Below are 64,078 nucleotides of genomic sequence, written 5' to 3' on the forward strand. Positions count from 1 at the left end.
GAGTTGGCATCAACTTCATCGTCAGAGATGAGTGCGGTGGAGGCGATGAAGTCCTTTTCTTCCCCGGCATCCAGTTCCAGGATGTCCACCACAATTATGTCCAGATCCGAAGCTACCTCGACCTGGGTGGCCCAGTCAGCGGCCGCCATCGGTGCCTCGACCTGGGATTCGCCTTCCTCCTCCTCAGGCTCGGGATCCGGGCGGGAGAGGGGTCGGTCCTCATCTCTGAGCTCAGTCGCTCGGATGAGACGTCTACGGAGCAGTGCTGGTTTGAGTAAGGTGCAGTGACCGCATGAACCAGGGGAGCTCAGCGCTTGGCTAGTGTGATACCACCGGAGACAGACTGTATGCGGGTCCCTCAGGGAGAGATCTTTGCCATTCCACAGTGGCAGGTGCGATGCTCTGAAGCTCCATCCGGTGCCTGCTCCATCCGGTGCCTGCTCCAGGCCGCGAGGGAGACTAGCTTGTGGGCTAGTCATGTTGCGTGAAATCCGGCTAATAACACGAGACAAAGGTTTACTTGGTCAGTAAAGCTGTTTTTCAGCAGTGATCGACCGTATGAGGGTCCGCTTTTTCCCTCCACTTCGTGAGAAGATGCGAAGGCATAGGCACTGTAGCTAAACTAGCACTCCGCAGAGTTTCGACTGTACACTAATGTGAACAGTTAAGCGAGCAAAGCAACAGGGTGATAAGGGGCTCTTTCTGTAGACCGAATAATGAAAAAGATGGTCTCTTCCTGTCCAGCGCCCACATATATAGGGGCACTGCCCCCTTGCGAGGCGGAGGGATTTGACTTCTCCGACCCAATCAAAGATTGGCATAGTGATATAGGGCTCCTGTCCTGTATAGGGCAAGCAGGGATGCTTACCCAAAAAGTGAGTCACCCCATGAATATTATGAATATAGAACCCAATAAAGGAAATGCTATGCGGCCTCACAAATAGGCCTGTTAACATTTACTTGTACGGGAGAACAAACCAAGTTGATCTTCATATCGAAATATTTTACCCATATACTACAATGGCAAGCGATAAGAATTTGATTGTACCATCATTGTATAACCGATATCAATGCTAGTGCCGTCATATAAATATTCTCAATCAACGTTAAACCTTAAATTGTCTTGCTTGCAGCTTAATTGCCACAAACACCTGGCAACATTTGGCCTGTTGAGCAGATAACCTGCAAGGAACTCTCTGTCTAACAGTTTATACAGAAACATGATTTTGGCTTGGGTGTAAATGATTAGTTAAAGTTAGGGCTGGGTGATCTGGACAGATCCTCAAAAAGATCACGTTATCACATCAATGTGTCTTTTAGCGCAGCGTGTTTTTCCTCAAAACCATCTCAATTAGAGAATAATAACAACTGTGTAGTGCACGTACAATCATAATAATAAAAAGTTATTTAGACACTTTCCAAGTTGGGACTGGCAAAATCACACAAATATTTTGGTAGGTTACCTATTTTCAGAGGAAGACATCAAAAACAGTTGCATAATGATCTGACCAAGAGATACAGCAGGATAAGTGCAAAATCCTGCATGAGAAAACTTTGTAAAATTACAATGGATGGCGAGGAATACACAATATGATCATCACTATCACTGTTAATCACCCAGCCCTAGTTCAACTTAGCCCCATCAGTTTGGGATTGATTACTCCACCCCCGCCCCCCACCCCCGCCCCCACCCCCAAAAGTGTCCATCCTTGAAACAACACTGCAGTTTGCTTGAGTTATGCCTCTACTGGTTACAAGATACAATGGATTTGAAAGCTATAATTCAGTTCAACACTATGCGTGCTATAGAAGAGAAGCCAAAAACACTTAACTACCAGTTTAAACAAAAAATCTCATATGAAAGTGACCATTTCTCAGAAGTTTCAACACAGATGAGTTTAAATACATGAATTAACACGAGTTTGTTTCTTCTCAAACCTTCAGTAGGCAATAACGAAAGTGCTCTGGTCAAACCTGTAAAAAAATAATTTATACACACCCCCGTCATCTGATTGGAGGGTTTGTCCCAAAATTGTTGACAGTTGTTTTGCTTATTGGTGGTCCCTCCCCTCGCCCTTGCTGCCTGTCCGTCGGGTTAGTTGTCATTTGTTATAGGGAAGGCAGGCGGGCAGTATGACGGTGGAGCAGGCCGGGCCCGCCAAGGGCTCCGCCACCTCGCCCTCCAACTCTGTCCATGATCCTTTCTCTGGGCTGTAGCAGATGGTGGAAGACTTGTACGCCCCCTGGAGAAAAATGAAACATTCCCAGTTTAGCCATGTTTTGATTTCTAACTGTTCTATCCGAGGCAAGTTAGGTTTCTGTAGGTGGCGCTCTTTTATTTGTTTGTTCAGTCTCACACTTGTCATGCTAACTACAGAGTGCTTTTTCTATTATTTCCAAGCAAACTTCTGTTACTATGCTGGATGTGTAAAACACATCACTTATGTGGCCCAGAAAAAACATTCACCCAGGAAAGACCTGGCTGACATCAGGCATTCAGAACAGCAAATTTAAAACATTCATAGACTGAGTATAGATTACATCACTATTGTGTTACATCAATTGGGGATGGAGACTAGCAAAACCTTTATTGATAAGAAAATGTTGATGATTATTTTCATTTGATTACTTCAAGTATTATGTAGGAAGTATCCCTTGAGCTATTTTAGGTGGAGCACTACTCTATGGCATAGACCAGTGATACTCAACTTGCAGCCCGCGATAGGGTGCCAAGTGGCCCCCTGGCCATTTTCTAATTCACAATGAAAACTATAGAGTTCGACTGAGCTCCAGCTAAATTCTCAAATATCGCCACCGGATCGGAGATCGATTTTATTTCACCAGAGCCGAAGGCAGCAACACAAAAGACTGATGGAAATAACATAACAGAAGAGAAGGTAAGCCCCACTAAACTGGTATGCAGCATTGACAGTCAGTAGATAGAGTAAACACGATTCTGCCTGACCAATCAGTCGTCTACAGTGTTTTCACGTCACCGTATGGTACCGATTCCACAGCGCTGGAACCTCAACAAAGCAGGGACCAAAACTAGCACGACTCAACCCCGACTCAACCCGGGCTGTCCACGTTTTTGATCGGTGGAATGAGACAAAAAAGCGAGACAAGCTGGGCGGGGCCGCGCTGATACCAGCGGTGGAAATGGGCCATTATATGTACTAACTAACTTAACTTAACCTATTCTGTGTGCACAGAATTGTCAGACTAAACTCCGGCTGACACCCCAAATCCCTACAATCTGCTACAGAAAAATTTATATTATTAATGTTTGTTTATTAACTGGCCCCTGGCCTTCTGTCATTTTGCAAAAGTGGCCTCCGGGCAAAGCAAGTTGAGTATCCCTGGCATAGACTCTATGCACTACTGCTCTAGAGGATAGTGTGTACTACAGATAAAGTGAGGTACAGACACAACGGTACTGCCTACATTGCTTTATATTCTTCTGTATATCTGCATATATGCACATGTATACTGTATATGACCTATGAATCCAATGCACATTTGCTCTGCCTTAAGCTGTGAATTTGTAGATCTGTTATAATCTGCAAAGCCTCATGAAATTGAAAATAGTAAGAATTCTTTCAAGCTGATATTACAAAACGCACCTGTCTCTTTATTTGCTGTATTATCTTCAGTATTTTCTTTCGTTGTAATTATTCATGGTATTATCTTAAACATGTTCTATTCTTTATCGCTACTCTTTTTTGCTGTCGCGATGACCCACTTTCCCCACAGGGATCAGTAACATCTCCCCTAAGCTTATCTGATCTATATAGTAGGACTTTACCATGCTCCAGCTGTAGCCTCCCACCAGGAAGATGCTCTCATCCAAAATAGCACAGCCGGGGCCGCTGCGTCCCTCCAGGATGGGTGTCTGCAGGATGTTCCACTGGTCGGCCTTCGGGTCGTAACACTCTACCAGCATCACGTCGAGATGGGAGAAACCTACATGACAGGGGGAGAGAAAAACCAGTGAAAACACATGGCTATGGTGTATCCCAAGTGACTCCACACAGCTAGTGGGCCCTTTCAGTGTGTCTGCAGTTTAATATGCTACCTGTTAGCTTGATCACTAAGTGCGGAGATATACTTGCTCTTGGCTATGCATTTGCGTGCGTATTCTGCGTCCGTTTGGAGTGTCGGTCTCGCACGTCCTATCGAAATAACCCCTAGACGTACGCTCTAAGGACAGGATATGCGAGGCAGCGATCATGCGCACGTGAACGCGTAGTTAAAAAAGCAAGTATATCTTCACCCTAAATCAATATATATAACAGGAGAAAAACAATAGAAGTTAGAAAGAGCATTTCTTTTCCAATATATATTAGCAATATTATATGAACACTGGTAAATCCCTATAGAACAGGGGTTTTAAAAGTCCCCCAAGACAAACCCTGGAAAAAGGAGCCTCCCTCGCTCAATTCCTGGATGCCTATAGGATCATGATTATATGTTGTTTGATCCCATAGATACTCAGCAATTGAGCCAACATAGCCGGATGTTGCTGTTTGACATACTTAGTTCAGACTACACCAAATAGATAGAAAAGTCTCTTTCTGATGGTATTTCTTAGTTTCTGACTCTGGGAGGGTGGGACCAACTGACAAATTCCCCCAAACTACTGTATCTCTGAACTATCTCTTTAACCAAATCACACACCTTTAGGCTATTCTATGTGATCTCCTTTTAATAACTAATGTAATATTTCTTTCACTTCCTTTCACTGAGCCTCCCCTGAAACTGCTTGGAGCCCCCCTGGGGAGGCCCGCCACGCCCCCCTCAATCGGGCCTCAGTGGCCAAACATTCAACAGGCTCGTCCCATGGATATATGGTTCCGCCCTGTTGTTTGGAGCAGCAGGTGTCATTGATCTAGACTGATTGCTGCTGGCCTGTATGTAAGTCATGTCTTTCTATCTGACGCATCGAGAACGTTGCAATAAAGAGCCACTGATGGGAGCCTCCAGTGTGCAGACTTTTCCTTAAAACATTCAGCAACACATACGAGTGTCTTTAATAGGGGAGACTGAGTAAAACACGATTATCTGCTTCAATTAAACGTTAATGCTGCCACTCTAACCTCGTGTCACCAGGCTCTCTCAAAGCAGAGAGAGCCTGGTACCCATTACTACAGGTAGGAAGACCCGCCTGTGTTCCGGTGGTCTTTCCGCTTTGTCTCCCATAGAAGGATTGTTGTATATGGTGTTAGTTCATTTGATTTTTGTCGCTACATAGCTAGATAACGCGCATCACATCTTTTCCGTTACTATGACGCCCTGTTTTCAAAGCAGAATAGTTATTTTGGGCTCGTTCCCGGCGTTTCCGTGTTTTTGCGTCACATGACGTGGTGCTACGCCTTTGGCCCCAGACTACTGCTACTCAGTCTGGCTGCCACTCAGTGGGCGTGACCCTGACCTGTAGTGACTTCTGCCTCTGTGACCTCACGTGCATACCCTCTACTTTGAGAGGCTTTTTTCTGAGTACCTGGATGTCGCCATAATCTGAAATAAACACGCCTGATTATTCAAAAAGTACGTCGGTGTATTTCATTTTGTATCTGCATATTGCAGCTACAATTCTAAAGAGTGAAAGAGAACGGCCACCATAGACCCCTAAGTGTAATGACGGTCATCGTGGGCGCTCGCTCACATCTGCGGCGTCCCTTTCACATCTCTCCACACAAAAGTATTGATCTTGACCCGCTTCCTATCCAGTGTCTGAACCCCCCCGAGCACTTACCTTTCAAATGGTTTCCCCCAATAGCATAGAGGCGGTCGTTCATTCCAGCCAGGGTATGAATGGCACGCTTTGTGTTCATATCCTGTTTCCTGGCCCACACATCCATTATAGGATCATAGCAGTAGAGCCAGGAAACATACTCTCCATTGTGTACTCCTCCTGCAACAGGTAAAGATAGCACTGTGCCATTAATATTGCATCTCTAAATACAGTATGTTCGTGTTCTCAACGTGGGGTCCGGAGACCACTCGGGGTCCTTGAGGCGGTTCCAGGAGGTCCCCAGCAAATTGGTGAATTGCTAAAGGAACAGTTCACCCAAAAATGTAAATTCTGCTATCATCTACTCACCCCCATGCCAGTTGAAACACAGAGGTTTGTCCATATACTGTAACACAGGGAGTTGTGCTCCCTGTGTGTTATATGGCTGTTGGGGTGAACTGTTTAACTCTTTAAACTTCACCATTACTTGAAGTCATTTACAATAATTTAACGCAATTAGAGAATATAGAGGAATGGTTATTTTGATCATAGTTTCACTCTTAGCTCTACCTCCATACACATTAGCCATTGAATTCTGGACAAAATCATGTCTAACAATAAAACAAAATCTCAGATTTGGGTTTTAGAGACGCAAGTTATCTCTGATCGATGTCTACAGTTACAATAATTACCAGACATTATGTAGAGTTGGGAAAAAAGTGACTCCTGTGACAAAATTATTGCTGGCATAAAAATAGAACTCCCTTAAGCCCCATATAAGGATTTATTTAATCAAGTTTTTTTTCCAGATTTCTCCCCATTGTTCTCTCCAATTTATTGTACTTCGTCAATTCCCCCTGCTGTCCCGGTCGTTGCTCCACCCCCTCTGCCGATCTGGGGAGAGTTGTAGACTAACACATGCTTCCTCTGATACATGTGCAGTCACCAGCCGCTTCTTTTCACCTGACAGCGAGGAGTTTCACGTAGCAAGAGGGAGGATCACGCTATTCCCCCCAGTTCCGCTCTCCCCCAAACAAGGATCCCCGACTGACCAGAGGAGGCTACTAGTGCAGCAACCAGGACACACACCCTTAATTCAGCTTCCCACCCACAGACACGGCCAATTGTGCCCGTATGGATGCCCAACCAAGCCGGAGGTAACACGGCTTTTTTACATGCTAAGCAATGAATTCATCAGGTAACTTTCCCCCCAAAATGTACAGTATATGTAGGAGAAAGATCAACGAACATTTAGACACGTAGTGATGCATGCTGAGTAAGTTAAAGGTGCTTTTCCATTAAAAAAGAAGGGACTGTTAAGTGTGATGAAGCACCAGGAGATAGAGGAAGGTTGAGTGAAGGGGATCCGTCCTGACCTGAGATGTAGATCTTCCCGTTGTGCACCGCTCCTGCGTGGGCGGCCAGCGGCTGCGGCAGAGACGACACGTAGTTCCACTCGTTGGTCTCCAGGTGGTAGCACTCCACGCTGGAGAGGTAGCCCGACTCGTTCCTGCCGCCAATCACGTACAGGTGCTTCTCCAGGCGGCAGGCAAAGAAACTGGCTCTCCTGAGGAGGAGGCGTCAACCAGACAACATCATTACAGCAACAACAGTGACAGATTCATTGAAGGCTTATCAACAGCTGATAGCAGTGAACGCTCCGACATCGCTGGATTAGTGTTCAGTGAAAACTAGCTTAGGGGTAAGTTACTTGCTTGCCAGCTGTGAGGGAAAACAAAAGACAATGAATAAAGAAGCGCAACAAACAATATCTAAGGTGCCTAGATACATACTGTATCCCTCATTCATTCAAGGCTCAGTAAAACATATTTAAATGAAAATTAAACGAAGATGATATGAAAAAAGACCCACAATTCTATCATGTAATAGTTCAAAAGTTATGAATGAGTACATATAAGCATATTCAAATGTAGTGGTGAAACTAATTCCATTGATGCATGTAATCACAAAAAGATATTTTCATGCTACAATGTAACACCCACTAATGCAGATATTGTATATAGAAATAACTTCTAAACTAGAATATATAGATTACATTTTTCAATGTTTCAACTTGACAACATAAACATTCTAAATTGCCTCTAGTTTATTTCCTGTTGCAGGGTTATCTAATACAACAACTGACAGGAAATAAGCTAGATTTAAGTGTTCCATGATGAGAAGGGGGATAAATTCATGTCAGCGTGGCTGGCAGAGGTTGAGGTTTTCGTGGGAGATTTTCCTCAGCTGAGGGTCCAAGGTTGGCGGGTGTCATTTTCATTTATTGTTTTCTTAATGTGGGCGTTGAGAAGCCCTTTGAGACTCTAACAATGATTTAGGGCGATAGTAATAAACTTGACAGAGAGACGCTACACTTGGGATAAATCACGATACAATACTTTGTTAGAAGAAAATCAACATTTTGGCCAGTTAAAATATATTTATTATAATTTAACACAAAGGGGCTCTGGTTGCAGATCAATCTTGTATTTCATGGTTGTTCCCTTTACAGATCATATTTATGTGTGTGTGTAAATTTAAACCAATCAGTGACCAATTAGCAATTAAGTGAATGTAAAAAGAGATCAGCAAAAAGCTGTCAATTAAACCATGTTGTATTCAATTGTAAAAGTGACTTACCTCTCCTGCATAGGAGGTAGTTGTATCCAGCTGTTGAATCTGGGATCATAGCGGCTGACATAGTTAGTGCTGTGCTTTCCTGCAAAACAGAGGGAAATCAAGATCCATCACATAGATTGTTCAAATGTTATATAAGTAGGCTATAGTATTAAAAAAGATTCAAAAGTTCTATATTGTTCATTAAAATGCTCCTCAGTTCTGAGTGGCGGAGTCACGTTTGAAGGCGCCGTAGCATGTGACTGTATAACTGTTAATTTAAATATTACTGCCTGAAAATCACCAATCACACAGCAACTTTTCCAGCATTACTAAATGTTGATATTTCCGTGACAATTATTTGGACTGTTCAAGCGTTGACAGGAGTGTTGTTTGCCCACTTATAGCACTGTAATGGTTCTGGAGCGAGTGTTCGAAACTAAGTGTTAAATTACTTCTGATGGTGTGGACTGTGCAGTAGTGTTGGTTTTTACACTCATGTTTAAATTAACACTGACAATTTTGCTATGCACTGATATAATAACTACAGTATACTTTATTATTATTATGTAATTATTATGAATTAATTATTATTAATTATTATTGCTTAAAAAGATTTACAGATAATTTACATTAGTTTTTTTCTTACAAGTTGTTATAAAAGCACTCTTAGCTGTTTTCCAGGGTTAATACAGTCAGTGTAGTTTTGACTGGAGAGTTGTTTGTCCTCTGATAAAGTCGATACGGCTCTGGAGCGGCTGTTAAAACAATCTAAAATTGTTCGATTAACTCTGATGTTGTAGGCTTTTTTTAAACACTGGCCCAGTTATGATCTTTACAGTCTCCAAGTTGAATCAAGACTGATGAATTTTGCTGTATGAAATCATCACTGTAAAAATTGCGGTATTTGATCTGCGTGGTTACCATTGGGGTTCCATTGGTCCTCTCCGCCCATCAGCAGCAGGAAGTTCTCCACCTCCACCACGCAGTGATGTGCGCTGTTGTAAGGCATTACTATAGAGGATACACACAAAATCAACAGAGCCAATCAGCATCTATAACAAAAAAAACAAGAAAACAAGATAGGTCCCCACCGGACAATAGATGTGATGAGGTTTTGATTGAGGTATTCTTGCCAACAATAGCTGTCTGCTGTATCTTTCCGCCCCCTTTTTTTCTGTCCCGTGTGAGATGAGCTCCCCCTTTTTTAACGGAAATGTGTCTCTGTAAAAACAAACTGCCAGGACATGGTACGCACATCCAAAACATGATACAGAGTCTAAATAAGGCGTGGCCGATGATGTCACAAATCACTGATGTACAGTTCTAGATGGCTCAGCCTGGTGGCCAGGTCTTCTATTCTTCTTCTGTGGTGTTTTATGGCATTGGGATCCTTTATGTTGCATTATCGCCTCCTTCTGGATTTATCCATCCACTGTTTCCCTACATTCCGTCAATCCTCCCGATCCTTTCTCTGGTGGCCAGGTCACTACCATAGTAATGTCATAAATCACTGATGATCTGCCAGATGATGTCATCAGTGATGTCACTCGACCAAATGCGATGTCATCAGTGATGTAACTCGAGCACCGCTGGAGGAGAGGGCGGATCCCGGGGCTCTCAGGGTCTTTCTGGAGGCCAAGAGATGTCCTCACAGTCTGGCCCACGTGTGTCGGATCCGGATCCGCGAAGCGGTGGGCACACATCGCCTGAACCAAGTCCACTCCTTACCACTAACACAAGTGATGAAGGACTTCGTGCTCCACCAAAACTGACTTGAAGGACTGCCAGTTTTTATTTATTTTCATTTCCTAGAGTTAGTTCTTCAGTGACGGTTTCAAACAAATCCAGGACCAGAAATTAAATGCCATCAGCATACACCACCTGTAGCCAATTGTTGCAGTTTATGTAGGTCAAGGCACCAGACCAGTGACGGAGAGGCCACGGAGGAGTAGCGCCTGTGTGTCAGTCCACTGATTGCTACAAATGCTGTGTGTGCAGCCGGGGAGATTTAGCCACAGAGACTCAGACCAAGTTGCTGAACTTTTTTTGCCTATATTGTGCCAGTTCCCCTTTCCCTTTTTTAGAGTGTATTTTAATAGGAAATAAAGTATATATTTTTGATAATTGAAGAACCAAGTCCGCCTCCTGTATTCGCACCACACCAATCCTACTACTATAATTGGAGAGCTGCATGTCCATGTGTGCTCGGATCATCATCTCCGGAGTCGCCACCCTAGAATTGAGCGTGCGGAAATTCTGCTGATCTTAATATGACGTGAGGATCAGTTTGCACAGAAACAGCCAGTAGAAATACATTTTACTTTTATACTTGATTAGATTTCAGAGCCTGTAATGTTTTACTTTTACTTGAGTAAACAAGCTGAATCAGTACTTTGAGAGGCGGGCCACATAGCGTGTCGATGATTTGATTTGACAGTTTTGTGGACTGGAGTTGGCGTTGGCCAATCCTGGCGTGTTCCGCCCCCAAATTGAGAGTGTTCTTGCGCTACGCGAGTGGGCTCCGCAGAGAACCGAGGAACAGGCTGCCCCCGTGCGTACTGCTGTTTGAAAGCCGAGGCAAATGTGCTGCCTGCTGGCTTGGAATGTCCAAGGGTCCGGTGTAAGACCCGCGGACGTTAACGAGTTTAACGAACCAGTTACATGTCCTATACATTCTACATTAAATGAAGACATTACCGTTTGTTTTATTTTGTATGTTACTTACTTATTGGCCAGGTATATTAACATTTATGGGCTTAGAAAAGTCTTCCCATGTAGGCACTAGGCGGCCATCTTGCCTGCAGAATTTTCTCCTCGAAATGAAGATTGATTGACAGCAGCACTAGTGGCCCTAGTGCAGCGACTAGGACACGTAATGCAGCTTCCCACCCGCAGACACGGCCAATTGTGTCTCTATGGACGCCCGCCCAAGCAGGTAACCTGTGACCCTCGTGTTGCAGGCAATCTACCGCTGCACTACCCGGACTCCCGCTGTATGGCTTTTATGAATATAATTGTCCCTGCAGTGTTTCTTGCTCACTATTTTTAATACTTGTTGTGCTGAGAGCCCTTTAGTTTGACAGCAAGCGCTCACATATTCATATCAGGACATGATTTAATTTGCAATGTACTCTCACAGTTAGCAATAGGCCAAAGTTTATTGATAATAACGCATGCTGTAATGACACGTATTTCCCGCCTCAGTGTGAGTCAGTGATACATGATTGATCTCCCTCTTCCTTATCACTGCTTTGTGCCTTGTACAATACCTACCACACTGCCATCTAGTGGAAGCCATGTCGCTAACACTATTTGGATAGTCCGCCTACAGAGAGTCTACAGAGTATGTGGAACATTTCAACAGCTTATTAGTTGACATTCAACAATTCAACTGTTTCGCTTTTGTCTGTAGACGTTGAACAGATTCTGTTTGCTTCCTGTCCTGCACACCTGATTCTCATCACCTGGAGCTACTAGATTATTCTGAGAATATGTTGATATGTTCATGAATTGTCACATATACTCTAGTGATAATCTGTTTTAAACATCTACAGACAAAAGCGAAAGAGTTGAATTCTTGAATGTCGACTAATAAGCTGACGAAATGTTACAAACACTCTGTAGACTCTGCAGGCAAACTATCCAAATAAAGTGTTGCCATGATTTCTTGTGGGGGATGAAGCCTGATAATAGGCCTCTATAGGCTCTACTGTCTGTCATGGCAATTATCTATTTACTTACTTGCTTATCGATCTATTTATTAGCATTGTGTGCCTTGGCAACGTCTTTACAGAGATAGAGATATATTAATCTTTATTTTTCTTGGCCTGCTAGCCCCTAGGGTGTCCCGCTCGTTGCACCACCCCCTCTGCCGATCTGGGGGAGAGTTGTAGCCTACCACATGCTTCCTCCGATACATGTGCAGACGCCAGCCGCTTCTTTTCACCTGGCAGCGAGGAGTTTCACCGGCAGGACGTGGCGCGTGGGAGGATCACGCTATTCCCCCCCAGTTCCCCTCCCCAAAACAGGCCGACCAGAGGAGGCACTAGTGCAGCGACCAGGTACATACGTTGGTAGGCAGGGAATCTACCGTTTAATCTTTAGTGTCTCCCACAGCTCATCCTGGGCTCTCGCATGAGCCAGCAAAGACAGCCGGATGCCGCCGGGCTGCAACAGGACCCCCTCGTGGAGGATTTCCCCTCCTTCAGTGGATGTTTCTGTGGTCCCCTCCTCTCCTCCTCCATCTTCTCTTGCTAAAGTGACCCCATTGAGATGTGGAGAAATGGTCTGAGGTGACAGTCATAATGAACACGATCGTGTTCACTCAATAAATCTCGGGGCCCGGCGCCTTTTGAGCACAAATCAGTGGAATGTTAAAGCCCACCTGTCTGTCTCCATCCGTCATTTCCACTGTCACCTCCCCGCCGCCTGATGGATCACAGTTGCTGCAGAATTAGACAGCCTTGAATCTCATTCCTTTCCAATTGGCCTCTCCCTGCAATCTCACTCTGGCTGGCTGACACACACACAGGTCCTCTCCGGGAGGGGAGCCTCAGATAGGAACTAATACTACATATACGCTAAACAGAGCTTTTATCGCGAACGTGGGGGATTAGCTTGCCTGCCTCCAGTGCACCTCAAAGACGAGTGTGCCATATGACTGCCGGGTTCCCTTACGCGCTATTTACATTATCATTCAGTCAGCAGTATATGCGACACGGATGGCCGCCTTTTTATTTGATGTCGAAGTGACTTGTCCTCATACTAAACATCGTCGCGTAGTAGCGGCATGAAGAGAAGATTATTGCTTTACCGTGTGTCACGGGCTACAATAAGGGGACGACGGAGGAGGCACTCCTGCGGTTTATACTACGGGGGGGGGGGGGGGGGGGGGGGGGGGCGGATTGGGACGTTGGGGACGTGCTCCGTGCCTCTACAGGTGCCTGAGACGCAGGTGAACAGAAGGATAAGTGGCAACGTCGAGCTTCGACTAATAGTTCCAGGGTGCAATAATCTAGACCGCTCTAATAGTAATAATAATAATAATAATAATTTCTGGGCTTCTACAGTGTGTGGGACTGTTAGCATGAATTACCATCTTAAAAGGCCGTGTGAAATTAATTCCCCCCCCCCGCTTGCCCCCTCTCACCTAAGCCTTTCCACTAAGGGGGGGGGGGGGGGGGGGCATAGAGCGCAGCAGCCATGGGAGGACAGGACACGCTCGTCCTCTGTGAGATGGACGCCATCGCTCTGGAGTCGACAGTGAGCGCTCAGGCTCACTAGAGGGAGTCAGAAACCTCTGCATAGAGAGGCTGCACACCCGGGGGGCTCGGTCGACTGACTCCACAGCGAATGCACCACTGCTGCTCGTGCTCCGGCGTTCCTTTCAACGCCATTACCATCGCATCTCCACTGAGCCGCATTCCTTTTGTTTCTGGGCCGTGCATACAGTACAGTACAGTACAGTACAGTACAGTACAGTACAGTACAGGAGGAGATGAGGTCCGTTTTGGAAAAGTGTGAGATCCTTCATGTGAGGTTTAAGCGCACAGGAGAGACGAGTTTGTCTGTGGCTGCGCCTGTGTCTGCCTTCTTTGTCCTCCTCGTGCTTCTCCACGCTGCTGTGGGTACACTAGATGGCAAACTTTCCACTGGAATGGGCGAGCGGGAGATATCTGACACGACGAGAGGGATCAGATTCTCCCTAAATTGTGTTGATGAATGTCTTAATCAAAGTCTGTCCCTCTCAGGTTTCGCCTCATTGAAAAGTTATGATTGAATGTTAATAATCTTCTATTGCACATCCATTGTGTGGAAGCTACATCAGATGCCCGCTGATGTGTTAAGGGGATGATTTTGCAGTTTTGTCCTTCCACTTGGCCACGGACCATTTGACTGTTAACTTTTGAGTTTTGACTGATGGAAATCCCTACTGACCTTTCGCTTGTTGCAGTTTATATACCCGTGAGTGTGAGTTGAATGAGAAAATGACAATATAAATACCAGTGGGCTTCAGGCTGTTGTGTATGCATGCATGCCTCCTTTAGTACAGTGAACCCACACACATTTGGCCAAATCTGATTAAAATAGGTAAAATATCAGATGAGTGGGAAGAAACGTACTGTATGACTCCAGCACAGGAAGAAACCTGTCTGTCAATTTAAAGATTTTTTTAATCACGTTTTTTTTCTCTCTCTCTCGCCCTGTTTTCTCCCCAATTGTACTTGGCCAATGCCCCCTGTTGTCCCGGTCGTAGCCCCACTGCCTCTGCCAATCTGGGGAGAATTGTAGACTAGCACACTATCGTGTGGGAGGATCACGCTATTCCCCTCAGTCCCCCCCCCCCCACTTTAAACAGGCGCCACTAGTGCAGTACCAGGACACACACCCTTAATACGGCTTCCCACCCGCAGACACGGCCAATTGTGCCTTCGATATTATCGAAAATCAGCTCAAGCCTGATGGACGCCCGACCAAGCCAGAAGTAACACAGTAGGGGTGGGGGGGGAAATCGATACACCATAGTATCGCGATATTTTGCCTGACGATATTGTATCGATATTTGGACGCCAAGTATCGATATATATATATTTTTTTGCAGGCCATGCCATGCCAGGCCACCGGGCATCTGCCCGAAGTGCCCGATGTTGCAGTCTGTGCCTGCAGTGGCGTATTGAGTCCAGAGAAGCTTAATAATGTAGCCTACATGTGGGGCAAAAACAAAACAAAACAAAAAAACACTGCATGTTTTACTTCCGGTGAGGTCAAGGAAAAGGTAGGAAAAGGAGTTAGACAATATATCAAAATATCGCAATATTCAATATATCGCAATATTCAATATATCGCAATATCGGTGATATCGCAATACTATCGTATCGTGACTCAAGTATCGTATCGTGGGCATCTGGAGATTCCCACTCCTATAACACAGGGGCTCGAACCTGTGACTGTTGTGTTGGTAGGCAGAGAATCTACCACTGTACTACTCAGGCGCCCGAATTTATAGATCATAAGACACAACAACGGAAGCATCACGTCAGCTCCAGAAATAATCCATATTCCATACCATGAAGATAGAATATAAAGTGCACATTGACAGAAAACAGACCTATGCCTAATATGTACGAATGGAGAGGCATTATGTCTCCAACCAAAACAAAGGACAAAAACTCAATATGACCACCAATGATGATGCAAAGGACAAATGTGCTTTCATATTATCTGTTTGTTTGACCTTTGATGTGGCCACAATATAGTGGTGAGCTTCAAAAGGTCAGGGAAGACAGTGAGGGAAGGAACATTGGACACGGGTCTGTCCAGAGATACGTGAGGCAGAGATTTTTCTTTGTAAATTCCCAAAGGCTTCAGATCTATTTTCTCCATGGATACTGCAAACTGTTTCCATAGAATGGATTTTTTGTGAGATTATGATAGCTTGCCTTCAACATTATGTCATGAAATCAATAACACAACCATACTCTACTATAAACCCCTATAGGTCACCGATTGAAATACATAATTTTTCAGAGGGGTTATTCCATTTAAATGTGAGTAGTTGTTGTTTTTTTTATTCGAGTTTTTTCATTTTTCTCTCCCAATTTCCCCCCAATTGTACTTGGATAATTCCCTGTCCCGGTTGTTGCTCATCCCCTTTGCCGATCTGGGAGACATAGACATGCTTCCTCCGACACATGTAAGCTCCAGCCGCTTCTTTTCACCTGACAGCGAGCAGTTTCACCTACTGACGTGGCATGTGAGAGGATCACGCTATTCCACCCAGTTCCCCTCCCCCCGAACAGATCAGACCAGTCCAGTCCAGACCAGAGGAGGCACTAGGACACATACCCTTAATCCGGCTTCCCACTCGCAAAAACACGACCAAGGTAGAGGTAACGCGGGGGCTCGAACCTGTGACCCTTGTGTCGGTAGGCAGGGAATCTACCGCGGCACTACCCGGACACCCGTGGTTATTCAACCGTATGTATGGGTCAGTAGTGAGCAGATTTGAAAGCTGCAGAGATACGAAGCCACTCATTATTGTTCCATCTACAATAGATCATTAGATTGCAATAGATCTCTGTGTGCTTCCTGCCAGCATATTTCAGCAAAAACAAGGGAGACCGGGCATGAAACTCCACAATGCTGTGAAGTCACGCTCTGATTCAAAACTTATATATTAAAAGTGATAGTGATACACTATCACCTCGAGGATTTAGGGAACTCCTTCCCCTCATCGTGCGTGGAAATTAACCTGCGTTAAAGCCACCCATAGGAACGCGTATTTCTCATCGTGAAAGAGGCTAACGCTAACCCAGTCGCTACTCACTCGTGAGGATCTTCCATGTCTTCTTCTCGTCGTCGTAGTACTGGACCAAGTTGCTGGGGAGACGATCGGGTCCGGGAGGCAAACCACCCACCAGCAACAGCAGTCTCTTATTGGAACGGATTCTGTGTTTGTCACAAGTGGGGGTGTGTGGACAAGTGTTAAGAGGAGACATGGGACACAACAGGGTGTGTGGACAAGTGTTAGAGGAGACATGGGACACAGCAGCTAGTAAGCCATGAAATCAAACTTCCAAAGGCAAAAAAAAGCACAGACTGAACTCTGTTAATTCCTCAATTTAATTACATGGGATTTATTGTGTGTAGAGTGATCACTGAATATGTCGGATAGTATTAATGAATATTTCCAAGCATATTGTGAATACTTAGCACATGCTCCAAGAATGAATGAATGAATGAAAGATAGAATAAATGCATGGATGAATGAATAAATACACATTGTTTGAATACAGACGCTGAACTCGAGACTCCTCCTAATCAAGCAAAAATATGACGAAAATGCAACACAATCAACTAAAAATGCTCAACAGCGTACTTATCTATCTGATGCTTTATTAAATGGTTATTATCCTCTAAAGATATCTTTTTCAATTAGCTGTGAAGCTAGGACGGTTCTGCAGGGTGCCATGCTGGAGGCTAAGGGCACAATCGAGTACATAAACTTGCCTATAAAACGTCTCCATTTCATTGGCTATAATGATTCATGTGACACATCTGAGCCAATTGTGGGCTATGTCCTGCTGCTTGTATCTGAAATACGACCTCAGAACGACACACGTTACTGTACATTAATGACCGTTATCTGGCTCCCGTGTGGATTCAACACAAATCTGAATATCTACCAGTTAATCACAAATATAGAAATTAGCAGTTGGTCTTTATATTCTGAATCTTTCACCATTTTATTTTTTATTTTACTTTTTTCTGCTTGGCTGAATTACCACCCTCTCGGTACATCCTCGCTGCTACTGGCCCACTCAGAAGTGTTTTGGGGTTATTCATATGCAAATGAGCCCCTGGACATAGATAATGGTGATTAATTGAGAGGAGAGAAACAGTGGCATGTGAAACTAATTATGAGGATTCTTGATTCCGTGCTCGTTTACACCCATATGTAGGAATAGATGTGTTATTGGGATCATGCGGGGGGGATAAGTACATGTAATATATCTCTACTTTCAAATCCTCTGAGCAGAAGTACATTTTCAAGGGTGCCGATCCTCTACTGCTGCAGGCTCTATTTCTCTATGGTTCACCCTTGTAATTAATAAGAGGGCCGGCAAATATGTTCAGTGATATCCAAACGTGGATATCAATAGCATCACTATTCAAACCATTTTCAGCCTTGACTGTCTAACGACAGCCAGCTTTGTAAGCCACCTGACAACAGCAGCATCAATCAATCATCTTACTGACAGCGCCTGTCTACTTACCCCTCCTTAAAGTGCTGATCATGACAAACATGGATGGAGGCAGGCCATGCATCTTGGCCCATATCCAATATCAATACAACCAGCACCCAATGGTGTCCCATATTGACAATCCTACAATCTCTCTATTACCGGTATACGTGCAGATGTAGGCCTATATCAAATGTAATGCTATTACCGGTATCCGTTCAGATGTAGGCCTATAGCAAATTTCGTTTTGTGCAGCATCAAAAGCTGCAGCACGTTTTCGTTGTACTTACACCACATTTCGTATGCAATAATTGCCATGTAAATGCAGTAACAATTGAATGACAGCGTTTCGAATCATATTTATGGGAGTTGCTTGTTACAAATCAAACGCATCACCTTGATCTAGTTTGCCGTTTCATGTCGACACTGATTACAGTGCAATGACACAGATGTGTGGGGGAAATCAAGAGTTTCACAAAAACATGAGGTAACCTTGTAATTATGGATACAGTGTAGCATAGTTCAGACCTCTTGGCAGGTGGTGGCACTGTCTTTTTTTGTTATTAAAGTCCACAGCAACCCGATTGACTGGGTCTCAAACCTCTCACCTCTGTCCGGCTGATCATCTACTGCTTCTGGAACTACACAGGCAGTGTGTCCAATACTTGTACTGAGATTTTGGGGATGCATTCAGTCTTACTTCATCCAATCTGATGTGTGTGTGCGTGCGTGCGTGCGTGTGTGTGTGTGTGTGTGTGTGTGTGTGTGTGTGTGTGCGTGGACTGCGCGCATGCGGGCGTGTGTGTAGTGATGTCTGTGTGTTTGCTAATTTGTCTGTCTGTGTGAATGGGCCTCTCACCTGCTGCCTGTGTGTCTGCCTGTCTGCGTGTGTGTGTGTGTGTGTGTGTGTGTGTTTGTCTGTCAGTCTGTCTGTCAGTCTGTGAGTGGCTCTCACCTGCTGGCTGGCTGTGTGTGTGTGTGTGTGTGTGTGTGTGTGTGTGTGTGTGTGTGTGTGTGTGTGTGTGTGTGTGTGTGTGTGTGTGTGTGTGTGTGTGTGTGTGTGTGTGTGTGTGTGTGTGTGTGATTGGCTCTCACCTGCTGGCTGTGTGTCTGTCTGTCTGTGTGTGTCTGTCTGCCTGTGTGTGTGTGTGTGTGTGTGTGTGTGTGTGTGTGTGTGTGTGTGTGTGTGTGTGTGTGTGTGTGTGTGTGTGTGTGTGTGTGTGTGTGTGTGTGTGTGTGTGTGTGTGTGTGTGTGTGTGTGTGTGAGTGTGTGTGTCTGTCTGTGTGAGTAGCTCTCACCTGCTGGCCGTGGACTGCCTGCAGTGCTGCCTGAAGGGCATGAGGTGGTAGTTCATGGCATCCAGGAGCAGCTTCTGGCAGACGGGGTCACTCCTCATGAAGTCGACAGACTGCACGCGCTCCACCAGCTCGGGGGCAGGGATGAGGGCGAAGCGCAGCCTCTTCATCAGGTCTGGGGCGTAGTGCATGCGAGTCTCCCGGTCATGCTCCAGCCACAGGACTGACATCTGGAAGAGAGCCAGCTCCGACTCCACTGGGGGCGGCAGAGCATCCAACATGGCACACATCTCCTCAAAGTTCAGCAGCAGCACGTCCTCCACCAGGTACTTGTTGGCCAGCTTCTTGGTCTCGTCCAGCCCGTGGAGCGCGGCGATCTTGCAGATCTGCTTGTAGTTCTGCACTGAGATCTGGTCGTTGAGGAACTGCACGCTGAGCTTAGTGATCTGGGGCACGTTGAGGATCTTGCTGACCGACAGCACCTCTTCCACCGTGTCCAGGGACAGAGTCACGTTGGCGGTGTACAGGTACTCCAGCACGAGCCGTAGTCCGATGGAGGAGCAGCCCTGGAGCACCAGGTTGTTGATGGGCCTGGCACCGGTGGTCACCAGCTTGTCATCGGGGGAGGACGAGGGGGTGCCGCTGCTCCCCTGGTCCCCTTTGCTCCCCTCGCGGTTGATCACATGGTGGGAGGAGAAGAGAGACCTGAAGTACTGGGAGCAGGACGCCAGCACGGCTTTGTGGCAGTGGAACTGCTGTCCCTGGGCGGTCAGACTCACATCGCAGAAAAGCTGCTTCCTCCATAAGAGGTTGAGCCCGTGCAGCAGGGTGTCACTGTGCGTGGGGTCAAAGGTGGATGTTCTATCCCCAGATCTGGACATGACTTCCTGACTGTGTGAAACGCCACCTAGGTAACAAATAAACCATGCAAGCCATTTACCTCAGGTCATTTATTTGCACAAGCACCTAGATGTTAACACTCAACTATTACAATAGGAAAAGGTTTCTCGAATAAGTTAAGAATATTCCATCCATCCAGCTGGGCATAATACCCATATGGCGCGCCAGCCAGCCAGCGAGAATCGACATCCAATACGCGTAATTCGGTCGGCTTCAACTTTGATCTCTCTCTGGTCGTAAAGCAACAAACAAAAACGCAGTAGTTCCAACAGTGTGCCACTCTTGTGCATTCTTTACTCGAGACAAGATTGAAATGGAGGCTGGCTGCGGGTTGGAAGCGCGCTGTCCAAACAAAACTAGGATAGGGAGATGCTGCTGCAGCAGCGCTTGCTTTCCCCCCTCGATAACGCAACTGAAGTTGTTGGATATTGGAGAAAGAGGCGACCCTACGGTGGATCGGATAATATGCAGCATTCGCTTTATCGTTGTCTTTATCTTGCTGCACACCCCCACAATGAGGACATTAGCCTACACATTGCACAGATTTACGGAGTCATACAAAAGCAATTAGTTTGTCTCCCAGCCGCCAGCAGCACAGTAGGCTACGGGTGCGTTTCGCTTTTAGCCATGCAGCCTGAGTTAACGCAGACGTGAGTATCGAAAATAATTCCTTGAAATGCCGCTTTCGGTATAAGACAACTGGAACATGCATACTATGCGATGTTTCTTAACCACTATAAAAACAGCGATTTCTATACGTGCGTAATGTTTGCAAACTTGACACACGCGTCCTGTAACGTTGTCGCCACATTCACTAAAAGCGCCTGTCACAACTAAATGATGTGAGCAGCTTGCCTGAGAAGGAGCCAAACTTACCTGACTTCAGCGCTTGGCAAAAAAAGAAAGTAAGATTCCCAATAATATCACTTGAATTTCCTTTGTTCTCCTTTTTTTTAAAGAAATGTCCTTTCCTTTAAAGTCTATGCTCGGTGTTGCCTCCAAATAACCATTGATTCCAACTCATAAAGTCACTATTTCAGGTTATTTGTTGACGTTGATGATTTGTTCTTCTGAATTAACAAGAAGTGTGTGAGTGTGAGAGGGAGCTGTGCTTTCTGCAAGAGAAGAAGAAGAAGAAATATACGTGTGACAAATTATGCTACCAAGAAACAACACATCATTATCCTTGGGCCTGGGGCTCAGTGAGTCGTAACGAGAGTAATAGGAAATCCACGGTTGGGGAGAGAAACGGTCGTGCATGGCCGGTGGAGAGAGACCATGCAGGGGTATGGATGCTGGAGAGACTCGCAAAATTATGGCTCAAGGCTATTGTAAAAACTGTCGAGCGTAAATGACTGCGATTTCAAACATCTATGGAAGAAAGAAAAGAGAAAGGGGGAGAAAAACCGAGTCTTTCCCTCGCTGTTATAGAGAGAACCGTCAAGTTTTAGTGCGCATTGCTAATTAGTCAATTTCTCTCTGCCTTCACAGCCCGACGACTTTGCTGCTGAGCTGAAACTGCTAATTTCTGGGACCAGGCTTTTTTTGGCTGTGAACTGGATGGATGAATGGCTTGTCTCGCACAAATGACAAAAAGCCCCTGCCTTTAATCTCCATCGCCAAAATAACCCCTCATCTCATTCTGCTCCTGCTAGTCCTTCAAAAGAAGGTGCTATAGCCTACAAACTTCAGTTTGGCATCTATATTATATATATACACACACACACCACGATGATGTATAGTTAATCATGCATGTTCAAATAAATCATATGAAATAATAGTCTTCATTTGCAAGTGAGAACACATCAGGTCACATACAGCCAGAACAACATCAAGCACCCCCCCCCCCCCCCCCAAGTAATGCACAAAAGTTACATAACAATAGGCCTATATATTCCATTCTGAAGTAAAAATTAAATGAGATAGTCTTAGATGACATATTTACCTGTACTAGTCTTGTCACAACAGTTCATTGTTTCACAGCCCGAGGCCTATAGCTGCAGGCCTGAAAAAAAAACAAAGGGTTGAAACATAATACAAGATTAATAGACCTATAGGCTTGGACTAACAATGCACAGCTGTGTGTTGTATGTCCAGGTCGCAGGTACAGGAATGAATACCTATATCGTATTCAGATTCCTACATGTATCCAGGCCCACCTAAAGTTTTCGGAATCCTCATTATTATGCTGTCATCTCATCTGAGCTCCAAACTCCCTGATTCTGTCAGTCAGACCTTTCAGCACTAAACCAAGTTGATTGATGAGTAAGACAGTGACACCGAGGCCCCTAGTTCTCATATTGAACGTCCACTCAATGTGTTATGAAGACCACATCATCTCTACTACAGTACATCAAGCACCCTGTCACAACAAACAAGCTCTGAATCACTTGGTAGTCTGAACATGATTATAATCTGAACACTGAATTATAATTATCTAGTCATAGTCATGTCAATTCATGGGGAATCCGTATCATACAGCCTCATTCGATGCTGTCCAGGTTTGCCTGAGGATCGGGGCGTGGGTGCTTAACCTTGACATAAAAAATAAATAAATAAACATTTGAAAAATAAACACCAAATCTTGTAAAATGAATGCTGGCAAGAATGTGAACTAATTATGACATTGTCAATTATTAGTTATCCTAAGATCTATACTCCCTGTGACTCAATTTTATGGAAGAAATCATCTGTATTTTTTGAAATACTGATTAATATACCTTGGGGTGTCAAACTTTCTTTAAAAATAGCACTTTGAAATTAAACCCTAGGGGGACACTGGATAGTTAGAGGTTCACAAACACCACCCAACCCCCCCCCCCAACCCCCAGAAGAACAAAACAAAAAAACAACAAAATAACAATGTTGCAAATCCATTCGAAATCTGTGAAAAATGACTTATTAGGATAGAGTGAACTGTCAATTAAATAAAGAGCTCAATTAGAGTAAAAACTTGCATACAGGCTCCCCAGGGACCTGAAGTGACAGATACCTCACAAGTTATGAAATGACAGATAGGGATAAATGGGTTTGTTCATGTACTATGAAATAGAGCAACACCATGCTAGCGTCAAGGAATAGCAGGCCACATACATAGCTAGCATTTATAAAAGAACTGGAATATTGTTTGATGGTTGAATATTTGACAAGTAGCCTACACTGCCTGTGTATCCCCCCACGTTGAGTTATACAGAACAAATTAATTGAATATTAAGTCTGTGGATTGACTCAGGTTGTGGATTACATTTGAAATCAGATCATATACACAAAATATGATGATAATGTTGATTAGTGGGTTAAAACACACATTGTTGTTTGCTATTATTGTCTTGTGTGGTCATCCCATCTTCAAAGTACGTATCACTGCGGTGTACTTCATTGTATTTCAATTTGCAGTCACGTACTGTTATCTTTGCCAGCACTCAGCACTACATTACCCAGGTCTCGAGCGAGCTATTCTAACGCAATGAAATGACCATCTCCAACTCTTTCAGCTCTTTGTAGCAACTCAGTCTCCTGAGGGCACTGGTCTTCAGATTGCAGGGCTTATGGTTGTAGGTTGTTGCAGTGTGTGGAGAGGGAGGGGGAGGTCATCAGATAAGAGAAGAATTTCGAGACTAATTAAACCCTTTGAGACAAAGAATCACACTACAGTGATTTACAACTCTCTGTACCAGTTAACCCAACTCATATTTATCTGTCATATTACACAGATACCATATCTACCTCTATGGGTAAAAAGTGTTTCAATTTATCGCCCCCGGGTTCTGGAAATATGACATGTTGCTAACAATGAATAGCGCTTAAAACAGAAAGGCATTGCAATACAATAGAAAGGAGGGGAAAGCTATGAGAATGAATAACATGAGATCAATATAGTTCAGTTATGGCTGGGCAGTATATTGATATTATATCAATACTGTGATATGAGACTAGATATCATCTTCGTTTTTGGATATTGCAATATCGTTATATGGTATTCCTGGTTTTAAATTCCTGGTTTTAAAGGCTGCTTTACAGTAAGGTGATGTCATTTTCTGAACTTACCAGACTTAGTATCCACATTACTGGTGATTATTTATCAAAAATCTCATTGTGTAAATATTTTGTGAAAGCACCAATAGTCATCCCTACAATACTGTTGCAATATCGATATTGAGGTATTTGGTAAAAAAATAAAAACAAGTTGTGATATTTGATTTTGTCCATATGGCCTAGTTCTAAGTTCAGTCATATTGTGAGCTTTCAAAATAACAGCTAGGCTGCCAAGTATATGCGCACAAAGACACAAGACATTCACCATCTATTGTATGCATTAGTCACTATAAGCTCCTTAACCCCAGCCTGTTCATCCTCTGTTACTGTACAGTACAACTTATTGTTGAACACTTCCATAATGGCATGCTTTCTTATTGTTAATAATGGTAATAACAGGATCGTTACGAGCATATCAATAACAATACAGCAAATAACAAAACAACCCGTGCTGCACATATTATTGTAGCATTGAATAGCTGATTAAAGAATGAGCATTTAATCTAATCAATATATGAGACAAAACAGAGAAGCTCCAAAGTTGTGAATAGCAAAGTCTGCCAGGCATAATTCCTTGTGCTGGCTGCTGCAGAGGGTATGCTAAGATAGAAAGTATTATTTTCCTAAATGGAAGGTGTCAGATGGTCACGGAAATGTGATCGGCTGTTCAAGATCACTGCTTCCCATCTGCAATTTGTGACGTGTGAAAGATTCAGCCCAAATGTGCTCACCAGGCGGAAATCCTCAGCACTTTCTCTTATCGTGGAAAAGCAAGATAACCAGCTGTTTACAGATCAGAGAACATATCATATTAATATCATGGAGAGGGTGATATCATCTTGTTTGTAAAAAATATTTTGTTAACTAAGTGCGCTGTGGTATGGCAACCTATAAAGTGGAAGTTCTAATTTATGTCTTTTTGCAAGAATTACAGTTTCAAGGGTTTTTTCCCCTCATCAGAAATTGCTAAAAGGAAAGGGAGAAACTGAATGTGAAAATAATAAATACATGTGCTATGTTAGAAAGATATGTATGAGGAATTAACTAGGCAGACTGCATGTTACAGTCAATGTTTAATCTTCAAGCTCTCAGCAGTTATATTTAAATTGTAGATCTCCCCAAGTATAATTTGAGACCCCCCCCCCCAAGTATACACAGCTTTCCTTTAACATTTGGTTGCCTGTATTGTATCGGATTACAGAAGAGCTAACAATTACCTGTGTGAAATGATATTGTAATGCGATATGACTGCTTTGGATAATGTGGAGAGACTAGAAATACCATATTATTTTCGGGGAGCAGAAGCTTCAGATTAGGAGGCCAGACAACTGTTACTTTAACTGTCTGTGGCAATGTTTTGACCGGTTTATCATCCGCCAAGAGCAGCTTTATCACCAACCGGACAAAGGAGTTTGCTTGAAGCGTAGGTTCAATTTATATCTAGGTGAGGAGAAAGCCAGAGGGTCAGTTTAAAGTGCAAAGCAAAGGCCACATTTCTTGTAACAGCAGCTTTTCCTTCACCGTGATGCATTGGGAAGTTTGAACACATACAGTCGCATGTTTAACATTGAAGTCATTATGTAGCGTCTGGGTAGTGTAGAGGTAAAAGCATGTACCACCGCGGAGACCCGGGTTCAATTCCCGGCAGCGGTACTTCCGGCTTGGTCAGACGTTCCTACAGACACAATTGGCCGTGTCTGCGGATGGGAAGCCTGTGGGGTACAGTATGTGTCCTGGTCGCTGCTCTAGTGCCTCCTCTGGTCAGTCAGGGTGCCTGTTTGGAGGGAGGGGAACTGGGGGGGATAGCGTGATCCTCCCACGTGGTACGTCCTGCGGGTGAAACACCTCGCTGTCAGGTGAAAAGAAGCGGCTGGCGACTGCACATGTGTCGGAGGAAGCATGTGCTAGTCTACAGTTCTCCCCAGATCGGCAGAGGGGGTGGAGCCACGACCGGGACAGCAGGGGAATTGGCCAACTACAATTGGGGAGAAAATGAGCAAAAAAATCTGAAAAAAACATAATAAAAAAACCAACATAAAACAACATTGAGGTGATTATATATTTAGCGTCTGATTAGAGCGTGCTTGTCATCTCAGATCAAAGTTAACCATTACGGATGATTCATAAAATGTCCACTGTGTATTCAACTGGAAGCACTTATATGTGCCATTCGGGGAGAAGGGGAGGCCTGCATGCTGTTTGAAACCCCTAGATCCCCACACATGGTGCAGCCACCAGACACGGCTCACAGAGTCAGCAGCAGCCGCGAGGTGAGCAGAGAGGAACAGGCGGTGTCCCCTCCAGAGTGAGCACAGGAGCGTGTGTGTGTGTGTGTAGTGTACGACAGTACGTGTGTGTGTGTGTGTGTGTGTACTACAGTACATGTGTGTGTGTGTGTGCGTGCATGTGGCATTCTCAAATGACAAAGGCTACCAATTGTGCAGTTCAGGTGGGAGGAGACACGGAGGTGGTATGGAGTACTCACCTGAGGGAGAGTCCGTCTGGGCTGCTGGGACCGCGGCTGTAGTGGAGACCCAAAGTGCTGGAGGGCCGCAGGGGGGCCACGGTGCGATGGAGGAGTGTGGGGGCTGAAGGGAGAGAGAGAGAGAGGGGGGGGGGGGGGTGCTGCTGTTGCGCAGTCTCCCCAGCGTGATGCATCTACCTTCAGGGTGGCAGCAGGCGTGGAGTGGGGTGCGATGGAGCGAGCACGGGCTCAGTGGCGCGGTCACCTAGGGACGCTGAAGCCGCTGTAGCAGGACTGATAGTTATTCCTTGGGAGAATTGCAAGATGAGCCCCATTGTATTAGCAACCCCCCCCCCCAAACACCCCCCACACCTAAACTGTACTATCAATGTTCTTGAGCCTTTAAAGTAGGAGGTTGGGATGCAACAAATCTGACACCCATCTGAAAAGCAAAAGCAGCCTGCCTCAATTTTCACAATTTCATAAAACGAATCTCTCACTAAACTGTGACTTTGATCAAATATATCCTTGTAGCAACATGTAGGCTATAAGGTTTCTGTGCTGGGGGGAAATAAAATGTAAAATGCAATAACCATGGTATCCCTATAATTTTGCATAAATATCCCCAAACAGTAAGTTTCACTGTGAATCAGAATCACTGTGTTGTCAGAGTTAAACTTCAGTAAATTCGTTTGGCAGCGAGCAGCCAAGACATTATTCCACATTGATTTGAAATTCTCAGACATTAAGCTTTTAATTTCCAAGCCCCTACGTTTGTGTCGCGACTGTTGGAGTCATATCTTTCAGAAATTCGCTGTCTCTTAATATGGTCAGCACTCCCAATTATTCACTCCACTGACAAGTGAAACAAACGGGACCAAGCAGTGCATTCTGTATTATCTGAACCCCTTGGATTCCCTGACAATAATTAATACAATGGCAAGCTGCTGTTACCAGCCCCGACGACATGAGCTCGACAACATAAGCTCTCCCCCTTCCAAGAGCTCTTGAGAGGAAATTACACCCAGTGGTGAGGTCATATTTGCCGGCTGACCACCGGGGTCAGATCACGCCTCTGTCTGGGAGCCTAGATCAGATTATTGCAGGGTCCTGTTAACATCACCAGGTTATTACTCACATCATTACACCATAAATGTGAGCCTCTGGAATATGTCAAGAATAATATGAATATAGCCCTGACCATAGATATATACACACACAGCTTTTTATAGCACAGACTGTCCCATATATCAGGGAAATTCATTAATATGCCACATGGTGTTACTGAAGCAGCAGTGCTGACCACCTCACTGGTGAGCTGCACGCCGTTATGTAGGGTTACTTCACATAATACACATAAACAGGGAAGCAGTTGAGGGCTGGGCGATATGGACAAAATCAAATATCACGATAATTTAGACCAAATACCTCGATATCGAGACGATGTTGAAGGGATGACTATTGATGCTTTCTGACCAAGATATTTACACAATGAGATTTTTAATAAATAATCATCAGTAATGTGGATATAATGACTAAGTGGGTAAAGGCAAACAACTAGAACAGTCTGGTAAGTTCAGAAAATTACATCACTTCCCTGTAATGCAGCCTTTAAAACCTAACCCTAACACTTATGCCATATCACGATGTTACAATATCCAAAAATCTAAGACGATCTAGTCTCATATCACAATATTGATGTAATATCGATATATTGCCCAACCCTAGAGGCAAGAGGCTATTACTAAGATACACTACAGAAGTGGTATACTAGATTGACAGTGTACTGTACGAGCTGGTAGGCTGGTACAGATAGAGAGAGCTTATTCAGGTGTATACAGTACTGTGCATTGTTTGTCATTCTAACAGATAAACTACGACCATTTTATCGCATCTACCGGTCAACTGACAAATATACAATTTTAAAAGAGTTGTCATGCAATCACACTAACCTCTTGTTTTAGCCTTAGAGGATATTAACCGCTTTTTTAATGATAGAGGAATACATTCCCTCAACATCCATTAAAAGAATACCATGCTCATTTTAAATGCTCGCAGCAGGCATTGGCATCAACAGAAGAAAAGTGGATGAGTTTCTCTTTAACAGCTGTAATTTGTGTTTTCCAATCACCATGCTGATTTCTGCTCATTATACTCTGGTTTCACACCGGTAAGTGAGCAAAGTTTGGATTGATTGACTCTAATTAACTAAAAAATGTTCCAAGCCATGGATTTATTATCATGCTAGCTAGCCACAAATGTCAGAGACTTTCACAAATTATTATCCTGTTAAGATAAACGTCTTTGAAATCAAATGAGTGTGGAAACACAAGGACCATGTATTGTTGTTGTTTTTTTCTGATGAATTTGTTTGGCATGTCTTCTGTGGAGTTCCACATTGAAGACTCACCTGGGCAAACACACAATTACAGTCTATTGTTGAGCTGTACAGTGTGATTGGATGACATTTCCCCTGACAGATGTGGTAGTTACCTAAACTTCAGCACAACACAATCTTTTTTATTTTATATCTTTTTCTTCTTCTTCCCTACTTGGGCAATTCCCCCTGCTGATTCGATCGTTACTCCACCCCCTCTGCTGATCTGGGGGAGAGTTGCACATGCTTCCTCCAATACAGCCACTTCTTTTCACCTGACAGCGAGGGGTTTCACCGGCAGGACGTAGCGCGTGGGAGGATCACGCTATTCCCCCCAGTTCCCCTCCCCATGAATAAGCACCACGACCGACCAGAGGAGGCACTAGTGCAGCGACCAGGACTTATACCTCTAATTCGGCTTCCCAGCCTGTCCTGTCCTGTATGGACGCCTGACCAAGCCGGAGGTACATTAACATGGGGGCTCGAACCTGCGACCCTCCTGTTGGGGCTGGGGAATGTATCGCTGCACTACCCGGTCGCCCAGCACAACACAATCTTTTAGAAACTACTGTATAACTAGCCCGAAGAGAAATTATACAATGCAATGTTTTAAATTATTAAGAGTCCAAAATGAAATAAAGTTAAATAAAACTATAGGAAGAAAAACTAAATCAATGGCATGTAACAGTTACTCTATGAAGCAGTGCAGAGCTGCCCGGTCCACTCTATGTTAACACAAGACCTATTCCCTCTTGTGCGCTCCAAAACTTGGCAGTATCTCCCTCATTGATATTTTAGACACAGTAGCACCTCTCTCAACTCACATTCTTTCCTTGACTCCATCAGCTCCATGACTCAACTCTCCACTCCGCTCGCGAACAAACTACAAAGAGAGGACGGTTTTTGGCTGGACAAAATACCCCCCCCCCCTCCCATTTCCCCTGTTTTAACGAAATCCCAAACAGCCTTTTGGTTAGGCTCAGACCACAGAATGTCGCTCTGATTCACTTGGCTTCACCTCAGTGATCAGAAGCGATCAGTGAAGTGCATCAGAGTGAGACTGGCCCATCGTCTGGCATGGTGGCGCCAGGCTAAAGTTGAGAATCAGATGTCTGTAAATCTGCTTTTCCCACCACCATGTCTTTCACAAAATGTCCTCGACACAAAACACTCGTCTTCTAAACCGACGTTGATCCGTCACACAGTACAACAATAAAAGGCCACAGCAAAGCTTCTTCTCAATGTTCTGTCCTTCCTCATCACACAGAAAGCAGCCTCTAACACGGAGGAAAATACATCTCAGCTGTCAAACACCCCCATCAGTATTTCCACACAGTCTAGCCTCTTCAGAGCAACTGCACTCAGGTGTGTGCACCGCCTGCAGATAAATGTGATGACATCCCGTTTGCTCTGGCTTTCATTTATTTAGGGGATTGATTAGATGCACGCGGAGTAGATGAATGTGTTGGGGAGGTGCCTTCCTTTGAGATATTGCCATATAGCCAGTAAGGGATAGGACGGGCTGAGCATTTTTCACACCATTTCTCTTCAAGGTGCTTTTGGAGAGCTAGTGGCATCGCGGCTTGGCAAAGCTGTTGATCTGAGACGCCCCCCTTAGTGCCATCACGCTGGGCATCCTGTATGTTGTGTCCGCAGAGCATTATATGTGGAGACATGCAAAGAAACCCTTGGAAATGTACTTATTACGCAGATTAAAGAGACACTGCAAAAGTTCTCATTTGCCAGAATAATTTTCAGTAGCACAATGCTTATGAATTGCCATAGACACTGCATGAAATAGGCCACGCCCATCACGGGGGAAAGGCTCCGTTCATTTCCACACACCAGCGTCATTTTCCTTGAATTAAACATAGCTAAAAGCTGTTGTGTGGTGGGCTGCGCAGACAACAAATGTAAAAAATCGCCAGTTAAAGTTTTTTTGTACTCCTGAGCAAAACAAGGAAGCCATTGAGAATTGGCGAGAAGAAAATGTGGATCTAGCTGTCAAGGAAGTAAGAGTGTTCATCTTCCGTATATACGATCTTTTTCTGCAACACGCAACCATGCACGTGACATAGGAGAACGCCAGGATTGGAGGGGGGCTTTCTGTTTTCCCCCGTCTTGGGCGTGGTTTCTGAATGATGACTCTATGGTAGTGCAGTGATAGATTCCCTGACTACCAACACAACAGTCGCAGGTTCGATCCTCCATGTTACCTCTTGGTCAGGCGCCCACACAGGTACAATTGGCTGTGTCTGCGGGTGGGAAGCCGGATTAAGGGTGTGTGTTCTAGTCGGTGCACTAGTGCCTCCTCTGGTCGGTCTGGGCGCCTGTTCGGGCGGGAGGGGAACTGGGGGGAATTCATCCTGCCGGTGAAACACCTCGCTGTCAGGTGAAAATAAGTGGCTGGCAAATGCACATGTATTGGAGGAAGCATGTGCTAGTCTACAACTCTCCCCCAGATCAGCAGCAGAGGGGGTGGAGCACCGACCGGGACAGCAGGGGGAAATGACCAAGTAACAATTGAGGAAAACATGGGGGGGGGGATTAAAGAAATAAAGAAAGGAAGCAATAAATAAATAAATAAATTGCATGGCCGTGTTGACAGACCCGGGCTGGCCTTGTGTTGCAGTCAACTATGTCTTTCTTAGGTTGTTGTTCCACACTGCCCCCCTCTGTCCCCACTAGCAGGTTGTTGTTCCACACTGCCCCCCTCTGTCCCCACTAGCAGGTTGTTGTTCCACACTGCCCCCCTCTGTCCCCACTAGCAGGTTGTTGTTCCACACTGCCCCCCTCTGTCCCCACCAGCAGGTTATTGTTCCACACTGCCCCCCTCTGTCCCCACTAGCAGGTTGTTGTTCCACACTGCCCCCCTCTGTCCCCACCAGCAGGTTATTGTTCCACACTGCCCCCCTCTGTCCCCACTAGCAGGAGAGGCATCTGGCCCATCAGCCAAACTACAGCATCTCTATCAGCCAGACGGACAGAAGGAGAGGGCAACAAAGTGTTTTAAGGAGGTTATCAACTATAACAAAAATCACTAAGGATGTCAACAGCACTGTCATTCAAGAATGATATGATATGACTCTTTTTGATTACCTGCTTCTCCATGATGGAATTTACAATATTCATTAACAATATTTGTATAATATTCAGACGGCTATTGTTTATCCAGAAACGATCTTACTTCACTTGTAGTGTGTACGGAACAGACATTAGTGTTCTGTATCATTAGTATGACAAGGTTGAAACATGATGAAAGAAAAATCAATTTTCTCCAAATACTAAATGTGATTCAGTTAGATTCCAAATTGAAAGCAGTGTTTCCCCGGGGTTCTTTAGAAAGCCAGTGGATAGTGCGCACACAACATCCTTTTGTGCACACTATTTACCCCTGGATTGCTTCAGGCTAATGTCTCAATAATTTTCACTCCTTTCTCAGGTCCTTCCCACAAAGGACTTAACTAATGATCCATGGACAAAATGAAGCATTTAAATTTATTCATTAATCATTCATCTCCAGCTCATTGAAAATGCTAAACTTCCACAAAATTAAGATTGAATATTGAAAAGTGATTGAGGGAGACAGCTCTCAGAGAGCGGCGAGGGGAAGGAGCGCGGAATGGAAAAACAAAAAACAGGGTCTTTCTCGAGAGGTCTTCGCACGGACATGGTCAAGGTGGCCAGGGTGTACTAAGTGCTAGTTAAGGTCATGGGGGTTTCACTAGTTGTAATTAGATCTTGAAATCTGGAGAAGCGTAGAATTTCTGTCAACACGGCCTGTAATTATTCTCTTTTCCAATTAATGGTGACATAGATTAATTATCTGATGAGGCAAAGCCAATTGCAATCATTCACCCAGCTAAAATTAGATCAGTCCTGACAGCAGCATGAAAGTCACCTGTTTCATTGTTATGGATTTGCTGCAAGTAAAGAGGGGGGGGATAGTGAAGCGTGCGAGGGTAAGTAAGTTGTCTGGTCCAGGTGAATGTCCAATTACACTGCTATTTGAACTGTAGGCTTCTACTCATTCAATCCAGCGGCATCTGGAGCCGCTTGTTTGTTCACCCCGGCATCATCGGCGGTAGTAGAGTCATCTGTCAAAGCCTGCAGGAAGGCAGAGAGGCGCTGAATTGCTTCTGACAACTCCCCCTGTTTGAATAAAACAGCGAATAGAATCAATGAATAGCGGGCTAATTAAGAAAACAATGACATTGTTTTAGTGTAGAGGCAACAACACTGACGGAGTAGCGAAGTCTCTGCGTCCCCACGTAACAGCTGATGATGGCGTGTCTACCATTTTTGTGAGAGCAAAGTTACCGTCCCGTTCTTTATTTTTTGTGGAGAAGGAGTACAAGAGGCTCCTGGTGAACCACGTGCAGGTTCAGTGCGCCTCTGTTTTAAAACCCTCAGCATCCAGTTTTTCTATTAAACTGCCTGGCACTGTCAACCAGCTTGGGAATCTGAAGCGGCCTAGCCATGCAGAAATTCTCTGACTAACAATTATATCAGAAACAGGATCTTGGATTACTGTCCCGTGGGATCGGGGCAGTGGGCGTCTGCTCCAATCATTACTGGCCATTCAACAAGGCTCTGCACTGCTCGCCGCTGTTAGCCATTGTCAATTATGGCATCCCTGGTGTAAACTGGCAGAACACAAAACTGAACTGCCAGTTCTGGCAGGAGTGTAACAGGATGACAGACCTTCCCCCCCACCTCCCCCGCCTTCCTCCTCCCCCTCCCGCCCACCCCAGGGTTCCCCCTGGCCTTCCTCCCCCTCGAGCTACTTTTGAGCAAAGTAGCATTTGGCTTGTGGTAGCCGTGAAGGCGCTAACCTGACCTCTCCTATGTTCTGCTTGTGAGGTTAAGTGGACATGATGGATTAGCATAGGCCTCATCGGGGGGCTCAGGCTGACTTTGACTCCCGTTTGTACAATTTGTATCAGTTCTATTGATTTCTTTATTGCAATTTGGCAACCGACATTGATATTCTGCATATCACATAATTACGGCTCTATTTGAGGTCTTTGCATTTAGCACTCGGGTTAGTAGGAGTGGGTCTCAAACTTGTTTAGCTTCAGTACCCCCTTTCCCTGATTTCTGAATCCAAGTACGGCCTTTACCCGACTACAACATTTTGCTTAGAAAACTGCAAAAGAAAACTATAGCATGTGATGCAATGAATGAATGATAACCCACCTTTTGAAGAGTTGCAATTAGTGCCTCCTGAGCAGATTTATTTGAACATTTAATTTATTGTCATGATATTCTTACATGTTTCCATTATTTACCCCTTTCTCTCAAGTACCCCCTGTAGTACCTCCACGTACCTCTAGGGGTACGCGTACCCCAGTTTGGGACCCACTGGATCAGTGTATTTCTTCGAGGGTCTTAAGACTGCACAGGTCTTTAGGTGATTCTGCAGATCCTGTGTTTCTGCCTATTATATTCATAAAGCTCTTTCTAAGTGTGCACTTTTTGCAGGATGGACCCGGGGCTGTGCATATGGACTGTTCAGGAGAAGCCTGTTTAAAGTGAGTGCTGCTGCCTGCTCTGATGGGCCCTGTGCTGGTGCTGTGACGGGTGACGGTGCGGTGCGCTTGAATACACCGGCTCTTTTGTCCTTCACACTCTGCAGCTCCCTGATAGCTCCTCCCCCTCTGCGCCCCACTCCTCCCTGCCTTGAGCTGTGATCTGCTGGGGCCTTTTCAGGCTGCATGGGCCGCTGAGACATGGCTGCTTCCCTGTAAAGTCTGGAGCAGACCCATCAAAAAAAACATGTCCGCAGTCAAAGCAGGAGGAACTCAGCCGGAAATCACTTAATGGTATTTCTCACTAGGCACCACCACCCCGAGAAGAAAAAAAAGAGTCTAATGAAATTTTACTCCTTATCTTATTAAAATCATAGCAGCTGAATTGGATTTCTGGTGAATATAACCACCAATGCAATTTTTATTTTTTATTTTTTACACATTTGGAACTGGCAAGCTGCTGTAATCTGGAGGATGAGATGTCCTGCTCTTAAAGGAACTCTCTGGTGATTTTCAACCAGCTTTGTAGTATATCAGAAAACTGTAACTTTGTGCATGAATGACATCACTGGTCCACAACTGAACTCAAATCACCTCTCAATAACTGTCAAACTAAATGAATGCCTGCAAAAGTGTTGACAGATTTCCGATACACTACTGATTTTGTAATGATACAAAGCTGGTTGAAAATCAGCGGAGTGTCCCTTTAAGGTAAAGAGGAAGCACGAGTAATGAGTCAGTTCCATAGGATGGTTGCATGCCACCTGCCTCTGCCGTAATGCTGGACAGGACATTTCATCAAGATTCATCACTGTCCCCTTGTCCGCGTTGACCTCATCTCACGTCACGGCGCAGATTAGACACCGATTATCGCCTAATTGAAGATCCTCACTCCTCAACCTTGCAGAACAGGCGCCTATTCCGTTGCGAGGCAGGCGGAAGGTTAGAATTCTTACCAAAGACGGGAGAAGTTGTGCCACGGATATCTTCCAAGGTGGCGTAACTGAACTCGGTCTGAATTAGCTGTGTTATCTCAGCGTGGCCCCCCCGGTAAACGGGAAGCACAATCAAACGTTGAATGCGATGCCACCAAACAGAGTGAGTGTGTATAGAGTATATAGAGTTATCCTGAGAGGCACTGACATGGGGTCACTGCATAGGCACTCTGGCAGACAGATCATCCATCACGTCAGTCAGGGATCTGATGAGTGGATGTACAGAGTAAGACTGGCGTCTTTAACTCCACCATGGCAGTGAGACACAGAGCCCCGGTGGAGGTTTATATATATATATATATATATATATATATATATATATATATATAGCTGTATGAGGCTTGAACAATGCCAAGCATAACATGGAGTTACTGTACTATGCGAGAGAATATACCATAGAGTAGAATACCTAGACTAGGATAAAAGTCGAATAAAGGGGTTTGCCGTTTAACTGAATGGTGACATGTTTGTGCAGTTTTCCATCCTGTTTTATATGTACCCAAAAAAAAAAAGTACCTGGGCTGTTTTTATTTTCTGGTTGGTCTCTTGAGAAAGAGCCTGGCACCGGTCCAGTTCAGCCTGGCTGTAGACGCTGCGTTGTCTGAAGTATTCCGCCATAGCTTTGTGCATCCTCTTCTGCAACAAAGAGAGCTAGGGGGAGAGGAGGCAGAGAAAAGGAATTGGTAAGGCAGGAGGAGGAAATTAATGGCAGTGTTCAAGAAGAATGATGGAGGGGAATAGAGAAAGCAGTCAATAGCCCATTCTGCAGTACACGGGCCTGACAGGAATTTCACAGTCTCTTGGTTTCTCTGCCCACTCGTGTGCACTCATCAGAAACCAGTCACATCTGGCTGCCAGGATGGGGGGTTAATTTTCTCTAAATGCTTCAGCAGTTTTGTTCTAGCCGAGGCAAACTCTGTGACTGCAAAGCTGATGAGTAAAATATTTCTACTTCACCCAGTTTAACTTTATACCAATCCCCTCAAGACATATTTTACACATACACACAGAGTCATGAACCCCCCACCGAAACCAGAAATTATTCCTAGTCTCTCGGAAAGACATGCTGCTTGCTTTATTATTTTGAACACAGTTTCGAGCAAAGAGGTTTAAATTCTCTGATAGATGCCATTGCTTTTTCTTCCGCCCTCCATCTCTCGACTCTTCCTGCAAAGCTTATCATGGCTTGGCAATGTGTTCCCCAGTGCATTGAAAACTAAAGCGAATTAGCCCAGCCATCAGCTCCTGCAGGAAAGACAATAACAAGAATGTAACCCTGTTCAAACCCCAGAGTTGAAAGCATCCACATAAACAAAGCTATATGCTTATTATGTACAGTAGAATCAAGAGGACTCTTATGAGAAGCACATGCTGCCAACAGCTATCGGATGCAAAGTATTCATGTATTTGTTCTCCTTTACAATAGAATATTTTAAATGCTTATGTTTTTGTACTTGTTGAATTTGGATGTATCAGTTTGGTGATATATCAGTTTCGATACAGTATTCGTTATACCTGCCTTTCCACTCCTTCCACTAACAATGAACAATTCTACTTTTAGATGAGCCGTCTGAATGATCTCTTAACTGAAGAGGTAAAAGCTCTCGCCTACCACCGCAGAGAGCCGGGGGTTCAATTCCCGGCAGCGGTACTTCCGGCTTGGTCAGACGTTCCTACAGACACAATTGGCCGTGTCTGCGGGTGGGAAGCCGGTGGGGTGTGAGTCCTGGTCGCTGAACTAGTGCCTCCTCTGGTCGCTTGGGGCACCTGTTCGGGGGGAGGGGAACTGGGGGGAATAGCGTGATCCGCCCACGCGCTACGTCCTGCCGGTGAAAGGAAGCGGGTGGCGACTGCACATGTATCGGAGGAAGCATGTGCTAGTCTACGGCTTTCCCGATTGGCAGAGGGGGTGGAGCAGCGACTGGGACAGCAGGGGGAATTGGCAGAGTAGAATTGGGGAGAAAACGTGATAAAAATCTGAAAAACGAACTTGATCAAAAGGTGAGGAGGATAGATGCTGGCACAATATGTAACACTTTAATCTGTTGTAACAACAGGAGTACTATGCACAGAATCAAGTTTGATGTTACAGTTTATTCTTGGGGGTTACTGTCTCTCCCCCTTGCCTTTGCTACTTACAATAATGTAGAATCTCTTCCCTGGATAAGCATTTTATTCCCACTGAAGCCTCTTTAGCGGTCCCAGCACATCTCCTCAGATGGAAGTACACTAAAGGTATCCTTTGTAACCTGTATTGTAACATGACCGTGAGATGTGCTGTGAAGCCTTTTAGAAAACCTTCAAGTCACATTTTTCAGCAGTTATATTTCATGGCAGGCTGTATTTTGCAATTTGCCAAATTGGCAAGGCAGGTCGTTTCATACTCATTCACTCTAAGCAGCATATGGTGCTGTGCTGTCAGGGAAGGTACTGTATTGAGAATGTTGAGAATAGTTGAAATCCTACAATTTGATAGTTAACACGTCCCCCCCCCCATTTCTGCACTGTGTGTCAGTATATATTTAAGGCACAATTTATAGTAGCTGTTTTGGAAGCATATAGTGTACTCTTTTAAAATGATCACTTAAACTACTGTATATGTCAGTGATGCCTGCTGTCAACATAATATTTCAAGGATACTTCAGCAAAGACTTTCATTGGCTCTCTCTCTGCTAAATATCGAGAAAATCATAGATTCTCCAAACAAATGAAGACTCCTAACATGACTGGCATGTCATATCAATGCACTAACGCAACCCTTACCAAGGTAACGCTAACAGTCACGTAGGTTGCTTTCAGTTATAAACAAACCAATTAAGGGCAATTACTTTGTGGAAGATGAGTAACTGGGATATAAAATGGCAACTTTATAAGGCATGGGGAAATAAAAAGGCAAAGAAAGAATTAGAATGGTGCAAAATTGATTAAAACGTGATAGGCATGCATCTAGATAGAAAACATATTGTTAATTTTATAAGCTTGTGATCAAAAAAGGGTAAATTTAGGCACAAAACACTGTTGGTGAGAAGCTGCTGTTGTACAAGTGTGGAGTGGAAACAAACAAAAATGGTGAGGGCTGAATCCAGAGTAAAAGAAAATCAGGCTTTGATCATGAGCGTGGCAAATCCTGTCCACAGGATTTTATTTTTGCATGCATTTCTCACTTGATAACATTCATGCAGTTAGATGAGGAATTGCTCAAGTAAAGGTATTAGTCATTTTTGGAACAAATAATGTGGGTTTCTCCTTGCGGGAGCAGTGTGCTTTCTTCCTGGCGTTATGGCTGTCATCTGTAATTCTATAGTGTCACAAACTATAAAGATTAAACAGTTCAACTTTGCTGAGTTGTCTCTCTCAACGAGTCAAGACCTCTGGTGCTATTTTAGCACTGAAGTTGCATTCATTTTCTGATCCCAAACTGCGTTTGCCATGGGAGTCGAACCAATTATTCTATTATTATAACAGAAGCTGACTTAGAACACAGAAATAATGAAACTTTTCACCTCTGACCACCTTAAAAAAACCTAATTACGACAATTCGATTTTTTTTTATCCCAAACCTCCTGGTCCCCCCCCCCAGTTTTGCTCCACCACCTCTGCCCATCTGGGGAGAGTTGTAGACTAGCAGCACATGCTTCCTCCGATACATGTGCAGTCAACAGCCGCTTCTTTTCACCTGACAGCGAGGTGTTTCACCGGCAGGACGTAGGGCGTGGGGGGATCGCGCTATTCCCCCCAGTTCCCCTCCCCCATAACAGGCACCCTGACCGACCAGAGGAGGGCGCTAGAGCAGCGATGGCTTCCCCACCCACAGACACGGCCAATTGTGCCTGTATGGACGCCCGACCGAGCCGGCCGGTAACACGGGGGTTCGAACCTGCGAACCCTCGTGTTGGTAGGCAGGGAATCTAGCGCTGCACTACCCGGACACCTCGACAATCTGAAAGTGATAGTATTTACATGTACCATCAACCTCTCTCCTTACTCCCCTTGGTGGGGAGACTACATAGCCACCATTACATGATGTCACATCCATCATCCTCCTCCACTCAAGTTACCTCATCATTATTAGATTGCTGCAGTAACCTCCTCATTGGTTGCCCAACTAAAACCATCCACAAACTACTGCCCATGTAAAGCAGAGTTCTCCAGCCACTTGGCAATTGTAGAAGAATAGAAGAGAACAGAATAGGAGTTGAAAGGCATAAGATTGAACACAATGACAAAATAAATAAACAGAGGCGATGGGGGTGGTTAAAGAAAGTCAAGATAACAAAGGAAGAGCCTACCTGTGTGTAGTCATGAAAAGATTCGTTTGCTCGGTTCTTCTCGCTGAACACACACACCGCCTCCTGTTTGGCCTCCAGGAGGCTCTGCTGGAGGTCCGTGTAGTCACGGGCCAGCTCTGTATTCTCCCTGAGGGCACGTTTTAGTGCTTCCTATACACACATAAAAACAAAAGGTTGACTACATTGATTAAAATAATAAGAGTCTTGTACTTTACTGACCCCCTAGTAGCTTGCTCATGGACACTTCAGCAGGGCAGAAACCTGAACCTATAATTGAAAGTCAGTCTCTACAGTATCCTGCCATCCAAATAATGGAAGGGCTATGAGGGCTTGAGTGACGATTAGGGATGCACCGTTATGAAAATTGATTGTATCGGGCCGATATGAACATAGCAGATATTGCCGATAACCTACATTTACCGATGTTTTTATCATCATCACATTTTCGACATACTGAAAAACACATGTAAACACGGTGAATTTGAAAAAGAAATGTCTTTCTTTATGTCCAAAACCTTTGGAAAAGCCCATAAATCATATTTACCTATGTATTTATTTAACACATTGTTTCCTCTCAATATGAAAATCTTGGCCGATACCGATAATAACCGATATTAACATTGCTGCTATTTTGCTCATTGGACCAAATACGAATATACAGTATGAATCGATACCGATATGCCCATATATGGTGCATCCCTAGCGACGATAGCATCCACTTTGTGTTAGTATGATGACTGCCATCACGCTTCCAAGAGGCCGTAGCCACCCTGGCAGAGGCAAGCTGCCACGACGTGCAGCAGAAGCAATATGTGCTGAGGCAGCATGATGTACAATATGGATGTCAAATACACCATGAGTGATCAAATAGGTCGCCGTTTCCACCACTCTCATAACATGCAGTGTACAACGGGGGAGATATTGAAGAAAAAGATTTGACATGATCTAGGGAATTGGAGAGACAACATACATAGCTTACTGTGTATACTAACACCAAAGCAATCATTTAAAAAATAATCTAAGCTGCTCGTTCTGATCTGTTATGTGTGCCTACCAGACAATACATGCATTTTGCTTTTGTCCTATTATTAACTAGGGCAAACGAAATAACAGGCAAACAACACAGTGGACACCATTCTGGGAAATCAAGCAAATAAATTACAATGAGTAAGTGTCTCTCTGCGTGTCCCCTTTTCATCCGAACATTGTTTCCCAAGTATTGGATGTGCGGCTGGTGAATATCTCAACTCTACCTGCAGACATAATGAAGTGTGTCTCTGCAGTAAAACAGAACAGCACTAAAGTGATGAGTTTAACCCAGCAGAAAGAGGGGCTGTAAACATGACAAATGCCTGCTATTGATTTCAGGTTTAATTACTCCATGCAGCACTGACAAAGCCCATCTGATGCTGTTGTGAAGTGTAAATGGAACAAATTACACTTCATTGCCCATAAGAAACTGATGGCGTCGGCAGTTTGCATTGTTTACTTTGTCCTCGCCAAAACGACAGGCCCTGATCAAATTAACAAATAGGTGCATGTTTGAAAAGCCAGGCGTTCAGAGGTGTTTCGGTTGGATTAGAGATGACCAGAGATTCCACTGGACTAGCAAATCACCTGAATTCATCTCCATGTACTCTACATTCATTCAACTAAAGGCAATGAATATAGAACCATGCGCATGTTGCATTCAATATATAACCACACACACTAAAGCTACACCTTCACTCAAGACCTCAATCAGTGAGGGAGTGCAGGTAATGCAGTGCCTTCCCTGCCTACCAACACGAGGGTCACAGGTTCGAGCCCCCGTGTTACCTCCGGCTTGGTCGAGCATCCAAACAGGCACGATTGGCCGTGTCTGCTGGTGGGAAGCCGGATTAAGGGTATGTGTCCTGGTCGGTGCACTAGCGCCTCCTCTGGTCGGTCGGGGAGCCTGTTCAGTGGGGAGGGGTACTGGGGGGAATAGCGTGATCCTCCCACGCGATACGTCCCGCCCGTGAAACCCCTCGCTGTCAGGTGAAAAGAAGAGACTGGCGACCAACTACACACGTGGAGCAACGACCGGGACAACAGCGGGAATTGGCCGAGTACAAATGGGAGAAAATTCAGAAAAAACCTTATGAGCAAAAATGATTATGGAAAAGAGGAGCGTTGTGACCTACAGAGGCTTATGGGAGAATAGTATGGGGTCAGCATCTTTATATGGAATCTCATATATGAAAATGTCTAGCCATTCTGCTTCATGCACAATGACTTCCCAATGCCCAGTGTGCTTATTATGTTATGCTAATGTCGACATTATGTGTGCTTTATATTGGTCTCAATGATTAAAGTGACCAATTTCCTCAGAACTTCACCCTCTCTCTGTGATCTTTGTATTTGGTGAGGAGGAGCATTGTTGTTGCCGTTCTATTTCGTCAAGTGAAAAGACTAAACCCTTTTTTGCATGACTGACTTTTATCTGGCTAATGGGAGTTGTGTCTATGAGGAAGACTTCTAATTCTTAAATTGTCTCACGCCAACAACTTCTTTAAAGTTGCTGCACTTGGATGCATGGCGGCTTAAGCTCCATTGCCTTTTCTTGTTTTGAACTAATGCATTCTTGATCACCGTTTAATGAAACTATATACCACATGGCGATTTCACATTAGATAAGCCATGTGAAACCCCCATCAGCAAGGAGGCTCTGGCTGGGGCTGATAATCCTGCAGATGAAAACCTTACAATAAATAGGGCTTTCTCTTACAAAGGAGTGTTTAAATTATGCCATTTTGTGCACAGCAAACTGATTGTGTTTTTTTTTTTTTACAAGTGCATCTCTTTTGAGGTGAATACAAAAAAACCCCACCCATAACATATTCCCTTTAGATATTGTGAAAAATGTATTTGCATTGGAATTCTTATAAATGCGGGCCTTCAGCTACCCAAGCGGGCCAAGCATCTAACCGGGATACGCATCATCAAATGTGTCCAGGGAAAAGACTATAAGAACAGTGAGTTGTCATTTGTGGAAAAAGCACTTGAACAAGATTGACCATGGCTTGTAATTTTAATTGCTCACAGCGTTTTCCCCCTCTCAGAAAAACGGCATCTTAAGGGAAGTATTGTGACAAGTAATTCACTGACACTAATCCACAAATACATGAACAATGAGATGTTTCCTCTCTGATTTCACACCATTTGACACAAAAAGTATAACAATATTCCTCTGTCATATATGTATAGATAGAGAATTATACAACATTTTGTTTACCTTAGCGTCTTCCATTTTCATTTGTCTTGCTGTAAAGTGAGCAGCATGTGTCTTTGTGGATTGCTCTATTCGTTGGAGGCAGTTGTTAATATCAGACTGTATGCTGTTCATTATGAGAGCAGCGGATTGGTTTTTGAATTCCGCCATGTCAAAAACACTTCTGAAAGTAGAAAACAAATAAAATGAAGAAAGCGGCTCTAAACATTGTTTTTGAATATCGCAAACATAGTTATAGGAGCAATGGAGGAGCTGTTAGTGGGTGTTTCTGCTCAAAGCACAACATGAAGCAAAGAAATACTCAAACATGTAAAAAAAAAAGGGGGGCATTGCAGATGAGTACAAATCTCAGAAATGATTATTGTTGTTTTTTTGGTATTATAATGAGTTTGACTGTGCATAAAGAATCTTACTGAAGATCCTCTATGGCTTCTGGCATGGTTGTAGCTATTTCTTCCATCTTATCTGATGCATCCCTGTATCCTGTGCACTTCTCTGTCAGGTCACTGATTCTCCCCAGAGTGTAGTCATATCTTTTTATAGTGGTGATGTGTAACTCCTGGTAAACAAACAGCAGCATTGATGTTGGGAGGGGAGAAAAAATCAGCACACCTTAATTTGTTCAAAGTGCTTGGAGCAGATAATTTCGTTCCACAAAATAATGACACGATAGATAGCTGTGACTAGCTCTGTGGAGTTTACAGAGCAAACCTGACTTAGCAACTGTTCTTTGACTCAAGAGTAATTGCTTTATGCAACCCTTACTTACCTTGACAGCATTGAGGTGGTCAAATTTGAGTTTTTTCTCCTTCTCAAGGTGGACTGATGTGTTCCTGTGTTCACACTGAGTCTCTTCCAATTTCTCTCTCAATATCTTGATTTTCTGAATAAATCAAAGATGAATAAAAAATGCAGTTGACTTGAACTGTGCATATGCCATTTTAAAATTGTTTACTAATACACTATAATAATTATATTTATAATGTGGTGTAGGTTCTTTTTTTACCTGAAATTTATCATTGTAAAGTTTTCTCAGTTCCTCCAGTCCCCTATCAAGATCTTTTGTAGCTGATGATGCGGCTTCAAATTCCATCTGAAGTTTTTGGTTGGCTAGCTCTGAGTTCCTTTGCTCTTGATGCAATTCTTCAGTGATATTTCCACACTGACTCTGATGTCAACAGAACAACAAGAAATGGTGAACAATAATTTTCTCTTAAATTACCTTGCCCTGAAATCATAAAAAGATTTAGAACTATATCGTTATACATACGCTTTCAAGGGAAATGGGTATTTAACTATACGATCTTACTTATACCTACCTTAACTATACAGCTATACAGTCTTTTTCAAATTTTCCCTCAGAAATGTAAAAGTTCTGTAAAAAATACTGAGGAACAATTTGAAGAGGAGTTAAGAACCCCATGGACAGCCCAATAGGAGAAGGATGCAAAAGATCATATATATCCCAATTGGCAGTGTTGTAGTTGACTCCGAGTCCGACTCCACTCAGGTCTGAGTCCTGGACACATTTTCAGGACTCGTGACTCGACTTGTACTTGAGCACTGATAAATTTGGACTTGGACTCGAGCATTCAGGTATTCGGACTTGGAAGTTGGAGACGACTCAGACTTATTGAGATAATAAAAAGACTGTTGTTGTTTTTTTGGTCTGTTTTTTTGCCATAATAATTTGGCATAAGATACTGATAGCTATATTAATACTGTGACATTATTCAATTTTGTGCAAGGGCAGGCCCGTGTGTGTTCCACCTACATGTGGATCCACACTCGTGCTATGTGTTCTGAGTGCGAGCTGCTGTAACTTGTCCCAATTTCCCCCCGGGGATCATTAAAGTCTTTCTGATTCTGATTCTGATTCTGGTGTTCAGTTGGCTAACTCCGGACTCGGACTCAGATAATGGGGACTCGACTCAGACTCTTCTTTGATGACTTGGACTCAGACTCGAACACTGTGGACTCGAGACTCGACTTGGACTCGAGATATAGTGACTTGACTACAACACCGCCAAATTGGACTCTACTAAATTTGCATCCCAAGTCGGAGTCTCCAGAGTTTACCTTCCGCAGTGCCAGGGCGTTCATCTCAGCCATCAGCTCTTTCCTCAGATTTTCAGTGGCTTTCTGTAGACAAAAGAGAGAGCAGTGAGTTAACCCAGACAAAACACGCAATATCTCCACTCTCCTTGTAAAGCGGGAGTGGTGCCGTACGCACAGCACATGTACATATGTTTCCACTGACCCTGGCTCTCTGTTCTTCCATGAAGGTGAGCCGCTCCTGCTCGTCCAGCCTGGCCTTGGTGGCACTGTGCTGGGCTACAACTTGGGTCACTTCCTCCTTGGCCCCGTCCCTCTGCTCTTCATTCTCACTGATTTTCTGGAGCATTTGCTTCCTGTCCTTATGCATCTGCTTCACTGCGTTCTCACTAACACCAAAAAACATATGGTAGATAGATAGTAAACAAACAGAAGTGGCCTACTGTACGGTGGAGTTGAGTTGTTTATTGTGTTATTTTTAATGCACCAAAGTGCCATTTTGAGCACACTGGCTCTTCGTGAAATGCTTGAGATGTCACTTTGGGGCCTTCAAAAGAATTGAAGGGAGTCTTGCCGTGTGTGGATTGTTGTTGAGCTTTGGCTGATGCTGTGTCCAGCAGCTGCCCTGAGGGCCTGTTCACATATAGCATTTTTCCCTAACTAGCAGTGCCCTTTTCACATTCAAAGCAATGGGAAACGTCTGCAAGGCGCACGGAAGGCAGATGTTCCTGAGCAGGAAGCAGAAGTTTTTTTCGTCAGAGCTTTCAAAAGTTGAGAAATGTTAAACTTTTCAGAAATGCGGTAGGTGACATGAGCCGCTTTTTCCAATCGCGATGACAGAGACGCTGGCCATTTCCCATATGGAGAAGTTCAAGTGGAGAAATAGGACATTGTAATCAGTGAATATATATTACTGTCACAGCTAACATAAAGGCAGTATGGATTATACTGGACATGTACTGTAGCCTATTGGAAATGCCTGGTAAGCCCTTGCTTGTTCCACAACACTGTATTGTCTGCTAGAAGAGCTACTATATAACCAGCTGATTACCGAGGGCAGCTGTTAAGCTAACGTCAGGTGACGTTATCTGATGCGCTTTTTATTTCTCCCCACAAAAAGCGCTACAGAGCATTTACAAGAAAATAATAATAAATAATGAACAAACAAAAAAAAAAAATGTGAACAGCCCCTTCCATAATGACAAGGATGTGTCTGCCACCATGCATATCTACTGCACGAATTACGATGTAATAATGATATCCAGCAGAGGATGTTTCCATGCTCTTCCTCTCTCTTGGCTTTGACACTGTACCTCGCAGAGCTTTTCTTCTTGTAGTCTTCCTCCTCCAGTTCATACTCCAGGGTTTCCTCATGGAGAGAAACCAGAGCTTTGCGTTTTGAATGGAGCAGCTCTTCCAAGTGGGACACCTCCTCTTCCCCATTAAGTTTCTGGACATAACATAAGAGATAACATAACATAACATAATATAATACAATATAAGCCACAGGGTGGATGCAGTTATCCAAAGCCTTTATACAGTGGTGCATTATGTTTTTAGCATGGATAGCCCCAGTGGAAATTGAACGTCAACATGAGTGCCACGCTCTACACACTATACTATAAGGACAAATATCAGTAAAGTTAGCAAAAGCAGCACTAAAATAGTATTAAAGCAATTAAAGGCATTACAGTAACTATAATTACTTTTTTGACATTATTACTTACAGTTTTCTGAATATCTTCTTGCAATGTAGTTAATTGCTCTTTTAATGTCTTTATTTGTTGCGCTTCATCGTCAATTTCAATTCTCAATTCCAAAACCTGCAATAAAAGGCATAAAAGTGAATTGGACTACTGCTGAGTACTGTATGAAAGCTACCGTTTTAAGTGTATTCAGATATGCACAGTGCACCATATCAGTTACCCGGTCATTTGCAGTTGTCTCAAGCTTCTTCATGTCAGGAATACATTGTAATATGGCTGCACGCGCTTTCTCCTGAAGAGCAACCGACTGTTCAGCATCCTTTACTTTGGCACACTGAACTTTACAAAGTGTCTTCAACTGCTTTACCTCCTCTCTGGAGAGGAAAACAAAGTCATGTCTTTTGTTATCAAGTTGGCGAAATAAACCAGCCCTTAAATCCAAGGCTCAATAGAGTCTGTCAACAAGACTGTCTCGAAAATATATTTTTTTATTACAAAATGCAGTGTGTATTATGTCCACAACCCTCAACAGTCTCTTAACCCATTGATACCTGATGCAGCATTTGCGTGTATATCCCTCATTTGTGTGCGTATCCCTTTAAGACCCCGAACCACGTTAACGCAGTTCGTGGTCTTAAAGGGATACACACACAAATGCTGCATCAGGTATCAATGGGTTAAATCCAAGATGTAATTAAACACAGCCAGGATATTTTTTCTTTTTCCTATATGCGGCATACACTCAATATCCAGCTTCTGAGATTTATCACTGTGATGCTTTGACATCGAAAGCTTTGCGCTATGGCAATGTTTTAGATTTTAAATGGCCATAACTCGCACACCACTGCGCCGATCACCTCCAAACTCTGCCGAAACACTTTTAAGGGCTATGGCATGAAACGGCATCGCAGACAATTTACTCGTACAGTAGGATAATTAAACATTTCTAAAATCGTACAGTGTGTATGGCCAGCTGAGTCTAAAGTGATGCACAAAATGGCTGTGACGTGTGATATTGTGATTTTAATTGGCTAGTTACAGACTGTGTATGTGTGTGTGTGTACGCTGCGTCTCAAAAAGAAGACATTATGAAGGGACTGAAATGTGTGTTAGACATTTATGAAATCATAACATTATGACATCATATGACTGATAAGGCAAAAAAAGGAGCTACTATATATTATTTAATAAGAAGTAATTGTATCTGCTGCAAAGAGTTACAAACCAGAATACATCTTCAATTGATACGGGCAAACACAAAAACGCAACGCGTTTCAACCGTTGGTCTTCGTCAGCCTGACGAAGACCAGCGGAGTATCTGCGTACTCTTTGCAGTACGCAGATACAATTACTTCTTATTAAATAATATATTCTTTTCAAACTCTAAGTAGCTCCTTTTTTGCCTTGTATTCTATTTTGCCTGCTGAGCTGCTTTGGTCCACATTTTCTGTGCTTTCCTCACTCACTGATGACATCACAATTGCTCGAGTGACATCACTGGTGACATCATCTGTGATATCATCAGTGATTTATGACTTCACTATATTAGTAGCCGAGCTGTCTGAACTGTACATCTCACTGATTTATGACCTCATCACTGCCTGTGACATCATCAGTGATTTATCACATCATCTGTGATATGACATCACTATACCAGGCTGAGCCATTTTTTTGTGTGACAGGTACCGTAATGTGAAAATGTATGCATGAGATGAGGGGGGGGGGACAACAAAAGGACAAAATCCAAGTACAGTGTGCTGTGACCACCGCAACGGTAAATAAAGCCACAAATGCCATAAACTGACAGTCCTTCAAGTCAGTTTCGGTGGAGCACCAAGTCCTTCATCACTTGTGGTCAGTGGAGGCTCGTAATAATAAAATATAGAACTGGAAATTACCATAGTAGGTCCCCTTTATCTTAGGTACACCAAGCCCGTACCAGGTAGGATCCCCCTTTGCCTCCAGAACAGCCTGAAAGAATTATTTCATGCATGGACTGAACAAGGTCCTGCAAGCGTTCCACAGGGATCTCCATCCGTGCTGACTTGATAGCATCACAGAGTTGCTGCTGACTTTTTGCTGGAACAGTCAAGCTGTAAACATCCCCTTTCACCTGATCCCAAGGTTCTACTCGGTTGGAATCTGGAGACTGTGCAGTGGAGTAAACTAAAGCCACTCTCAAGTTCCTGGAACCACCTTAAGACAGTAGAGTATTATTATCCTGCTGAAAGGACCTTTGAAACAAGCAGATAGTAAACATGTCGTCTCCCACTAGTGATGTAGATTGGGTCAGTCAGTAAAGAAAAGAAAAAAGAAAAAAAAAACTTTTGGACAAAATTCAACATGGCGGAAAAACTTGTCATCAGTGATGACACTTAAGCAAATAGAGAGCCACAGGAACGAGTCCGGAAATCATCGATGCTAACACTCCTGATTCTTCACTGTTTTTCGCCTATGGGATTTTTGAATGGGTTTTTGCCGCGATGCTTCTAATAAGGTCTCTGGGCAAAGCAAGCTTAATCAAACGCGAACCAGTGTTTAGTAATATCATCTTCACACATGAGGACCAGTTTTATGAGTTTTGAAGATTTTACGTGCCGTTAAAAGGGCGGCTAGCTAGCAAACGGCTAAATGAGACTACACTGTTGAGTCAACGGGGATATTATACGTCAATAACGTCACCACTTCAAAGGACGAACACGGAAATGATCTTTCCCTCACCTGGTTCAGCCCGTTCAGCCCGGGGTAATCAGTGTACAGCAGCGCACACAATCAACAACAGTCCAGGTTGAGTGCTGACGTGACGGAGAAGCCTATGCGACACTGTGTGTAGTTCTGGATTAGCTTAGCACGAGCTTTTTACTTCTAGGGCTCGCATTTACGCTACAAAACTCATGAAAGTGGTCCTCATGTGTAAAGATTATCCGGCTGAACACAGGTTCGAGTTTGATTAAGCTTGCGTTGCCCAGAGACCTTAATTAAAGCATTGCGGCAAAAACCCATTCAAAAATCCCATAGACAGAAACATTGAAGAACCAGGAAGTCCGGGACTTCCGCGTTCTGACTACAAAAATACGTCATCCCTGCGGCTCTCTATTGTGATGTCATCAGTGATTTATGACAGACACTGATTGGCTGATGATGTCTGCACCATGCACCACTTCTGCGTATGACATCACATCAATTGGTGTCCAAAATGAGTCAACACAGGTTCAGCACCATGGTGAGCTCCATTCGTTAGCTACTGATGGAGCACACCTGAGTGGAGGAGCACACCTCCACCTAAGTGGAGTTGGAATCAGCCACAAAAGTGGACCATGAGAGCAGAGGCTGCATGCCAACTCTGAGCAAGGCCTGACTAAATGGCCAGTGATTATGTGCTCCAACGGGTATCAGAATCAGAACTATATACCGTAATAAGAATGCAAAATCTTCTTTTTTTCTTTTCCTCTGTCTGAGTTTGTTTGTTTTGTTTTGTTTGTGTTCTGAAAATTTAAAAATACAATATTGAAAAAAGAAAGAATGCAAAGTCTCTGTGTGTGAGTGAGTGAGTGAGTGAGCAGAAATTGTGTTCAGCCACAGCTATGCCATTTTACGTGGGATCGTGCTGAATCTTTCAGGGGCAAGTGTAGAGCAGTAAGCACCCCTGCGGGTGACCTAACAGAATTTTCTAATTCGGTAATTATGGCCAATTAATGGCCGAATTTGCGATGGCTGCACAGATTATTAATGGCCAAACTTGCGATGCTGCGCAATCGCTGCACCGCTCAATACACTATGCGGGTATTCTGCTAGTTATATGCAAATGGTGTGGACTATGAAAAGATTACTATAGGACTTTTGTGCAAGACAGTCCATACGTGTGTGTCACGCTTTGGTGAAGATTGGAGTAGTGAAAAAACTGTTTTGGACAAAATTCAAAATGGTGGAAAATGTTGCCACCATCTGATCAACATGGGTGTTGCCCGAGTAGTGAGGGCCATTAGGAACCCACCTACCAAATCCTGTTGCTCTGGGACTTTACATAGGGACATTACAGAGGCCATTTACACCTGGCACTCAGATATGTTTTCTGTGATCAGATAATGATTGCAATCGGTTAGTGCTTGACCACATTAGCCTGATTTCATTTACACCAGCATGCATTTTGGATCACCCAAAACGGGTGTCCTCTCAATCTGCATACAGTTGGTGTATGCGGATTGAGAGGACACATCGCATTTACACTTGTGTTCAATGTGGTCACAATGCATCCCTGACCACCTCCGGAGGTGGTTTGACCAATCAGATCGCAATCCGTCTTCAATGTGTCTTGGGGCCATTTACACCTGTACTTTCAAGTGGTCAAGCACTATTCGATTGCAATCTGATCTCAGAAACGGACGGATGGAACGAGACAGATGCATACTGATATAGAAGATTTTGTTTTTTCTTCACCTTTTGGCTGTTAAGTTCCATTCTGCATCACATAGTCAGTCCCCCCCCCTTGGTCTCCGACCGGCGGCAGAAAAAAAAACTTAGACTGCAGCCACAAAGAAATCCACCTGGTCAGCAATAATGTGCTGTTGAAGCGATGCACAGTGTCCTACAAGGCCTAATGTAATGTGGGTGCAGAAAACATTCCCCACATTCAACGTTCCCCACCGGGCCAGATGGATCCATCGATTCATGATGTTTACGCCAAATTCTGCCATCAGCATGTTGCAACACAAACTGGGACTTGGCCGAGCAGACGTTTTTCCCAGTTTGGGTAATCACCGTGGCTTCATTTTGATGTTGTTTATTTATTTATTTTTTACCAATTTTCCCCCAATTTCTCTCCAATTGTACTTGGCCAATCCCTGCTAGGGTGTCCCGGTCATTGCTCCACCCCCCTCTGGCAATCTGAGGAAAGTTGTAGACTAGCACATGTGCAGTCGCCAGTGGCTTCTTTTCACCTGACAGCGAGGTGTTTCACCGACGTGACCTAGCGCGTGGGAGGATCACGCTATTCTCCCCAGTTCCCCTCCCCCCGAACAGGCACCCCATCCGACCAGAGGAGGCACTAGCGCAGCGACCAGGACAACTTAATCCGACTTCCCACCCGCAGACGCGGCCAATTGCGCCTGTATGGACGCCCAACCAAGCCGGAGGAAAGACGGGTGCTTGAACCTGCGACCCTCGTGTTGGTAGGCCTGGAATCGTACCGCTGTACTACCCGGACGCCCTATCTTGTTGTTTTTGATTGGTAGGAGTGACAGCCAGCATGGTCTTCTGCTGCTGCTGCCCATCTGCTTCAAGGTTGGACGAGTAGTGTGTTCGGGGATGCCCGTCTGCACACCACTGTTGTTTGGAGCCGCGATGTACTGTATATATACTTGTTGCCTTTCTCCTCTGACCTCGCTCATCAACAAGGTGCTTCCATCCACATAATTGCCGCTGACTGGATGTTTTTCGCCCCATTCTCTGTCAACTCACTTAGGACAATGTAGTGCGCAAACATTCTATAGGAGAGCAGCTGTTCCTGAGATGCTGGATGCAGCACGCATGGCACCTGCTATTGCGCCGCGTTCATAGTCACCCGCCTTGCCAATTCTAATGTTTATTCACATGTTAAGTGAACCTCTCGAACCCACTCTGTCTGTCTTTACTTATGCATGTCACTGTCTGGAGGAGTGAGCCGTTTATGGACGAGGTGCACTTAGACTCAGGTGCACCTAATAAAGCAAATACTATATGCAGAAAGCACCTTGTGATGCAACTCTCCATTGTGCTATAATATTGTAAAAGCTTTTCACATCTTTTATGGAAAATGTCTCCAGTCTCTTGGTTTTGGCTACTTTGATCATGTGACGTGCTCTTCCTTTGTTTGCATAACGAGGAAGGAGGGGCTTAGATACTCACAATCTGTTGGCCATCTTATTCTTTATGCCCCTTAGTACACCATTAATTGATCCCTTTTCATTGTTGGCTTCCTGCTCCATCTTTTCCAACTCCTTCTCAACCGCTTCGAGATCACTGTGTGTCTTTGTGTACGTTTTATCAGCCTAAAGAAAAAGAGGGGAAACATCAGCAATATTAGAACTTTATATATTTTTAATTCAAAAGACGGCACATAAAAGCCAGTAGTTGAGTAAACTATTCTGAATCCTATGGATAGAGGCTGTGGTGACCGACGCCATCCACTAAAAGGAATTGATCATACTAATAATATGTGGACATCCTGGTTGCATCCTGGTGGTGTTCTGGGATCAAATTCGCCCACCCTCTCCTCCCCCACCCATCATTCCTGTCTCGATGTACTGTCAACTCTCCAGTCAAGCAGAAATACCATAAAAATATAACCTTTACAAAATATTTCTTTCCTGATCACAGAAAGCATCCAAAAACAATTCTCAGTGAGATAAGTGATACTGTTAGGCACTCATCATGAAAAAAATAATGGTGTGGTGTTTTCAACATTCTAATTCTAATTGTCACAAAAACAAATCTAGTCCTTCAAGCAAAATCCTTGAGTGTCTTAACTAGCACTGTTACAGAACAGCCAGGGCAATAGTATACTGTGTGGGACTTTACCCCTAGGGCAACTGCACAGTGTTGATTGTTAACCATAATGTCACTGAGCCAGTTGAGTATTTGTCATTCTAGGTATTGGTCACCAAAGAGACAGAAGTAGAACTTTTCAGCTTTTAGAGTTTACAAGACAGACTGCCCTCCTTGAGCATTTTGGGCTGGTTTTCAAATAATAATACTTAATAGAGCTGAACAGGCACGTGAACAAAGCACCCCCGGGTTATATTTTTTATTTTTGCTCCAACTAAAATGTTTTATGGTCACTCATGATTCAGTAGGTCATGGGTTGGCTTTTGTTCCAGCCTTAAAACCTGTTATATAAGGATTTTTCGAAATGTCTATGGAGAAAATGAATGGAGAAGTCACTTCCGGGGCAGGAAACGTCACGGAAAGTCACGTGACTGTTGAGCTCTATTGATCCACGTAGGAGATAGTCTTTCCTCTTGCCCCCTCCACAGAGCAGAGGGCTCGGCTACAGAGCAGCACCCCGGAGCTGTCGGCCATTCAGTGTCTTGCTCAAGGACACTTGTCAGATGCTAGCAGACACGGGGCCTTGAACACACGGGGCCTTGAACACAGGTCTTCTGGTTGAAAAGCAGTCTCTCCACTCACTACGTCCCCCTGCTGTCTAATAAATGCTTAATACATTTTAAATGATACTCATATAAATACCTCATACCCCCCCCCCCCCCCGCCCAATTATACTTGGCCAATTCCAACTGCTGTCCCAGTCGTTGCTCCACCCCCTCTGCCGATCTGGGGAGAGACTAGAACATGCTTCCTACGATACTCAGTCGCCCCTCGCCAGCTGCTTCTTTTCACCTGACAGCGAGGAGTTTTCCCACAGCTCCCCTCCCCCCCCGAACACATGCCCCGACCGACCAGAGGAGGCACTTGTGCAGCGTCAGCGACCAGAACACATACCCTTAATCAGGCTTCCCACCGGCAGACACGGCCAATTGTGCCTGTATGAACACCCAACCAAACCGGAGGCAACACGGGGGCTCGAACCTGCAACCCTTGTCTTGGTAGGCAGGGAATCTACTACTGCACTACCCGGACGCCCCTATATACGGCAATAGTTGTCTAACAAGAATCAATGAAATGGGGGGGGGTACCTCAGCTTGTGCGGTGTTGATTTGATTCATGACGCCAGTCTCAAACTCCAGCTTGTCTTTTAGGAGGGGGGCCTGTTTTTGGATGAAGCCGATGTCCTCATGTAGCCGCTGGTTCACAGCCTCCACGTGCGTCATCTTCTCTTGCACGTGGTCAAGTTTCTCTTTCCTCAGTTTGAGGCGCCATTTCAGTTCGGTGATGTCTCTCATGCAAGCTTCGTGTTCTAGACAAAGGAATATATTTAAAAAAATAAATTATGGCAGTTTTAAAGTTAGCATAAATATGTCACTTTTGTGCAGAACCTTTGTCTTCCCCATCTGTTGCTTCTGACAGTGAAGGAACGTGTGCTGCATTCATGTGGAGTTGGGAAAATTTGTTCCCGACCGCTTCCTTTGCTCTTTGTTGTCACACAAAAACTGGGAACAGCTACCAAGATGTTTAAACAACGTCCATGAAATTGGACAATCCGAGGAGTCTGTGAATGCAGCGTTTGTCATAGGCTATGCTTAGTGTAACCTACTCAAGGAGGTGAGCCTACTCTTTTGGGGGGTGTAAAAGGGTGGATAAATAGTTTTGAACATCACACAGCCCCTGCAAAATGATTCGTTTCACTTCAGAATTTGACACATTCGGTCCAATAACATTTGGAAAGTCTATAAGAGCTGCACGACTGAATAATTTATCCTAATTCAAGTTAGCAGAAGGCTAACCGGAATTTAGCCTGCATGGGCGGAATTCTCTGGTACACACTGCACAGCTTGGGAATGTCACCGGACGACAACAGATTGAAAACTCATACTGTGGAATACAGAGTTATCTGGCGGCGATAGGATTAATTAGCATTGTGGGAACTCGTTTGACAATGGCTTGTATGTAACAGACGCTCATTTATATGTAAAAGTGACATATTCTAGCGTTAATATTTTTTATTGACAGGGCAAAGGAGTACAGCACAGACAGGGCCATGAGGAGCCAATGATGAGACCACTCACGACTCCACTGACCTTTTTGGACGACGAGAGGATACTCTTGTTGCTTCCACAGCGACAGACTGTCGACTTCGTTCTCCAGAGTCTTTTTCCTCCTCTTCTCCTTCTGAAGAGCCTGCTCTGCATCCTGACGATCAGCCTCAAGCCGCTCAATCAGATTCACAACCTCTACCAGGACATCAGTCATTTCCTTCTGTAGCGGGGATAATGGATCTCCTTCTGGAGGATGGATTCAAAACTTTACAACTCTGGCACACTGTATTATGCTATATCACGATGATTAACTCATTATAAAGCAAAAACATATATACTTTTACAAGACTATTTTAGCATTATCTGACTAACTATAATGTGGAGGTGAGTGTAAACCTAACCTATGGAGCGGTATTTCATTAGCTGCAGAGAATATTGCATAATATTACATATAATTAGATCATAAATCTGCTGGTTATTATGCAGGCAAAATCAGATGTGTGCTAGTGAGTGGGAGCTGCCCAATACAACACCGATGTGGCCACTGCTGCAAGGAATAACTAACCCCAAGGCATCTGTGCTTTGACTGCTCTTCCTATATCCATGTGCATAGGGTGTGTGCGTTTCTATGGTAGTGTATGAAAAAATAAGAGAGAAAAAAACAGAAATGAATTTATATTCATCTACAAAAAAGGTATTCACCTCTAAGAAGTCCAATGCCTTCGATGTATAACTCTGTAGTTATCATTGATTCAGTATCAGAGTCACTGGTCTGAAATCTGTTCAAGAAGGAATGAAACTCATATCATATTCCTACTGTAGGTCATAGACTGTGAATATAACATAATGAAATAGGAAATAAGAAGAAGAAGAAGAAGAAGAAAAACTATGTAACTTCACCGTAAAGTTTTGCTGTATTGGTGCTTGTCCTGAGTTATCTGAGGCTGAAATTTTCCAGACTGGTACAAGAGAAAAGGAGAGAGAGAGAGAGAGAGAGAGAGAGAGAGAGAGAGAGAGAGAGAGACAGAGAGAGGGAGAGAGAGAGAATAATAAAAAAAACACTAAACTAAACACTAAAACCAACATATTTTCCAGTGGGATTAGATTTTGACTCCTATATCAGGAAATGTGTCTTAAATATGTCCCTTATGAGTTTGATGATCACATCTGACATCAACAGTTTACCTGTTGACACCAGTCCTCCACCTTCCTCTTCAGCTCTTGGATATGGTGAATAGCTTTGTTGACACATGGTGAGGGAGTGTTAACCAAGGCACAGCTGCCACGTCTACCGCGGCAGACTGCTTGACGATCTCCTTGATCTTGAGAGACACAAAATATTGTCAACTGTAAATCAAACTTAAAATTGATTACATCATGTAGACACATTTGCTGTCGATTCAAAGACACGATGAAAAGCCACGCATACCTGCAGTGTTTGCTTTACATAACAAAGCCCCACAAATATGTCATTGTAAATAATGAATCTCTTGGATGCAATGGAAATATCAGAAAGGAACAGACCATATTTGAAACAAATACTCGTCCTACTTCATTCATTTTATTTTCAAAAGCAATTAATGGAATTCATTTGGCTGTGAAAAAGATAGTCTGTGATTCTCTACTTTCTGTTTGCTTCCTGTTGCACAAAGCCTCCTATCTAGACTCTAGTGGAAACATCAGTGAAAGAGCAGAGGCAACAACTAATTGGAGCATCCCAAGACAAACCCAAGGGCACCGTTCTGAGTGGTGAAAGGGCGCCATCTGGCTGAGAACAGGTGGAAAACACCTTTAATGCAGATCCTGCGATGAGGCATTTTGAGATGTCAGATTTTGCTTTGTTATTATGCTTTCCAGAAAGGATTGGCGGGGCATCCAGGTGGCTCAACTGGCTATGGTGCATACTATATATATAAAGCGGACCTAGGACCTCTATCCCATGTAATCCACCCTAGTTCTCCCAATATTTTCCAGTCACTCTCTCTGCTGTGTCTATCAAATAAAGGACAAAAATAGTTATGTTACAAGTAGGAATGTACACAGACAAATCATGTGCAGCTACTCGGTCAAATGTAGCCTTTGGTCAGATTCTAAATTGCTTAGGTAAACAAAGACGAGCAATTTGCAAATTGTAAGCAATAGGGGATGAAAAGTCTTATCTTATTTGAAGCTATGTGAGTGAATGCTACTGAAAACGTCACTTTGAGCCTACACTAGGCCTAGAATTAGTACAGTGAGTGCTAGTATGTGAATCATCTGGGAAGTTTGGGACAGAGTGAGACATTACAGTTGTACCACCTGCTCAGGGACTATAGGTAATTCAGTGGCAGTTACTAGGAAAGAAAAACATCGGAAAAACCAATTGATTTCTGTATAATTGAAATAGAAGTTGTATTTTTTGCATGTGTTGGGGCACTCCTGCAGTATCTCACCGATTTTCTGAAAATTCTGCAACAGAAATATGTGATTTCATCAGTGATGTAGTGAGTAACTAAAAAGATAGGTAACTCTGGGCTCCAGTCAGTGATCATCATCAACGTAAACAAAATTAATACTACTTTCAGAAAAGCATGCCTTTCCCCCTTCAAAGACGCTATCTTCATATATCAGTTTGATACCATAATGCTTTCTGTCTTTAAAAGGTGGATAAACAAACTGAGTTTAGTTTGCCTTCTACTACATCCCTGCGCTTAGATTAAAAAAGCAAGGTTAATGTTCCAGTAGTCTCGCTGGCCAGCCTCCTCTCCCTTCCGTCCGAGGAGTCTGGCCTCCATAGTGGGATTGCGATGGGCGGCGCTTAGCGGTAGTGCCCTTGGAAACTTTCAAACAATCCAACTTGCCATTTTCAGCGTGTAGCAACGAGCTAGCGTGTAGGTTTCTGCCGTTAGCTTGCTAGCTAGTTAGCGTTGTTGTTTTCACTGTGGCGGCAGGGCATTGTTTACAGCAACACACAGGGAGGAGGGAGCGGATGCCGCTCTGATTGACATGGTCGGAGTGAATGACAGAGCTTGTAATAAGCCGGGAGTGGACATCCGGCAGCGACTGAAACAGTCGCTCCAATGGGAGAGCAGAGTAGAGCAGGGGAGGGTTTATCCCAGTTATGGAGACCTGCGGCGCCAGACTCCTCGGACGGAAGGGAGAGGAGGCTGGCCAGCGAGACTAATGTTCCAGTGATCTCCAGCCACCTGACACAGCTAAGATAATGAGTATCTTCAAACAAAATGTAATTGGCAGATGCCCAAGGCATGGCTGGTCCCTGTATGTGTGTGTGTGTGTGTGTGTGTATGTGTGTGTGTGTGTGTGTGTGTGTGTGTGTGTGTGTGTGTGTGTGTGTGTGTGTGTGTGTGTGTGTGTGTGTGTGTGTGTGTGTAACATGAGGACTGGTGTAGTCTCCGGTGATGTCATGTTTATGATCATATTCAGTGTTTACTGTTTATTAATCACTGGCAAATCAATAAACGATATTAACCTCTCCGTCTCACGCACACAGAAACACACAGACACACACACACACACACACAGACACAGACACACAGACACAGACAGACAGACAGACAGACAGACAGACAGACAGACAGACAGACAGACAGACACACACACACACACACACACACACACACACACACACACACACACACACACACACACACACACTAACCTTGTTGATTGGGTCCTCCTTCCCTTGAGGGGAATCTAAGGGGTTCAACTTCAGGCATTGCTGTAGTTTCGCTGATGTTCTAGCACATCAATCTCCACCAGCCTGCAGAGACGCAAATGTAAACGTTACTTCATCACACAAAATCTCTGATGAGAAAATTCAACCGTTCATTAATTAAAATCAGCAGTGAATGGGTTTATTATTTGGGCTGCCAAAGCTAGCTAGCTAGTTACCCCCTCATCTAGCGCCGGATGTTGCTAACAATTAGCTATTGTTAAATTGTTAATGACAATTTAATGAGCTGGTGGGGTCGTTGCATGGGTCGTTGTCATGGCAGAAAGTGAAAGCAAAAAAGTTGCTGGCTATCAACTTACTTGTATTTGCTTTTGTTTGGGCAGCTATATCTTGAAGCGCGTTCTTTAGGTGGCAACAAAGTTTCCAACGAAAGTTACTTGCGTCAAAGTTTTCTCCGAATGAGACATAAATGGCAGCTATGAGTAAACGTGCTGCTCGCTCGTGCTGTCAATCTTCACATGCTGCGGTTGCCTAGCAACAAGGGGTCTCCGCGTGGAGAGCAAGAGCTACATTCAAGAGCAGGAATGTTTAGGACTATTGGTAAGCCTTTTATGTATCTATCCCATCTGAAGTTTGACACCTTTTTCTATAGAATAGAAAAGAATAGAATAGAATAGAATAGAATAGAATAGAATAAATATACTTTCTCTCACAGAAGAGAGTGAATGAATGCATTACCACTGCAGAGGCTCAATTTCAATTTACTCTATCTATGATTGCAATGAAAGTGCAATGTGCACTGAATGGTAACGCATGCATACTAATAGCCCATGCAAGCATCACAGGGACAGCATGCAAGAATAGTTTTACTACAGACTGAGCTTACCTTTACCATAATAGAGAATTAAAGCTCAATTGCCACAAATTGCCATTATTCCACGAAAACAACATCTAAAACAGACAGTGTTACATCCTGAGGAGTTTTAATCTCACCTTTTATAACAATGATTGCTCGGACACCTAGACTGGGTGTTATTTATTTATACAGCACACTCCCACACTCAACATGGCGTCTTAATTAAACATAACACGACCTTGCTGTCCGGCCAAAACCAGTACAAAGGGAGCAAAGCAGTGATGTCATTCTATGTAGGCTGATTTCCCAGGCTAGGTATTTGCTGGAACAGGTCTGGTACTAGAAATAACACTCATTCAGTGCATCAACCCCAGAAAATGTCACTTGAGGATTTGATAGCTGAATTGTAGCTGAGACAGATGTTCAAAACTGGACTGTCCAAAAGAATATGAATAATAATGTAATATTTTATATAGGATGGGTCTTCCTTTTTATTTGTTGGGTTTACACTTTACAATAAAGGGTGCATAATTATGGGTTAGTTAATGCTTAATAATCATTAACTACCCATCAACAGTTAGCTATAATGTGTCTACTAATCATTTACCAATGGGGTGTTCATGTTAACTATAAGTAGCCTATTATTAATGTATACATTATTTAATAGTTTAACCCTAATAAGCGGTTTTTAATCAATGTAGCCTACTCTTATAGCCTACCATTTGTTGTTACAAAGCCTATAGCAGCCTTGACTGTTGTTTTCTCAAGTGACTCTAGCGTAGGCACTTTCTCCCTGGCAAAATGTCACATTTTGTAGCCTAAACACTGACGCAGGTGAAGAGATTCCGCATTACGTCATCGCTAAGGCCACATACATACTGGAGCAGGCAAAAGCGCTGGTCTGCTAGTGCGGTGCGCTACTCGAAAATTTCCATAACACAAGCATTGCAAGAGGCGGCGGAGAGCGGCAAAGAATGGCCGCTTGCTTCGTGCAGTGATGCACAATAGACCAAAGACACCGTGTAAGAGAGATCAGTGCGCTGAAGGGAAGATAGTGAAGTGTTTGGATTGCTGGATGTAAACAGTGATGTTGCATGACATGCTTCGACATTCTGGTAAGTCTTGAGCAAGTGCGCTGCAGTAGCCCGAAATAGTGGAGAGCGACCACCTTAACGTTACTTTATCACTCTGGTTGAAATGAGTTAACTAACTATCCGGCAAGTTTCGGCGATAAAAAATAAATGAAATAGGAGATAATGCAGGGGGATATAACTGTACAGGGAAGAAACAGGTTTGTGTGTATTTCTGTAAACACTGAGGCGTTGTGTCGCTTTTGCACTGAGGTGTCTGCGCTGACAGGTGATGCTAGCCGAGCATGTACGCTGTCTGTCTGTCTGTCTATCTGTGTGTCTGCCTGTCTATCTGTCTGCCTGCCTGCCTGCCTGTCTGTCTGTCTGTCTGTCTGTCTGTCTGTCTGTCTGTCTGTCTGTCTGTCTGTCTGTCTGTCTGCCTGCCTGTCTGTCTGTCTGTCTGTCTGCCTGCCTGTCTGCCTGTCTGTCTGTCTGTCTGTCTGCCTGCCTGTCTGCCTGCCTGCCTGCCTGCCTGTCTGTCTGTCTGTCTGCCTGCCTGCCTGTCTGTCTGTCTGTCTGTCTGTCTGTCTGTCTGTCTGTCTGTCTGTCTGCCTGCCTGCCTGTCTGTGTGTGTGCCTGCCTGCCTGCCTGCCTGTCTGTCTTTCTGTCTGTCTGCCTGCCTGTCTGTCTGTCTTTCTGCCTGTCTGTCTGTCTGTCTGCCTGTCTGTCTGTCTTCCTGCCTGTCTGTGTGCCTGCCTGCCTGTCTGTCTTCCTGCCTGTCTGTCTGCCTGTCTGTCTGTCTGCCTGTCTGTCTGTCTGTCTGTCTGTCTGTCTGTCTGTCTGTCTGTCTGCCTGCCTGCCTGTCTGTCTGTCTGTCTGCCTGCCTGCCTGTCTGTCTGCCTGTCTGTCTGTCTGCCTGCCTGCCTGCCTGCCTGCCTGCCTGCCTGCCTGCCTGCCTGCCTGTCTGCCTGCCTGCCTGCCTGTCTGTCTGTCTGTGTGAACTGCCTGTTGCCTTTGTCAAGTAGGCTAAATACATTGGAAAACAGACAGTGGTGGAATTTCACCAATTTTGCACTATAGTCTCTCTCTGGAGTCGTGTTATTGTGAATGTCCCGTGGGCAGCATGACTATCCAAATGTCTGCGTTTCCATATCAAGGACCCCTAATTAGTTCACATTAGGTCCACTGACCCGCATTTGATGAGATTTGGTCTATCTGTATTATTGTAGGTAGAGAGACAGATCAACTATGATCAAAACAGCCATTCTTCTCATTTCTCTATAATCTAATGTAAATTATCTAATTGTGTTAACTTCTTGTAAATGAAATAATGCTGAAGTTGAACATCAAGTTACTGGGGACCCCTGGAACACCCTCAAGTCAAGGACCCCTGCTGTGCTCCCTGGACCCCAGGTTGAGAACCACTGCTATAAAGCAATGTGATGATGATATTGTTAAATTCCATTTTGGCCATTTACCTCACACATCATTTGCAACATTTCCCTTCTTATTCGAATGCTTGTGCTCTTTTTGGGTGCTGCAGAGATTCTTCCCTCTTTTCATTTGCACAAAGAACTCAACAACAACGGCATAAACTATCATTAGAGCAGCAGCTGCAGACATGTGTAGGCTAACTGAACTGTCATGAAACATCAGGACTCCAAAGTTGTTGCCTTTTTGGCACTGAAACCATGGTGATGACCACAGCAGGCGACAAAGCAGAGGGCCCTTAGCACAGCAGAGGGCCCTTAGCACAGCAGAGGGCCCTTAGCACAGCAGAGGGCCCGAGGAGAGGGCTTCTCAGCCTTATTCATCATGGACCCCTAATTCAGTCAACATCAGGGCCACAGACCCCCCCCCCCCATTTGATGACATTTTGTTACATTTTTGTGACATTTTGATATGATTTTATCCAGAAGTCCATGACTCTCATCTCTATATTGTAGGTAGACAGATAGTGAAACTATGGTCAAAACAGACTATCTAAGGTGTTAACTAACTTCTTGTAAATTAAGTAATGGTGATGTTTTTGCCTTGGACCCCCTGGAATCCCCTCAAGGACCCCTGGTGGTCCCCGGACGCCATGTTGAGAACCACTGCTCTGTGCTCTTGCAGACGTCACCGGCTGGTACCAGACAGGAAGAGAAAACTCTGCTATTTCACTTCCACATAGGATTTACTATCATGGCACTAACAGTGATACTCAACCCGAGGTCTAGTCTAGAGCCACATGCGGCTCTTTTCGTTGGGTAGTTGTGGCTCCGAGTCCTACTTACAATAAATAAATAAATAAATAAAGATAAAGGGACGAAAAGGGAATTTTTGGGGTTGTGGCTCTTGCATTTTTTGGGGTCCTGAGTAGGGAAAGGTTGCGTACCACTGCACTAAAACATAATTCCCCCTTGTCTTTGCCGGTGTTGGGGGTAACTCATTACAAAAGTAACATATTACATGTAATATATTACTTTTAGCAGTAACTCAGTAATATATAACTTATTACTTATAGGATTTCAGTAATATTATACCAGTTACTTTGTCAAGTAACTCAAGTTACAAATAGATTTTTTTATTTTTGATCAAAGCACATATTTAAACAAAGATACAATCATTTCCTAATCAAACTGTGTGTTTCTATGCAAATAACCACTATAGATGACAATAACAAAGGAAAATAATAACATTTCGAATTTTGGATGGTTTACACTGACTTCAAGGCAGTTGAAATTATCTTTCGGGATGTTCCGGGGCGGCGATGTCATTCTGCCGCTGCTGGCGTTTTGGTGAAAGTAATGCAAAAGTAGTGTAATAAGTAACGAGTTACTCTACACAGACAGTAATATTGTAAAGTAACT

General features: G+C 44.1%; 2 protein-coding genes across 2 annotated transcripts; both read right to left on the bottom strand.

Moving 5' to 3' along the window:
- Positions 1 to 2,102: 2,102 nt before the first annotated feature.
- Positions 2,103 to 20,273, bottom strand: klhl14 (kelch-like family member 14; the record flags this gene model as incomplete). The annotated part of the gene is made up of 8 exons (XM_083653532.1): positions 2,103 to 2,243; positions 3,806 to 3,963; positions 5,756 to 5,914; positions 7,111 to 7,301; positions 8,375 to 8,453; positions 9,275 to 9,364; positions 16,680 to 16,801; positions 19,396 to 20,273. The coding sequence occupies 8 exons, from the start codon at positions 20,271 to 20,273 to the stop codon at positions 2,103 to 2,105; spliced, it is 1,818 nt and encodes a 605-aa protein (XP_083509658.1).
- A 14,424-nt stretch (positions 20,274 to 34,697) lies between these two features.
- On the bottom strand, positions 34,698 to 59,748 carry ccdc178 (coiled-coil domain containing 178; the record flags this gene model as incomplete). The annotated part of the gene is given in 24 exon segments (XM_083654055.1): positions 34,698 to 34,739; positions 34,741 to 34,827; positions 34,830 to 34,889; positions 34,891 to 34,911; positions 34,913 to 34,921; positions 36,211 to 36,345; positions 39,984 to 40,133; positions 43,240 to 43,399; positions 43,650 to 43,795; positions 44,006 to 44,119; positions 44,243 to 44,404; positions 45,316 to 45,378; positions 45,497 to 45,680; positions 46,605 to 46,741; positions 47,019 to 47,114; positions 47,218 to 47,371; positions 52,881 to 53,023; positions 54,668 to 54,888; positions 55,670 to 55,871; positions 56,316 to 56,406; positions 56,528 to 56,586; positions 56,813 to 56,949; positions 59,286 to 59,387; positions 59,660 to 59,748. Coding segments are annotated over 23 exon segments (2,631 nt in total). The 5' UTR covers positions 59,344 to 59,387; positions 59,660 to 59,748.
- Positions 59,749 to 64,078: the final 4,330 nt, after the last annotated feature.

This window comes from Poromitra crassiceps (assembly GCF_964638095.1).
Source record: "Poromitra crassiceps genome assembly, chromosome: 17".
Classification (NCBI taxonomy): domain Eukaryota; kingdom Metazoa; phylum Chordata; class Actinopteri; order Beryciformes; family Melamphaidae; genus Poromitra; species Poromitra crassiceps.